We start from the raw sequence: 72,089 nt of genomic DNA on the forward strand, positions 1-72,089 counted from the left end.
AGGTTAAAGGCAGTGGAGATTGTAACATGGATTGTTTTCTTTCCAGAGAAACATGTGTTTCAACATCTCAGTGGAATAGGCCTATTTAGAATGAAATGAAGCTTGGTGCACCTTGGAAGTTCTGATTTGCAGGAATATTCTTTTCCAAACGAACTGAATTCTCCCAGGGAAGCAATATGTACATGCTTCAGCTTCTACCAGAAATGGTTTTCTTTGGAAGTATCCATTTGTTACTTCCCCTCAAATCAATAGGCCTATTTTGAACAAAAGCAGCCTTTCTCCACCTTCAAATCTAGCATTTGCAGGAGGTATTCCTTTCAAACGTAACTCGGTTCTCACAGGGAATCAATGTTCTAGATGCTCAGGCTTCGTACAAATATAGTTCTCTTGCGAGATATACATGTTGTTTCTTCCACTCAGCTAAATAGTCCTATTTGGAGTAAAGTGAGCTGTTGTACACCTTGAAATCCATGATTGGCAGGAAGTACTCCTTTCAAATATTCACTCGATTCTCACAGGGAAACAATGTGCCGGATGATCCTGCTTCTAACACAGATGGTTTTCTCTCGCGAGATCCATGTGTTTTTTCAATGCAGCTCAGTAGGGCTATTAGGAACAAAGTAGCCTTTTCCACCCTGAAATTCTGATTTGCAAAAGTTCTCCAATGAAAACGAACTCAAATCTCACAGGTAAACAATGTTCTATGCGATGGACCGTCTAACACAGAGAGTTTCTTGTGAGAGAAACATGTGTTTCAACATGTCAGGTGAAAACGCCTATTTGGCACAGAATGAACCTTTGTTGACCTTGCAAGTTCTGAATTGCAGGAAGTACTCCTTTCAAAAGCTCTCTCAATTGTGACAGAGAAACCATGTGGTAGCTGCTGCACTTTCTAACATAGATGGTTTTCTTGGGAAAGATGCGTGTGTCTTCAACTCAGCTGAAAAGACCTATTTCGAGCAAACAGAGCCTATCGCCCCTTTGAAACTCTCAGGTTTCCTGTAGTAGTCATTTCAAAACCACACTCAGTTCTCACAGGGAAACAATGTTCTAGATATTCCAGCATCATACAGAGATGGTTTTTTTTGAGAGGTACATGTGTTTCTTCAACTTAGCTGAATAGGCCAATTTGGAACAGAAAGAGGCTATCTCCACGTTGATCCCCTAAGTTGCAGGTATATTCCTTTCAAAAACTAACACTATTCTCACAGCAAACAATGTGATAGATGCTCTTGTTTCTAACACACATAGTTTTCTTTTGAGATTTACATTTGTTTCTTCAACTGTTCTAAACTGTCCTATTTGGAACAAAATGAAGCTTTCTACACCTCGAAAACGCTGATTTGCAGCAGTCTTCCTTTCAAAAACTCACAGAATTCTCACAGGAAAACAATGTGCTAGATGCTCCTGCTTCTAACACTGCTGGTTTTCTTTTGAGAGGTACATGTGTTTTTTCAACTCAGGCGAATAGGCCTATTCAGAACAAAATGATCTTCAACCACCCCGACAATTCTGATTTGCAGGAGCATTCCATTCAAAAAGTAATTCAAGTATCACTGGTAAACAACGTTCTACGTGCTTGAGCTTCGGACCCAGCTTGTTCTCTTTTGGACATACAGGCCTTTCTTCATCTTAGGTGAATAGGAATATGGGAAACAAAATGAACCTTTGTTCACGTTGGAATTTCGGATTTGCAGGAAGTATTCTTCCCAAAACGAACTCAATTCTCACAGGAAAACAATATGGTAGATGCTGCAGCTTCTACCAGAAATGGGTTTCTTCGGAGGGATACTTGTGTTTCTTCCCCAATGATGAACGGCCCCATTTGGAACAAAATGAGCCTTTCTCCACTTTGAAACATCTTAAGTCGCAGGAAGTATTCCTTTCAATAACTTACTCAGTTCTCACAGGGAAACAATGCCCTAGATGCTCGTGGTTCTAACAAAGATTTTTCTTTGAGAGATACATGTCTCTATACAACTTAGCTGAATGGGCCTACTTGGACACACTCAGCCTAAGAATACCCTGAAAATTCAGATTGTCAGGAAGTCTTCCTTTCAAAAACTAAGCCAATTATCACAGGGAAACAATGTGCTAGCAACTGTAGCTTCAAGCTTAGATGGTGTTATTTGGAGAAATAAATGTGTTTCTTCAAATCAGCTGATTAGGCATTTTTGTACCAAAATGAGCCTTCCCCTACCATGATAACCACGATATGCAGGAAATATTCCTTTCAAAAGTGAACTCAATTCTCACAGGTAACAATGTGTCAGATGCTGCAGCTTCTAGCAGAAATGGTTTTCTTTGGAGGGATACATGTGTTTCTTCCCCTCAGATAAAGAGGCCCATTTGAGGAAAATCACCCTTTCTCCACCTTGAAAATTAGGATTTGCAGTAAGTATTCCTTTCAAAACTAAGTCAATTCTCACACGGAAACAATGGTCTAGACACTTCTCTCTTTCTAACACTGACCATTTTCTTTCGAGAGACAAATGTGTTCCCACTTTCAGGTCAATAGGCTTATTTGGAAGAAAATGAACATCTCTCCACCTTGAAAGTTCTAATTTTCAGGAAATATTCCTTTCCAAAAGTAACTCATTTACAGAATGAAGCAATGTTGTTAATGTGTTGACTTCTGGCACAGATGGCTTTCTGTGGAGAGCTAAATGTGTTTCTTCACCTCAGCAAAATACGCATACTTGGGACAAAAGGAGCCTTTCTTCTTCTTGAAAATGAGGATTTCCAGAAGTATTGCATTCAAAAACTCATTCAATTCTCACAGGCAAACAACAGGCGGGATTGTGAAGCATTTAACATAGATCTCTTTCTTTGGGAGATACATGCGTTTCTCAAACCACCTTGAATACGCCTCCCTGGAGTAAACAGAACCTATCTCCACATTGAAACACTTAAGATGTAGGAAGTATGCTTTTAAAAATTAACTCAATTTTCACAGGGAAAGAATGTGCAGGAAACACCTGTTTCTATGACAGTTTTCCTTTCCACACAAATGGTTTTTGACATCTCATGTGATTTGGCCCATTTGGAAAAAATGATCCTTTCTCTGCCTTCTAAGTTATCATTTCCATTAAATGTTCCTTTGAAATCTATGTCAATTCACACAGGGAAATAAAGTGGTAGATCTACCATAGATGGTTTTCTCTGGAAAGGTACATGTGTTTCTTCAACTCAGCTGTATAGACCTATTTGGAACAAAATGAGCCTTACTTCATCTTGAAAAGGATGATTTGCAGGAAATACGCCTTTCACGAACTAAATCAATTCTCACAAGGAAACCGTGTTCTAGATGATGCTGATTCTAACCTACATGATTTCGTTGGAGAGATGCATGTGTTTCTTCAACATAGCTGAAATGGCCTATTTGGACAAAATGAGCTTTCCTACACTTTGAAAATCTGTTATTCAGAAGTTATTCATTTCCATAACTAATTGAAATTTCATAGGGGAACAATGTGCTTGACGCTACAGTTTCTAGCATAGATGGTTGTCATTAGAGTTAGACATGTGTTTCTTCAACTCAGCTATATAGGCCTATTTGCAGCAATCAGGGCATATCTCCACATTGAAATCTGTCAGTTGCAGGTACATTCCTTTCCAAGACTAAGTCTTCTCACAAGGAAGCAATAGGCTAGTTGTTCCTCTTTCTAAAACATATTGTGATGTTTCAAGAGGAACACGTGTTTAGACAATTCAGGTGAATAGGCCAATTTGAAACAAAGAAACATATGGCCCCCTTCAAAGTGCTAATTTGCAGGACGAGTTCCTTTAAAAACTAACTCAGTTCTCACAGGGAAACAATGTGCTAGATGCACTTTCTTCTAACACAGATGGTTTTCTTTCAAGAAATAGGTGTGTTTCTTCAACCTAGGCTTGCTTGGAGCAAGTGAACTTCAATCCATGTTGGAAATTCTGATTTGCAGGAAATACTCCTTTCTAAAACAAACTAAATTGTCAGAGGGAAACAGTGTGATAGAAATTACAGCTTCCAACGTAGATGGTACTTTTTCAAGATACACATGTGCTTCTTCATCTCAGCTAAAAAGGCCTGTTTGAAGCAAACAGAGACTATCTCCACAGTGAAACTCAAAAGTTGCCAGTAGTAGTCCTTTCAAAAACTAAGTCAATTCTTGCAGGGAAACAATGTGGTAATTGCTGCAGGTTGAAGCATAGATGGTATTGTGTGGAGAGATACATGTCTGTCTTCAATTGAGCCGAATCGTCCTCTTTGGACAAAATGAGCCTTTCTCTAGCTTGAAAATTCTGATTTGCTAAACGTGTTCCTTTCAAAAACTAACTCAATACTCAGAAGGAAACAATGTGGTAGATTTGATGCTGCTAACGTAGACCATTTTCCTTGGAGAGATACATGAGTTTCTCAAACTCATCTGAATAGGCTTATTGGAGGAAATAGAGCCAATCTCCACCTTGAAACACCTAGGTTGCAGTCAGCGTTCTTTGCAAACACTAACTCACTTCTCATAGGAAACAATGTGCTAGATGCTCTTTCTTCTAACACAGATGATTTTCTTCTGAGACAAAAAGGTGTTTATTCAACTCAGCTGAATAGGCTTAGTCAAACAAAAGGAGGCTTTTCCAGCCTGAAAATTCTCCTTTGCAGAAGTATTCCACTCAAAAACTACCTCTAATCTCACAGGGAATCAAGGTTAAAGGCAGTGGAGATTGTAACACAGATTGTTTTCTTTCGAGAGATACATGTGTTTCAACATCTCACTGGAATAGGCCTATTTAGAATGAAATGAAGCTTGGTGCACCTTGGAAGTTCTGATTTGCAGGAATATTCCTTTGCAAACTAAATGAATTCTCACAGGGAAGCAATATGTAGATGCTTCAGCTTCTACCAGAAATGGTTTTCTTTCGAGGTATACATTTGTTACTTCCTGTCAGATAAATAGGCTGATTTTGAACAAAAGCAGCCTTTCTCCACCTTCAAATCTAGCATTTGCAGGAGGTATTCCTTTCAAACTTAACTCAGTTCTCACAGGGAATCAAGGTTCTAGATGCTCAGGCTTCTTACACATATAGTTCTCTTTCGAGATATTCGTGTGGTTTCTTCCACTCAGCTAAATAGTCCTATTTGGAACAAAATGAGCTTTTGTATACCTTGAAATCTATGATTGGCAGGATGTACTCCTTTCAAAAATTCACTTGATTCTCACAGGGAATCAATGTGCCGTATGATCCTGCTTCTAACACACATGGTTTTCTTTCGCGAGATCCATGTGTTTTTTCAATGCAGCTCAATAGGGCTATTAGGCACAAAGTAGCCTTTTCCACCCTGAAATTCTGATTTGCAAAAGTTCTCCAATGAAAACTAACTCAAATCTCACAGGTAAACAATGTTCTATGCGATGGACCTTCTATCACAGAGAGTTTCTTGTGAGAGAAACATGTGTTTCAACGTCTCAGGTGAAAACGCCTCTTTGGCACACAATGAACCTTTGTTGACCTTGAAAGTTCTGATTTGCAGGAAGGATTCCTTTCAAAAGCTCTCTCAATTGGGGCAGAGAAACCATGTGGTCGCTAGTGCACTTTCTAACATAGATGGTTTTCTTGCAAAAGATGCGTGTGTCTTCAACTCAGCTGAAAAGACCTATTTTGAGCATGCAGAGCCTATCGCCCCATTGAAACTCTAAAGTTTCCTGTAGTATTCATTTCAAAACCACACTCAGTTCTCACAGGGAAACAATGTTCTTGATGTTCCAGCATCATACAGAGATGTGTTTTTTTTGAGAGGCACATGTGTTTCTTCAACTTAGCTGAATAGTCCAATTTGAAACAGAAAGAGGCTATCTCTACGTTGATACCCTAAGTTGCAGGTATATTCCTTTCAAAAACTAACACTATTCTCACAGCAAACAATGGGATAGTTGCTCTTGTTTCTAACACACATAGCTTTCTTTTGAGATTTACATTTGTTTCTTCAACTGTTCTAAACTGTCCTATTTGGAACAAAATGAAGCTTTCTACACCTTGAAAGCTCTGTTTTGCAGGAGTCTTCCTTTCAAAAACTCACTGAATTCTCACAGTAAAACAATGTGCTAGATGCTTCTGCTTCTAACACTGCTGGTTTTCTTTTGAGAGGGTCATGTGTTTTCTCAAGTCAGGCGAATAGGCCAATTCGGAACAAAATGATCCTCATCCACCCTGAAAATTCTGATTGGCAGGAGTATTCCATTCAAAAAGTAATTCAAGTATCACTGGTAAACAATGCTTTACGTGCTTGAGCTTTGGACCCAGATTGTTCTCTTTCTGAGATACATGCGTTTCATCATCTTAGGTGAATAGGCCTTTGGGAACAAAATGAACCTTTGTTCAGGTTGGAAATTCTGATTTGCAGGAAGTATTCTTCCCTAAACTCACTCAATTCTCACAGGGCAACAATATGGTAGATGCAGCAGCTTCTAACATAAATGGGTTTCTTTGGAGGGATACTTGTGTTTCTTCCCCAATGATGAACAGCCCCATTTGGAACAAAATGAGTCTTTCTCCACTTTGAAACACCTTAAGTCACAGGAAGTATTCCTTTCAATAACTAACTCAATTCGCACAGGGAAACAATGGCCTAGATGCTCCTGGTTCTAACAAAGATTTTTCTTTGAGAGATACATGTGTCTACACGACTTAGCTGAATGAGCCTACTTGGACACACTCAGCCTGATAATATCCTGAAAATTCAGGTTGTCAGAAAGTCTTCCTTTCAAAAACTGACTCAATTCTCACAGGGAAACAATGTGCTGGCAACTGTAGCTTCAAGCTTCGATGGTGTTGTTTGGAGAGATAGATGTGTTTCTTCAAATCAGCTGATTAGGCATTTTTGTAACAAAATGAGCCTTGCCCTACCATGATAACTAGGACATGCAGGAAATATTCCTTTCAAAAGTTAACTCAATTCTCACAGTAACAATGTGTCACATGCTGCTGCTTCTACCAGAAATGGTATTCTTTGGAGTGATACATGTGTTTCTTCCACTCAGACAAAGAGGCCCATTCGAGGAAAATCACCTTTTCTCCCCCTTGAGCATTAGGATTTGCAATAAGTATTCCTTTCAAAACTAACTCAATTCTCACATGGAAACAATGGTCTAGACGCTTCTGTTTCTAACACTGACCGTTTTCTTTCGAGAGACAAATGTTTTCCCACTTTCAGGTCAATAGGCTTATTTGGAAGAAAATGAACATCTCTGCACCTGAAAGTTCTGATTTTAGGACATATTCCTTTCAAAAAGTAACTCATTTCACAGAATGAAGCAATGTTGTTAATGCTTTGGCTTCTGACAGATGGTTTTCTGTGGGGAGATAAATGTGTTTCTTCAACTCAGCAAAATATGCGTACTTGGGACAAAATGAGCCTTTCTTCTTCTTGAAAATGATGATTTCCAGAAGTATTGCATTCAAAAACTAATTCAATTCTCACAGGCAAACAACATGCTGGACTGTGAAGCGTTTAACATAGATCTCTTTCTTTGGGAGATACATGCGTTTCTCAACCCACGCTGAATATGCCTCCTTGGAGCAAACAGAACCTATCTCCGCCTTGAAACACTTAAGATGTAGGAATTATGCTTTTAAAAATTAACTCAATGTTCAGGGGGAAAGAATGTGCAGGAAGCTCCTGTTTCTCTCACAGTTTTCCTTTCCACACAAACGGTTTTTGACATCTCATGTGAATTGGCCAATTTGGAACAAAATGACCCTTTCTCTGCCTTGTAAGTTCTCATTTGCAGCAAATGTTCCTTTGAAATCTATGTCAATTCTCACAGGGAAATAAAGTGGTAGATCTACCATAGATGGTTTTCTTTGGAAAGGTACATGTGTTTCTTCAACTCAGCTGTATAGACCTACTTGGAACAAAATGAGCCTTTCTTCATCTTGAAAACGATGAGTGGCAGGAAATACTCCTTTCACGAACTAAATCAATTCTCACAGGGAAACAGTGTTCTAGATGATGCTGATTCTAACCTACATGATTGCCTTGGAGAGATGCATGTGTTTCTTCAACATAGCTGAAATGGCCTCTTTGGACCAAATGAGGCTTCCCACACTTTGAAAATCTGTTATTCAGAAGTTATTCATTTCCATAACTAATTCAAATTTCACAGGGGAACAATGTGCTTGATGCTACAGTTTCTAACATAGATGGTTGTCATTAGAGTTAGACATGTGTTTCTTCAACTCAGCTGTATAGGCCTATTTGCAGCAATCAGGGCCTATCTCCACCTTGAAATCTCTAAGTTGCAGGTACATTCCTTTCAAAGACTATGTCTTCTCACAAGGAAGCAATAGGCTAGTTGTTCCTCTTTCTAAAACACATTGTTATGGTTGGAGAGGAACACGTGCTTAGACAATGCAGGTGAATAGGCCAATTTGAAACAAAGGAACATATGTCCCCCTTCAAAGTTCTAATTTGGAGGACGCGTTCCTTTAAAAACTAACCCAGTTCTCACAGGGAAACAATGTGCTAGATGCACTTTCTTCTAACACAGATGGTTTTCTTTCAAGAAATATGTGTGTTTCTTCAACTTAGGCTTTCTTGGTGAAAGTGAACTTCAATGCATCTTGAAATTTCTGATTTGCAGGAAATATTCCATTCTAAAACTAACTAAATTGTCAGAGGGAAACAGTGTGATAGAAGGTGCAGCTTGAAACATAGATGGTATTCTTTCAAGATATATATGTGCTTCTTCACCTCAGCTAAAAAGGCCTGTTTGAAGCAAACAGAGACTATCTCCACAGTGAAACTCAAATGTTGCCAGTAGTAGTCCTTTCAAAAACTAAGTCAATTCTTGCAGGGAAACAATGTGGTAATTGCTACAGGTTGAAGCATAGATGGCATTGTGAGGAGAGATACATGTCTTTCTTCAATTTAGCCGAATCGTCCTCTTTGGACAAAATGAGCCTTTCTCTAGCTTGAAAATTCTGATTTGCTAAACGTGTTCCTTTCAAAAACTAACTCAATACTCAGAAGGAAACAATGTGGTAGATTTGATGCTTCTAACGTAGATCATTTTCCTTGGAGACATACATGAGTTTCTCAAACTCATCTGAATAGGCTTATTGGAGGAAATAGAGCCAATCTCCACCTTGAAACACCTAGGTTGCAGTCAGCGTTCTTTGCAAACACTAACTCACTTCTCATAGGAAACAATGTGCTAGATGCTCTTTCTTCTAACACAGATGATTTTCTTCTGAGACAAAAAGGTGTTTGTTCAACTCAGCTGAATAGGCTTAGTCAAACAAAAGGAGGCTTTTCCAGCCTGAAAATTCTCCTTTGCAGAAGTATTCCACTCAAAAACTACCTCTAATCTCACAGGGAATCAAGGTTAAAGGCAGTGGAGATTGTAACACAGATTGTTTTCTTTCGAGAGATACATGTGTTTCAACATCTCACTGGAATAGGCCTATTTAGAATGAAATGAAGCTTGGTGCACCTTGGAAGTTCTGATTTGCAGGAATATTCCTTTGCAAACTAAATGAATTCTCACAGGGAAGCAATATGTAGATGCTTCAGCTTCTACCAGAAATGGTTTTCTTTCGAGGTATACATTTGTTACTTCCTGTCAGATAAATAGGCTGATTTTGAACAAAAGCAGCCTTTCTCCACCTTCAAATCTAGCATTTGCAGGAGGTATTCCTTTCAAACTTAACTCAGTTCTCACAGGGAATCAAGGTTCTAGATGCTCAGGCTTCTTACACATATAGTTCTCTTTCGAGATATTCGTGTGGTTTCTTCCACTCAGCTAAATAGTCCTATTTGGAACAAAATGAGCTTTTGTATACCTTGAAATCTATGATTGGCAGGAAGTACTCCTTTCAAAAATTCACTTGATTCTCACAGGGAATCAATGTGCCGTATGATCCTGCTTCTAACACACATGGTTTTCTTTCGCGAGATCCATGTGTTTTTTCAATGCAGCTCAATAGGGCTATCAGGCACAAAGTAGCCTTTTCCACCCTGAAATTCTGATTTGCAAAAGTTCTCCAATGAAAACTAACTCAAATCTCACAGGTAAACAATGTTCTATGCGATGGACCTTCTAACACAGAGAGTTTCTTGTGAGAGAAACATGTGTTTCAACGTCTCAGGTGAAAACGCCTCTTTGGCACACAATGAACCTTTGTTGACCTTGAAAGTTCTGATTTGCAGGAAGGATTCCTTTCAAAAGCTCTCTCAATTGGGACAGAGAAACCATGTGGTCGCTGCTGCACTTTCTAACATAGATGGTTTTCTTGCGAAAGATGCGTGTGTCTTCAACTCAGCTGAAAAGACCTATTTTGAGCATGCAGAGCCTATCGCCCCATTGAAACTCTAAAGTTTCCTGTAGTATTCATTTCAAAACCACACTCAGTTCTCACAGGGAAACAATGTTCTTGATGTTCCAGCATCATACAGAGATGTGTTTTTTTTGAGAGGCACATGTGTTTCTTCAACTTAGCTGAATAGGCCAATTTGGAACAGAAAGAGGCTATCTCCACGTTGATACCCTAAGTTGCAGGTATATTCCTTTCAAAAACTAACACTATTCTCACAGCAAACAATGGGATAGTTGCTCTTGTTTCTAACACACATAGCTTTCTTTTGAGATTTACATTTGTTTCTTCAACTGTTCTAAACTGTCCTATTTGGAACAAAATGAAGCTTTCTACACCTTGAAAGCTCTGTTTTGCAGGAGTCTTCCTTTCAAAAACTCACTGAATTCTCACAGTAAAACAATGTGCTAGATGCTTCTGCTTCTAACACTGCTGGTTTTCTTTTGAGAGGTTCATGTGTTTTCTCAAGTCAGGCGAATAGGCCAATTCGGAACAAAATGATCCTCATCCACCCTGAAAATTCTGATTGGCAGGAGTATTCCATTCAAAAAGTAATTCAAGTATCACTGGTAAACAATGCTTTACGTGCTTGAGCTTCGGACCCAGATTGTTCTCTTTCTGAGATACATGCGTTTCATCATCTTAGGTGAATAGGCCTTTGGGAAACAAAATGAACCTTTGTTCAGGTTGGAAATTCTGATTTGCAGGAAGTATTCTTCCCTAAACTCACTCAATTCTCACAGGGCAACAATATGGTAGATGCAGCAGCTTCTAACATAAATGGGTTTCTTTGGAGGGATACTTGTGTTTCTTCCCCAATGATGAACAGCCCCATTTGGAACAAAATGAGCCTTTCTCCACTTTGAAACACCTTAAGTCGCAGGAAGTATTTCTTTCAATAACTAACTCAATTCGCACAGGGAAACAATGGCCTAGATGCTCCTGGTTCTAACAAAGATTTTTCTTTGAGAGATACATGTGTCTACACGACTTAGCTGAATGAGCCTACTTGGACACACTCAGCCTAATAATATCCTGAAAATTCAGGTTGTCAGAAAGTCTTCCTTTCAAAAACTGACTCAATTCTCACAGGGAAACAATGTGCTGGCAACTGTAGCTTCAAGCTTCGATGGTGTTGTTTGTAGAGATAGATGTGTTTCTTCAAATCAGCTGATTAGGCATTTTTGTAACAAAATGAGCCTTGCCCTACCATGATAACTAGGACATGCAGGAAATATTCCTTTCAAAAGTTAACTCAATTCTCACAGTAACAATGTGTCACATGCTGCTGCTTCTACCAGATATGGTATTCTTTGGAGGGATACATGTGTTTCTTCCACTCAGACAAAGAGGCCCATTCGAGGAAAATCACCCTTTCTCCCCCTTGAGCATTAGGATTTGGAATAAGTATTCCTTTCAAAACTAACTCAATTCTCACATGGAAACAATGGTCTAGACGCTTCTCTTTCTAACACTGACCGTTTTCTTTCGAGAGACAAATGTTTTCCGACTTTCAGGTCAATAGGCTTATTTGGAAGAAAATGAACATCTCTGCACCTGAAAGTTCTGATTTTAGGACATATTCCTTTCAAAAAGTAACTCATTTCACAGAATGAAGCAATGTTGTTAATGCATTGGCTTCTGACAGATGGTTTTCTGTGGGGAGATAAATGTGTTTCTTCAACTCAGCAAAATATGCGTACTTGGGACAAAATGAGCCTTTCTTCTTCTTGAAAATGATGATTTCCAGAAGTATTGCATTCAAAAACTAATTCAATTCTCACAGGCAAACAACATGCTGGACTGTGAAGCGTTTAACATAGATCTCTTTCTTTGGGAGATACATGCGTTTCTCAACCCACGCTGAATACGCCTCCTTGGAGCAAACAGAACCTATCTATGCCTTGAAACACTTAAGATGAAGGAATTATGCTTTTAAAAATTAACTCAATGTTCAGGGGGAAAGAATGTGCAGGAAGCTCCTGTTTCTCTCACAGTTTTCCTTTCCACAGAAATGGTTTTTGACATCTCATGTGAATTGGCCAATTTGGAACAAAATGACCCTTTCTCTGCCTTGTAAGTTCTCATTTGCAGCAAATGTTCCTTTGAAATCTATGTCAATTCTCACAGGGAAATAAAGTGGTAGATCTACCATAGATGGTTTTCTTTGGAAAGGTACATGTGTTTCTTCAACTCAGCTGTATAGACCTACTTGGAACAAAATGAGCCTTTCTTCATCTTGAAAACGATGACTGGCAGGAAATACTCCTTTCACGAACTAAATCAATTCTCACAGGGAAACAGTGTTCTAGATGATGCTGATTCTAACCTACATGATTGCCTTGGAGAGATGCATGTGTTTCTTCAACATAGCTGAAATGGCCTCTTTGGACCAAATGAGGCTTCCCACACTTTGAAAATCTGTTATTCAGAAGTTATTCATTTCCATAACTAATTCAAATTTCACAGGGGAACAATGTGCTTGATGCTACAGTTTCTAACATAGATGGTTGTCATTAGAGTTAGACATGTGTTTCTTCAACTCAGCTGTATAGGCCTATTTGCAGCAATCAGGGCCTATCTCCACCTTGAAATCTCTAAGTTGCAGGTACATTCCTTTCAAAGACTATGTCTTCTCACAAGGAAGCAATAGGCTAGTTGTTCCTCTTTCTAAAACACATTGTTATGGTTGGAGAGGAACACGTGCTTAGACAATGCAGGTGAATAGGCCAATTTGAAACAAAGGAACATATGTCCCCCTTCAAAGCTCTAATTTGGAGGACGCGTTCCTTTAAAAACTAACCCAGTTCTCACAGGGAAACAATGTGCTAGATGCACTTTCTTCTAACACAGATGGTTTTCTTTCAAGAAATATGTGTGTTTCTTCAACTTAGGCTTTCTTGGTGAAAGTGAACTTCAATGCATCTTGAAATTTCTGATTTGCAGGAAATATTCCATTCTAAAACTAACTAAATTGTCAGAGGGAAACAGTGTGATAGAAGGTGCAGCTTGAAACATAGATGGTATTCTTTCAAGATATATATGTGCTTCTTCACCTCAGCTAAAAAGGCCTGTTTGAAGCAAACAGAGACTATCTCCACAGTGAAACTCAAATGTTGCCAGTAGTAGTCCTTTCAAAAACTAAGTCAATTCTTGCAGGGAAACAATGTGGTAATTGCTACAGGTTGAAGCATAGATGGCATTGTGAGGAGAGATACATGTCTTTCTTCAATTTAGCCGAATCGTCCTCTTTGGACAAAATGAGCCTTTCTCTAGCTTGAAAATTCTGATTTGCTAAACGTGTTCCTTTCAAAAACTAACTCAATACTCAGAAGGAAACAATGTGGTAGATTTGATGCTTCTAACGTAGATCGTTTTCCTTGGAGACATACATGAGTTTCTCAAACTCATCTGAATAGGCTTATTGGAGGAAATAGAGCCAATCTCCACCTTGAAACACCTAGGTTGCAGTCAGCGTTCTTTGCAAACACTAACTCACTTCTCATAGGAAACAATGTGCTAGATGCTCTTTCTTCTAACACAGATGATTTTCTTCTGAGACAAAAAGGTGTTTGTTCAACTCAGCTGAATAGGCTTAGTCAAACAAAAGGAGGCTTTTCCAGCCTGAAAATTCTCCTTTGCAGAAGTATTCCACTCAAAAACTACCTCTAATCTCACAGGGAATCAAGGTTAAAGGCAGTGGAGATTGTAACACAGATTGTTTTCTTTCGAGAGATACATGTGTTTCAACATCTCAGTGGAATAGGCCTATTTAGAATGAAATGAAGCTTCGTGCACCTTGGAAGTTCTGATTTGCAGGAATATTCCTTTGCAAACTAAATGAATTCTCACAGGGAAGCAATATGTAGATGCTTCAGCTTCTACCAGAAATGGTTTTCTTTCGAGGTATACATTTGTTACTTCCTGTCAGATAAATAGGCTGATTTTGAACAAAAGCAGCCTTTCTCCACCTTCAAATCAGGTATTTGCAGGAGGTATTCCTTTCAAACTTAACTCAGTTCTCACAGGGAATCAAGGTTCTAGATGCTCAGGCTTCTTACACATATAGTTCTCTTTCGAGATATTCGTGTGGTTTCTTCCACTCAGCTAAATAGTCCTATTTGGAACAAAATGAGCTTTTGTATACCTTGAAATCTATGATTGGCAGGAAGTACTCCTTTCAAAAATTCACTTGATTCTCACAGGGAATCAATGTGCCGTATGATCCTGCTTCTAACACACATGGTTTTCTTTCGCGAGATCCATGTGTTTTTTCAATGCAGCTCAATAGGGCTATCAGGCACAAAGTAGCCTTTTCCACCCTGAAATTCTGATTTGCAAAAGTTCTCCAATGAAAACTAACTCAAATCTCACAGGTAAACAATGTTCTATGCGATGGACCTTCTAACACAGAGAGTTTCTTGTGAGAGAAACATGTGTTTCAACGTCTCAGGTGAAAACGCCTCTTTGGCACACAATGAACCTTTGTTGACCTTGAAAGTTCTGATTTGCAGGAAGGATTCCTTTCAAAAGCTCTCTCAATTGGGACAGAGAAACCATGTGGTCGCTGCTGCACTTTCTAACATAGATGGTTTTCTTGCGAAAGATGCGTGTGTCTTCAACTCAGCTGAAAAGACCTATTTTGAGCATGCAGAGCCTATCGCCCCATTGAAACTCTAAAGTTTCCTGTAGTATTCATTTCAAAACCACACTCAGTTCTCACAGGGAAACAATGTTCTTGATGTTCCAGCATCATACAGAGATGTGTTTTTTTTGAGAGGCACATGTGTTTCTTCAACTTAGCTGAATAGGCCAATTTGGAACAGAAAGAGGCTATCTCCACGTTGATACCCTAAGTTGCAGGTATATTCCTTTCAAAAACTAACACTATTCTCACAGCAAACAATGGGATAGTTGCTCTTGTTTCTAACACACATAGCTTTCTTTTGAGATTTACATTTGTTTCTTCAACTGTTCTAAACTGTCCTATTTGGAACAAAATGAAGCTTTCTACACCTTGAAAGCTCTGTTTTGCAGGAGTCTTCCTTTCAAAAACTCACTGAATTCTCACAGTAAAACAATGTGCTAGATGCTTCTGCTTCTAACACTGCTGGTTTTCTTTTGAGAGGTTCATGTGTTTTCTCAAGTCAGGCGAATAGGCCAATTCGGAACAAAATGATCCTCATCCACCCTGAAAATTCTGATTGGCAGGAGTATTCCATTCAAAAAGTAATTCAAGTATCACTGGTAAACAATGCTTTACGTGCTTGAGCTTCGGACCCAGATTGTTCTCTTTCTGAGATACATGCGTTTCATCATCTTAGGTGAATAGGCCTTTGGGAAACAAAATGAACCTTTGTTCAGGTTGGAAATTCTGATTTGCAGGAAGTATTCTTCCCTAAACTCACTCAATTCTCACAGGGCAACAATATGGTAGATGCAGCAGCTTCTAACATAAATGGGTTTCTTTGGAGGGATACTTGTGTTTCTTCCCCAATGATGAACAGCCCCATTTGGAACAAAATGAGCCTTTCTCCACTTTGAAACACCTTAAGTCGCAGGAAGTATTTCTTTCAATAACTAACTCAATTCGCACAGGGAAACAATGGCCTAGATGCTCCTGGTTCTAACAAAGATTTTTCTTTGAGAGATACATGTGTCTACACGACTTAGCTGAATGAGCCTACTTGGACACACTCAGCCTAATAATATCCTGAAAATTCAGGTTGTCAGAAAGTCTTCCTTTCAAAAACTGACTCAATTCTCACAGGGAAACAATGTGCTGGCAACTGTAGCTTCAAGCTTCGATGGTGTTGTTTGTAGAGATAGATGTGTTTCTTCAAATCAGCTGATTAGGCATTTTTGTAACAAAATGAGCCTTGCCCTACCATGATAACTAGGACATGCAGGAAATATTCCTTTCAAAAGTTAACTCAATTCTCACAGTAACAATGTGTCACATGCTGCTGCTTCTACCAGATATGGTATTCTTTGGAGGGATACATGTGTTTCTTCCACTCAGACAAAGAGGCCCATTCGAGGAAAATCACCCTTTCTCCCCCTTGAGCATTAGGATTTGGAATAAGTATTCCTTTCAAAACTAACTCAATTCTCACATGGAAACAATGGTCTAGACGCTTCTCTTTCTAACACTGACCGTTTTCTTTCGAGAGACAAATGTTTTCCGACTTTCAGGTCAATAGGCTTATTTGGAAGAAAATGAACATCTCTGCACCTGAAAGTTCTGATTTTAGGACATATTCCTTTCAAAAAGTAACTCATTTCACAGAATGAAGCAATGTTGTTAATGCATTGGCTTCTGACAGATGGTTTTCTGTGGGGAGATAAATGTGTTTCTTCAACTCAGCAAAATATGCGTACTTGGGACAAAATGAGCCTTTCTTCTTCTTGAAAATGATGATTTCCAGAAGTATTGCATTCAAAAACTAATTCAATTCTCACAGGCAAACAACATGCTGGACTGTGAAGCGTTTAACATAGATCTCTTTCTTTGGGAGATACATGCGTTTCTCAACCCACGCTGAATACGCCTCCTTGGAGCAAACAGAACCTATCTATGCCTTGAAACACTTAAGATGAAGGAATTATGCTTTTAAAAATTAACTCAATGTTCAGGGGGAAAGAATGTGCAGGAAGCTCCTGTTTCTCTCACAGTTTTCCTTTCCACAGAAATGGTTTTTGACATCTCATGTGAATTGGCCAATTTGGAACAAAATGACCCTTTCTCTGCCTTGTAAGTTCTCATTTGCAGCAAATGTTCCTTTGAAATCTATGTCAATTCTCACAGGGAAATAAAGTGGTAGATCTACCATAGATGGTTTTCTTTGGAAAGGTACATGTGTTTCTTCAACTCAGCTGTATAGACCTACTTGGAACAAAATGAGCCTTTCTTCATCTTGAAAACGATGACTGGCAGGAAATACTCCTTTCACGAACTAAATCAATTCTCACAGGGAAACAGTGTTCTAGATGATGCTGATTCTAACCTACATGATTGCCTTGGAGAGATGCATGTGTTTCTTCAACATAGCTGAAATGGCCTCTTTGGACCAAATGAGGCTTCCCACACTTTGAAAATCTGTTATTCAGAAGTTATTCATTTCCATAACTAATTCAAATTTCACAGGGGAACAATGTGCTTGATGCTACAGTTTCTAACATAGATGGTTGTCATTAGAGTTAGACATGTGTTTCTTCAACTCAGCTGTATAGGCCTATTTGCAGCAATCAGGGCCTATCTCCACCTTGAAATCTCTAAGTTGCAGGTACATTCCTTTCAAAGACTATGTCTTCTCACAAGGAAGCAATAGGCTAGTTGTTCCTCTTTCTAAAACACATTGTTATGGTTGGAGAGGAACACGTGCTTAGACAATGCAGGTGAATAGGCCAATTTGAAACAAAGGAACATAAGTCCCCCTTCAAAGTCCTAATTTGGAGGACGCGTTCCTTTAAAAACTAACCCAGTTCTCACAGGGAAACAATGTGCTAGATGCACTTTCTTCTAACACAGATGGTTTTCTTTCAAGAAATATGTGTGTTTCTTCAACTTAGGCTTTCTTGGAGAAAGTGAACTTCAATGCATCTTGAAATTTCTGATTTGCAGGAAATATTCCATTCTAAAACTAACTAAATTGTCAGAGGGAAACAGTGTGATAGAAGGTGCAGCTTGAAACATAGATGGTATTCTTTCAAGATATATATGTGCTTCTTCACCTCAGCTAAAAAGGCCTGTTTGAAGCAAACAGAGACTATCTCCGCAGTGAAACTGAAATGTTGCCAGTAGTAGTCCTTTCAAAAACTAAGTCAATTCTTGCAGGGAAACAATGTGGTAATTGCTACAGGTTGAAGCATAGATGGCATTGGGAGGAGAGATACATGTCTTTCTTCAATTTAGCCGAATCGTCCTCTTTGGACAAAATGAGCCTTTCTCTAGCTTGAAAATTCTGATTTGCTAAACGTGTTCCTTTCAAAAACTAACTCAATACTCAGAAGGAAACAATGTGGTAGATTTGATGCTTCTAACGTAGATCGTTTTCCTTGGAGACATACATGAGTTTCTCAAACTCATCTGAATAGGCTTATTGGAGGAAATAGAGCCAATCTCCACCTTGAAACACCTAGGTTGCAGTCAGCGTTCTTTGCAAACACTAACTCACTTCTCATAGGAAACAATGTGCTAGATGCTCTTTCTTCTAACACAGATGATTTTCTTCTGAGACAAAAAGGTGTTTGTTCAACTCAGCTGAATAGGCTTAGTCAAACAAAAGGAGGCTTTTCCAGCCTGAAAATTCTCCTTTGCAGAAGTATTCCACTCAAAAACTACCTCTAATCTCACAGGGAATCAAGGTTAAAGGCAGTGGAGATTGTAACACAGATTGTTTTCTTTCGAGAGATACATGTGTTTCAACATCTCACTGGAATAGGCCTATTTAGAATGAAATGAAGCTTGGTGCACCTTGGAAGTTCTGATTTGCAGGAATATTCCTTTGCAAACTAAATGAATTCTCACAGGGAAGCAATATGTAGATGCTTCAGCTTCTACCAGAAATGGTTTTCTTTCGAGGTATACATTTGTTACTTCCTGTCAGATAAATAGGCTGATTTTGAACAAAAGCAGCCTTTCTCCACCTTCAAATCTGGTATTTGCAGGAGGTATTCCTTTCAAACTTAACTCAGTTCTCACAGGGAATCAAGGTTCTAGATGCTCAGGCTTCTTACACATATAGTTCTCTTTCGAGATATTCGTGTGGTTTCTTCCACTCAGCTAAATAGTCCTATTTGGAACAAAATGAGCTTTTGTATACCTTGAAATCTATGATTGGCAGGAAGTACTCCTTTCAAAAATTCACTTGATTCTCACAGGGAATCAATGTGCCGTATGATCCTGCTTCTAACACACATGGTTTTCTTTCGCGAGATCCATGTGTTTTTTCAATGCAGCTCAATAGGGCTATCAGGCACAAAGTAGCCTTTTCCACCCTGAAATTCTGATTTGCAAAAGTTCTCCAATGAAAACTAACTCAAATCTCACAGGTAAACAATGTTCTATGCGATGGACCTTCTAACACAGAGAGTTTCTTGTGAGAGAAACATGTGTTTCAACGTCTCAGGTGAAAACGCCTCTTTGGCACACAATGAACCTTTGTTGACCTTGAAAGTTCTGATTTGCAGGAAGGATTCCTTTCAAAAGCTCTCTCAATTGGGACAGAGAAACCATGTGGTCGCTGCTGCACTTTCTAACATAGATGGTTTTCTTGCGAAAGATGCGTGTGTCTTCAACTCAGCTGAAAAGACCTATTTTGAGCATGCAGAGCCTATCGCCCCATTGAAACTCTAAAGTTTCCTGTAGTATTCATTTCAAAACCACACTCAGTTCTCACAGGGAAACAATGTTCTTGATGTTCCAGCATCATACAGAGATGTGTTTTTTTTGAGAGGCACATGTGTTTCTTCAACTTAGCTGAATAGGCCAATTTGGAACAGAAAGAGGCTATCTCCACGTTGATACCCTAAGTTGCAGGTATATTCCTTTCAAAAACTAACACTATTCTCACAGCAAACAATGGGATAGTTGCTCTTGTTTCTAACACACATAGCTTTCTTTTGAGATTTACATTTGTTTCTTCAACTGTTCTAAACTGTCCTATTTGGAACAAAATGAAGCTTTCTACACCTTGAAAGCTCTGTTTTGCAGGAGTCTTCCTTTCAAAAACTCACTGAATTCTCACAGTAAAACAATGTGCTAGATGCTTCTGCTTCTAACACTGCTGGTTTTCTTTTGAGAGGTTCATGTGTTTTCTCAAGTCAGGCGAATAGGCCAATTCGGAACAAAATGATCCTCATCCACCCTGAAAATTCTGATTGGCAGGAGTATTCCATTCAAAAAGTAATTCAAGTATCACTGGTAAACAATGCTTTACGTGCTTGAGCTTCGGACCCAGATTGTTCTCTTTCTGAGATACATGCGTTTCATCATCTTAGGTGAATAGGCCTTTGGGAAACAAAATGAACCTTTGTTCAGGTTGGAAATTCTGATTTGCAGGAAGTATTCTTCCCTAAACTCACTCAATTCTCACAGGGCAACAATATGGTAGATGCAGCAGCTTCTAACATAAATGGGTTTCTTTGGAGGGATACTTGTGTTTCTTCCCCAATGATGAACAGCCCCATTTGGAACAAAATGAGCCTTTCTCCACTTTGAAACACCTTAAGTCGCAGGAAGTATTTCTTTCAATAACTAACTCAATTCGCACAGGGAAACAATGGCCTAGATGCTCCTGGTTCTAACAAAGATTTTTCTTTGAGAGATACATGTGTCTACACGACTTAGCTGAATGAGCCTACTTGGACACACTCAGCCTAATAATATCCTGAAAATTCAGGTTGTCAGAAAGTCTTCCTTTCAAAAACTGACTCAATTCTCACAGGGAAACAATGTGCTGGCAACTGTAGCTTCAAGCTTCGATGGTGTTGTTTGTAGAGATAGATGTGTTTCTTCAAATCAGCTGATTAGGCATTTTTGTAACAAAATGAGCCTTGCCCTACCATGATAACTAGGACATGCAGGAAATATTCCTTTCAAAAGTTAACTCAATTCTCACAGTAACAATGTGTCACATGCTGCTGCTTCTACCAGATATGGTATTCTTTGGAGGGATACATGTGTTTCTTCCACTCAGACAAAGAGGCCCATTCGAGGAAAATCACCCTTTCTCCCCCTTGAGCATTAGGATTTGGAATAAGTATTCCTTTCAAAACTAACTCAATTCTCACATGGAAACAATGGTCTAGACGCTTCTCTTTCTAACACTGACCGTTTTCTTTCGAGAGACAAATGTTTTCCGACTTTCAGGTCAATAGGCTTATTTGGAAGAAAATGAACATCTCTGCACCTGAAAGTTCTGATTTTAGGACATATTCCTTTCAAAAAGTAACTCATTTCACAGAATGAAGCAATGTTGTTAATGCATTGGCTTCTGACAGATGGTTTTCTGTGGGGAGATAAATGTGTTTCTTCAACTCAGCAAAATATGCGTACTTGGGACAAAATGAGCCTTTCTTCTTCTTGAAAATGATGATTTCCAGAAGTATTGCATTCAAAAACTAATTCAATTCTCACAGGCAAACAACATGCTGGACTGTGAAGCGTTTAACATAGATCTCTTTCTTTGGGAGATACATGCGTTTCTCAACCCACGCTGAATACGCCTCCTTGGAGCAAACAGAACCTATCTATGCCTTGAAACACTTAAGATGAAGGAATTATGCTTTTAAAAATTAACTCAATGTTCAGGGGGAAAGAATGTGCAGGAAGCTCCTGTTTCTCTCACAGTTTTCCTTTCCACAGAAATGGTTTTTGACATCTCATGTGAATTGGCCAATTTGGAACAAAATGACCCTTTCTCTGCCTTGTAAGTTCTCATTTGCAGCAAATGTTCCTTTGAAATCTATGTCAATTCTCACAGGGAAATAAAGTGGTAGATCTACCATAGATGGTTTTCTTTGGAAAGGTACATGTGTTTCTTCAACTCAGCTGTATAGACCTACTTGGAACAAAGTGAGCCTTTCTTCATCTTGAAAACGATGACTGGCAGGAAATACTCCTTTCACGAACTAAATCAATTCTCACAGGGAAACAGTGTTCTAGATGATGCTGATTCTAACCTACATGATTGCCTTGGAGAGATGCATGTGTTTCTTCAACATAGCTGAAATGGCCTCTTTGGACCAAATGAGGCTTCCCACACTTTGAAAATCTGTTATTCAGAAGTTATTCATTTCCATAACTAATTCAAATTTCACAGGGGAACAATGTGCTTGATGCTACAGTTTCTAACATAGATGGTTGTCATTAGAGTTAGACATGTGTTTCTTCAACTCAGCTGTATAGGCCTATTTGCAGCAATCAGGGCCTATCTCCACCTTGAAATCTCTAAGTTGCAGGTACATTCCTTTCAAAGACTATGTCTTCTCACAAGGAAGCAATAGGCTAGTTGTTCCTCTTTCTAAAACACATTGTTATGGTTGGAGAGGAACACGTGCTTAGACAATGCAGGTGAATAGGCCAATTTGAAACAAAGGAACATAAGTCCCCCTTCAAAGTCCTAATTTGGAGGACGCGTTCCTTTAAAAACTAACCCAGTTCTCACAGGGAAACAATGTGCTAGATGCACTTTCTTCTAACACAGATGGTTTTCTTTCAAGAAATATGTGTGTTTCTTCAACTTAGGCTTTCTTGGAGAAAGTGAACTTCAATGCATCTTGAAATTTCTGATTTGCAGGAAATATTCCATTCTAAAACTAACTAAATTGTCAGAGGGAAACAGTGTGATAGAAGGTGCAGCTTGAAACATAGATGGTATTCTTTCAAGATATATATGTGCTTCTTCACCTCAGCTAAAAAGGCCTGTTTGAAGCAAACAGAGACTATCTCCGCAGTGAAACTGAAATGTTGCCAGTAGTAGTCCTTTCAAAAACTAAGTCAATTCTTGCAGGGAAACAATGTGGTAATTGCTACAGGTTGAAGCATAGATGGCATTGGGAGGAGAGATACATGTCTTTCTTCAATTTAGCCGAATCGTCCTCTTTGGACAAAATGAGCCTTTCTCTAGCTTGAAAATTCTGATTTGCTAAACGTGTTCCTTTCAAAAACTAACTCAATACTCAGAAGGAAACAATGTGGTAGATTTGATGCTTCTAACGTAGATCGTTTTCCTTGGAGACATACATGAGTTTCTCAAACTCATCTGAATAGGCTTATTGGAGGAAATAGAGCCAATCTCCACCTTGAAACACCTAGGTTGCAGTCAGCGTTCTTTGCAAACACTAACTCACTTCTCATAGGAAACAATGTGCTAGATGCTCTTTCTTCTAACACAGATGATTTTCTTCTGAGACAAAAAGGTGTTTGTTCAACTCAGCTGAATAGGCTTAGTCAAACAAAAGGAGGCTTTTCCAGCCTGAAAATTCTCCTTTGCAGAAGTATTCCACTCAAAAACTACCTCTAATCTCACAGGGAATCAAGGTTAAAGGCAGTGGAGATTGTAACACAGATTGTTTTCTTTCGAGAGATACATGTGTTTCAACATCTCACTGGAATAGGCCTATTTAGAATGAAATGAAGCTTGGTGCACCTTGGAAGTTCTGATTTGCAGGAATATTCCTTTGCAAACTAAATGAATTCTCACAGGGAAGCAATATGTAGATGCTTCAGCTTCTACCAGAAATGGTTTTCTTTCGAGGTATACATTTGTTACTTCCTGTCAGATAAATAGGCTGATTTTGAACAAAAGCAGCCTTTCTCCACCTTCAAATCAGGTATTTGCAGGAGGTATTCCTTTCAAACTTAACTCAGTTCTCACAGGGAATCAAGGTTCTAGATGCTCAGGCTTCTTACACATATAGTTCTCTTTCGAGATATTCGTGTGGTTTCTTCCACTCAGCTAAATAGTCCTATTTGGAACAAAATGAGCTTTTGTATACCTTGAAATCTATGATTGGCAGGAAGTACTCCTTTCAAAAATTCACTTGATTCTCACAGGGAATCAATGTGCCGTATGATCCTGCTTCTAACACACATGGTTTTCTTTCGCGAGATCCATGTGTTTTTTCAATGCAGCTCAATAGGGCTATCAGGCACAAAGTAGCCTTTTCCACCCTGAAATTCTGATTTGCAAAAGTTCTCCAATGAAAACTAACTCAAATCTCACAGGTAAACAATGTTCTATGCGATGGACCTTCTAACACAGAGAGTTTCTTGTGAGAGAAACATGTGTTTCAACGTCTCAGGTGAAAACGCCTCTTTGGCACACAATGAACCTTTGTTGACCTTGAAAGTTCTGATTTGCAGGAAGGATTCCTTTCAAAAGCTCTCTCAATTGGGACAGAGAAACCATGTGGTCGCTGCTGCACTTTCTAACATAGATGGTTTTCTTGCGAAAGATGCGTGTGTCTTCAACTCAGCTGAAAAGACCTATTTTGAGCATGCAGAGCCTATCGCCCCATTGAAACTCTAAAGTTTCCTGTAGTATTCATTTCAAAACCACACTCAGTTCTCACAGGGAAACAATGTTCTTGATGTTCCAGCATCATACAGAGATGTGTTTTTTTTGAGAGGCACATGTGTTTCTTCAACTTAGCTGAATAGGCCAATTTGGAACAGAAAGAGGCTATCTCCACGTTGATACCCTAAGTTGCAGGTATATTCCTTTCAAAAACTAACACTATTCTCACAGCAAACAATGGGATAGTTGCTCTTGTTTCTAACACACATAGCTTTCTTTTGAGATTTACATTTGTTTCTTCAACTGTTCTAAACTGTCCTATTTGGAACAAAATGAAGCTTTCTACACCTTGAAAGCTCTGTTTTGCAGGAGTCTTCCTTTCAAAAACTCACTGAATTCTCACAGTAAAACAATGTGCTAGATGCTTCTGCTTCTAACACTGCTGGTTTTCTTTTGAGAGGTTCATGTGTTTTCTCAAGTCAGGCGAATAGGCCAATTCGGAACAAAATGATCCTCATCCACCCTGAAAATTCTGATTGGCAGGAGTATTCCATTCAAAAAGTAATTCAAGTATCACTGGTGAACAATGCTTTACGTGCTTGAGCTTCGGACCCAGATTGTTCTCTTTCTGAGATACATGCGTTTCATCATCTTAGGTGAATAGGCCTTTGGGAAACAAAATGAACCTTTGTTCAGGTTGGAAATTCTGATTTGCAGGAAGTATTCTTCCCTAAACTCACTCAATTCTCACAGGGCAACAATATGGTAGATGCAGCAGCTTCTAACATAAATGGGTTTCTTTGGAGGGATACTTGTGTTTCTTCCCCAATGATGAACAGCCCCATTTGGAACAAAATGAGCCTTTCTCCACTTTGAAACACCTTAAGTCGCAGGAAGTATTCCTTTCAATAACTAACTCAATTCGCACAGGGAAACTATGGCCTAGATGCTCCTGGTTCTAACAAAGATTTTTCTTTGAGAGATACATGTGTCTACACGACTTAGCTGAATGAGCCTACTTGGACACACTCAGCCTAATAATATCCTGAAAATTCAGGTTGTCAGAAAGTCTTCCTTTCAAAAACTGACTCAATTCTCACAGGGAAACAATGTGCTGGCAACTGTAGCTTCAAGCTTCGATGGTGTTGTTTGTAGAGATAGATGTGTTTCTTCAAATCAGCTGATTAGGCATTTTTGTAACAAAATGAGCCTTGCCCTACCATGATAACTAGGACATGCAGGAAATATTCCTTTCAAAGGTTAACTCAATTCTCACAGTAACAATGTGTCACATGCTGCTGCTTCTACCAGATATGGTATTCTTTGGAGGGATACATGTGTTTCTTCCGCTCAGACAAAGAGGCCCATTCGAGGAAAATCACCCTTTCTCCCCCTTGAGCATTAGGATTTGGAATAAGTATTCCTTTCAAAACTAACTCAATTCTCACATGGAAACAATGGTCTAGACGCTTCTCTTTCTAACACTGACCGTTTTCTTTCGAGAGACAAATGTTTTCCGACTTTCAGGTCAATAGGCTTATTTGGAAGAAAATGAACATCTCTGCACCTGAAAGTTCTGATTTTAGGACATATTCCTTTCAAAAAGTAACTCATTTCACAGAATGAAGCAATGTTGTTAATGCATTGGCTTCTGACAGATGGTTTTCCGTGGGGAGATAAATGTGTTTCTTCAACTCAGCAAAATATGCGTACTTGGGACAAAATGAGCCTTTCTTCTTCTTGAAAATGATGATTTCCAGAAGTATTGCATTCAAAAACTAATTCAATTCTCACAGGCAAACAACATGCTGGACTGTGAAGCGTTTAACATAGATCTCTTTCTTTGGGAGATACATGCGTTTCTCAACCCACGCTGAATACGCCTCCTTGGAGCAAACAGAACCTATCTATGCCTTGAAACACTTAAGATGAAGGAATTATGCTTTTAAAAATTAACTCAATGTTCAGGGGGAAAGAATGTGCAGGAAGCTCCTGTTTCTCTCACAGTTTTCCTTTCCACGCAAACGGTTTTTGACATCTCATGTGAATTGGCCAATTTGGAACAAAATGACCCTTTCTCTGCCTTGTAAGTTCTCATTTGCAGCAAATGTTCCTTTGAAATCTATGTCAATTCTCACAGGGAAATAAAGTGGTAGATCTACCATAGATGGTTTTCTTTGGAAAGGTACATGTGTTTCTTCAACTCAGCTGTATAGACCTACTTGGAACAAAATGAGCCTTTCTTCATCTTGAAAACGATGACTGGCATGAAATACTCCTTTCACGAACTAAATCAATTCTCACAGGGAAACAGTGTTCTAGATGATGCTGATTCTAACCTACATGATTGCCTTGGAGAGATGCATGTGTTTCTTCAACATAGCTGAAATGGCCTCTTTGGACCAAATGAGGCTTCCCACACTTTGAAAATCTGTTATTCAGAAGTTATTCATTTCCATAACTAATTCAAATTTCACAGGGGAACAATGTGCTTGATGCTACAGTTTCTAACATAGATGGTTGTCATTAGAGTTAGACATGTGTTTCTTCAACTCAGCTGTATATGCCTATTTGCAGCAATCAGGGCCTATCTCCACCTTGAAATCTCTAAGTTGCAGGTACATTCCTTTCAAAGACTATGTCTTCTCACAAGGAAGCAATAGGCTAGTTGTTCCTCTTTCTAAAACACATTGTTATGGTTGGAGAGGAACACGTGCTTAGACAATGCAGGTGAATAGGCCAATTTGAAACAAAGGAACATAAGTCCCCCTTCAAAGTCCTAATTTGGAGGACGCGTTCCTTTAAAAACTAACCCAGTTCTCACAGGGAAACAATGTGCTAGATGCACTTTCTTCTAACACAGATGGTTTTCTTTCAAGAAATATGTGTGTTTCTTCAACTTAGGCTTTCTTGGAGAAAGTGAACTTCAATGCATCTTGAAATTTCTGATTTGCAGGAAATATTCCATTCTAAAACTAACTAAATTGTCAGAGGGAAACAGTGTGATAGAAGGTGCAGCTTGAAACATAGATGGTATTCTTTCAAGATATATATGTGCTTCTTCACCTCAGCTAAAAAGGCCTGTTTGAAGCAAACAGAGACTATCTCCGCAGTGAAACTGAAATGTTGCCAGTAGTAGTCCTTTCAAAAACTAAGTCAATTCTTGCAGGGAAACAATGTGGTAATTGCTACAGGTTGAAGCATAGATGGCATTGTGAGGAGAGATACATGTCTTTCTTCAATTTAGCCGAATCGTCCTCTTTGGACAAAATGAGCCTTTCTCTAGCTTGAAAATTCTGATTTGCTAAACGTGTTCCTTTCAAAAACTAACTCAATACTCAGAAGGAAACAATGTGGTAGATTTGATGCTTCTAACGTAGATCGTTTTCCTTGGAGAGATACATGAGTTTCTCAAGCTCATCTGAATAGGCTTATTGGAGGAAATAGAGCCAATCTCCACCTTGAAACACCTAGGTTGCAGTCAGCGTTCTTTGCAAACACTAACTCACTTCTCATAGGAAACAATGTGCTAGATGGTCTTTCTTCTAACACAGATGATTTTCTTATGAGACAAAAAGGTGTTTCTTCAACTCAGCTGAATAGGCTTAGTCAAACAAAAGGAGGCTTTTCCAGCCTGAAAATTCTCCTTTGCAGAAGTATTCCACTCAAAAACTACCTCTAATCTCACAGGGAATCAAGGTTAAAGGCAGTGGAGATTGTAACACAGATTGTTTTCTTTCGAGAGATACATGTGTTTCAACATCTCACTGGAATAGGCCTATTTAGAATGAAATGAAGCTTGGTGCACCTTGGAAGTTCTGATTTGCAGGAATATTCCTTTGCAAACTAAATGAATTCTCACAGGGAAGCAATATGTAGATGCTTCAGCTTCTACCAGAAATGGTTTTCTTTCGAGGTATACATTTGTTACTTCCTGTCAGATAAATAGGCTGATTTTGAACAACAGCAGCCTTTCTCCACCTTCAAATCTAGCATTTGCAGGAGGTATTCCTTTCAAACTTAACTCAGTTCTCACAGGGAATCAAGGTTCTAGATGCTCAGGCTTCTTACACATATAGTTCTCTTTCGAGATATACGTGTGGTATCTTCCACTCAGCTAAATAGTCCTAGTAGGAACAAAATGAGCTTTTGTATACCTTGAAATCTATGATTGGCAGGAAGTACTCCTTTCAAAAATTCACTTGATTCTCACAGGGAATCAATGTGCCGTATGATCCTGCTTCTAACACACATGGTTTTCTTTCGCGAGATCCATGTGTTTTTTCAATGCAGCTCAATAGGGCTATTAGGCACAAAGTAGCCTTTTCCACCCTGAAATTCTGATTTGCAAAAGTTCTCCAATGAAAACTAACTCAAATCTCACAGGTAAACGATGTTCTATGCGATGGACCTTCTAACACAGAGAGTTTCTTGTGAGAGAAACATGTGTTTCAACGTCTCAGGTGAAAACGCCTCTTTGGCACACAATGAACCTTTGTTGACCTTGAAAGTTCTGATTTGCAGGAAGTATTCCTTTCAAAAGCTCTCTCAATTGGGACAGAGAAACCATGTGGTCTCTGCTGCACTTTCTAACGTAGATGGTTTTCTTGCGAAAGATGCATGTGTCTTCAACTCAGCTGAAAAGACGTATTTTGAGCAAGCAGAGCCTATCGCCCCATTGAAACTCCAAAGTTTCCTGTAGTATTCATTTCAAAACAACACTCAGTTCTCACAGGGAAACAATGTTATTGATGTTCCAGCATCATACAGAGATGTGTTTTTTTTGAGAGGCACATGTGTTTCTTCAACTTAGCTGAATAGGCCAATTTGGAACAGAAAGAGGCTATCTCCACGTTGATACCCTAAGTTGCAGGTATATTCCTTTCAAAAACTAACACTATTCTCACAGCAAACAATGGGATAGTTGTCTTGTTTCTAACACACATAGCTTTCTTTTGAGATTTACATTTGTTTCTTCAACTGTTCTAAACTGTCCTATTTGGAACAAAATGAAGCTTTCTACACCTTGAAAACTCTGTTTTGCAGGAGTCTTCCTTTCAAAAACTCACTGAATTCTCACAGGAAAACAATGTGCTAGGTGCCTCTGCTTCTAACACTGCTGGTTTTCTTTTGAGAGGTTCATGTGTTTTCTCAAGTCAGGTGAATAGGCCAATTCGGAACAAAATGATCCTCATCCACCCTGAAAATTCTGATTGGCAGGAGTATTCCATTCAAAAAGTAATTCAAGTATCACTGGTAAACAATGCTTTACGTGCTTGAGCTTCGGACCCAGATTGTTCTCTTTCTGAGATACATGCGTTTCATCATCTTAGGTGAATAGGCCTTTGGGAAACAAAATGAACCTTTGTTCAGGTTGGAAATTCTGATTTGCAGGAAGTATTCTTCCCTAAACTCACTCAATTCTCACAGGGCAACAATATGGTAGATGCAGCAGATTCTAACATAAATGGGTTTCTTTGGAGGGATACTTGTGTTTCTTCCCCAATGATGAACAGCCCCATTTGGAACAAAATGAGCCTTTCTCCACTTTGAAACACCTTAAGTCACAGGAAGTATTCCTTTCAATAACTAACTCAATTCGCACAGGGAAACAATGCCCTAGATGCTCCTGGTTCTAACAAAGATTTTTCTTTGAGAGATACATGTGTCTACACGACTTAGCTGAATGAGCCTACTTGGACACACTCAGCCTAATAATATCCTGAAAATTCAGGTTGTCAGAAAGTCTTCCGTTCAAAAACTGACTCAATTCTCACAGGGAAACAATGTGCTGGCAACTGTAGCTTCAAGCTTCGATGGTGTTGTTTGGAGAGATAGATGTGTTTCTTCAAATCAGCTGATTAGGCATTTTTGTAACAAAATGAGCCTTCCCCTACCATGATAACTAGGACATGCAGGAAATATTCCTTTCAAAAGTTAACTCAATTCTCACAGTAACAATGTGTCACATGCTGCTGCTTCTACCAGAAATGGTATTCTTTGGAGGGATGCATGTGTTTCTTCCGCTCAGACAAAGAGGCCCATTCGAGGAAAATCACCCTTTCTCCCCCTTGAGCATTAGGACTTGCAATAAGTATTCCTTTCAAAACTAACTCAATTCTCACATGGAAACAATGGTCTAGACGCTTCTGTTTCTAACACTGACCGTTTTCTTTCGAGAGACAAATGTTTTCCCACTTTCAGGTCAATAGGCTTATTTGGAAGAAAATGAACATCTCTGCACCTGAAAGTTCTGATTTTAGGACATATTCCTTTCAAAAAGTAACTCATTTCACAGAATGAAGCAATGTTGTTAATGCTTTGGCTTCTGACAGATGGTTTTCTGTGGGGAGATAAATGTGTTTCTTCAACTCAGCAAAATATGCGTACTTGGGACAAAATGAGCCTTTCTTCTTCTTGAAAATGATGATTTCCAGAAGTATTGCATTCAAAAACTAATTCAATTCTCACAGGCAAACAACATGCTGGACTGTGAAGCGTTTAACATAGATCTCTTTCTTTGGGAGATACATGCGTTTCTCAACCCACGTTGAATACACCTCCTTGGAGCAAACAGAACCTATCTCCGCCTTGAAACACTTAAGAAGCAGGAAGTATGCTTTTAAAAATTAACTCAATGTTCAGAGGGAAAGAATGTGCAGGAAGCTCCTGTTTCTCTCACAGTTTTCCTTTCCACACAAACGGTTTTTGACATCTCATGTGAATTGGCCAATTTGGAACAAAATGACCCTTTCTCTGCCTTGTAAGTTCTCATTTGCAGCAAATGTTCCTTTGAAATCTATGTCAATTCTCACAGGGAAATAAAGTGGTAGATCTACCATAGATGGTTTTCTTTGGAAAGGTACATGTGTTTCTTCAACTCAGCTGTATAGACCTACTTGGAACAAAGTGAGCCTTTCTTCATCTTGAAAAAGATGACTGGCAGGAAATACTCCTTTCACGAACTAAATCAATTCTCACAGGGAAACAGTGTTCTAGTTGATGCTGATTCTAACCTACATGATTGCCTTGGAGAGATGCATGTGTTTCTTCAACATAGCTGAAATGGCCTCTTTGGACCAAATGAGGCTTCCCACACTTTGAAAATCTGTTATTCAGAAGTTATTCATTTCCATAACTAATTCAAATTTCACAGGGGAACAATGTGCTTGATGCTACAGTTTCTAACATAGATGGTTGTCATTAGAGTTAGACATGTGTTTCTTCAACTCAGCTGTATAGGCCTATTTGCAGCAATCAGGGCCTATCTCCACCTTGAAATCTCTAAGTTGCAGGTACATTCCTTTCAAAGACTATGTCTTCTCACAAGGAAGCAATAGGCTAGTTGTTCCTCTTTCTAAAACACATTGTTATGGTTGGAGAGGAACACGTGCTTAGACAATGCAGGTGAATAGGCCAATTTGAAACAAAGGAACATATGTCCCCCTTCAAAGCTCTAATTTGCAGGACACGTTCCTTTAAAAACTAACCCAGTTCTCACAGGGAAACAATGTGCTAGATGCACTTTCTTCTAACACAGATGGTTTTCTTTCAAGAAATATGTGTGTTTCTTCAACTTAGGCTTTCTTGGAGAAAGTGAACTTCAATGCATCTTGAAATTTCTGATTTGCAGGAAATATTCCATTCTAAAACTAACTAAATTGTCAGAGGGAAACAGTGTGATAGAAGGTGCAGCTTGAAACATAGATGGTATTCTCTCAAGATATATATGTGCTTCTTCACCTCAGCTAAAAAGGCCTGTTTGAAGCAAACAGAGACTATCTCCACAGTGAAACTCAAATGTTGCCAGTAGTAGTCCTTTCAAAAGCTAAGTCAATTCTTGCAGGGAAACAATGTGGTAATTGCTACAGGTTGAAGCATAGATGGCATTGTGAGGAGAGATACATGTCTTTCTCCAATTGAGCCGAATCGTCCTCTTTGGACAAAATGAGCCTTTCTCTAGCTTGAAAATTCTGATTTGCTAAACGTGTTCCTTTCAAAAACTAACTCAATACTCAGAAGGAAACAATGTGGTAGATTTGATGCTTCTAACGTAGATCGTTTCCCTTGGAGAGATACATGAGTTTCTCAAACTCATCTGAATAGGCTTATTGGAGGAAATAGAGCCAATCTCCACCTTGAAACACCTAGGTTGCAGTCAGCATTCTTTGCAAACACTAACTCACTTCTCATAGGAAACAATGTGCTAGATGGTCTTTCTTCTAACACAGATGATTTTCTTATGAGACAAAAAGGTGTTTTTTCAACTCAGCTGAATAGGCTTAGTCAAACAAAATGAGGCTTTTCCAGCCTGAAAATTCTCCTTTGCAGAAGTATTCCACTCAAAAACTACCTCTAATCTCACGGGGAATCAAGGTTAAAGGCAGTGGAGATTGTAACACAGATTGTTTTCTTTCGAGAGATACATGTGTTTCAACATCTCACTGGAATAGGCCTATTTAGAATGAAATGAAGCTTGGTGCACCTTGGAAGTTCTGATTTGCAGGAATATTCCTTTGCAAACTAAATGAATTCTCACAGGGAAGCAATATGTAGATGCTTCAGCTTCTACCAGAAATGGTTTTCTTTCGAGGTATACATTTGTTACTTCCTGTCAGATAAATAGGCTGATTTTGAACAACAGCAGCCTTTCTCCACCTTCAAATCTAGCATTTGCAGGAGGTATTCCTTTCAAACTTAACTCAGTTCTCACAGGGAATCAAGGTTCTATATGCTCAGGCTTCTTACACATATAGTTCTCTTTCGAGATATACGTGTGGTTTCTTCCACTCAGCTAAATAGTCCTATTTGGAACAAAATGAGCTTTTGTATACCTTAAAATCTATGATTGGCAGGAAGTACTCCTTTCAAAAATTCACTTGATTCTCACAGGGAATCAAAGTGCCGTATGATCCTGCTTCTAACACACATGGTTTTCTTTCGTGAAATCCATGTGTTTTTTCAATGCAGCTCAATAGGGCTATTAGGCACAAAGTAGCCTTTTCCACCCTGAAATTCTGATTTGCAAAAGTTCTCCAATGAAAACTAACTCAAATCTCACAGGTAAACGATGTTCTATGCGATGGACCTTCTAACACAGAGAGTTTCTTGTGAGAGAAACATGTGTTTCAACGTCTCAGGTGAAAACGCCTCTTTGGCACACAATGAACCTTTGTTGACCTTGAAAGTTCTGATTTGCAGGAAGGATTCCTTTCAAAAGCTCTCTCAATTGGGACAGAGAAACCATGTGGTCGCTGCTGCACTTTCTAACATAGATGGTTTTCTTGCGAAAGATGCATGTGTCTTCAATTCAGCTGAAAAGACCTATTTTTAGCAAGCAGAGCCTATCGCCCCATTGAAACTCCAAAGTTTCCTGTAGTATTCATTTCAAAACCACACTCAGTTCTCACAGGGAAACAATGTTCTTGATGTTCCAGCATCATACAGAGATGTGTTTTTTTTGAGAGGCACATGTGTTTCTTCAACTTAGCTGAATAGGCCAATTTGGAACAGAAAGAGGCTATCTCCACGTTGATACCCTAAGTTGCAGGTATATTCCTTTCTAAAACTAACACTATTCTCACAGCAAACAATGGGATAGTTGTCTTGTTTCTAACACACATAGCTTTCTTTTGAGATTTACATTTGTTTCTTCAACTGTTCTAAACTGTCCTATTTGGAACAAAATGAAGCTTTCTACACCTTGAAAACTCTGTTTTGCAGGAGTCTTCCTTTCAAAAACTCACTGAATTCTCACAGTAAAACAATGTGCTAGGTGCCTCTGCTTCTAACACTGCTGGTTTTCTTTTGAGAGGTTCATGTGTTTTCTCAAGTCAGGTGAATAGGCCAATTCGGAACAAAATGATCCTCATCCACCCTGAAAATTCTGATTGGCAGGAGTATTCCATTCAAAAAGTAATTCAAGTATCACTGGTAAACAATGCTTTACGTGCTTGAGCTTCGGACCCAGATTGTTCTCTTTCTGAGATACATGCGTTTCATCATCTTAGGTGAATAGGCCTTTGGGAAACAAAATGAACCTTTGTTCAGGTTGGAAATTCTGATTTGCAGGAAGTATTCTTCCCTAAACTCACTCAATTCTCACAGGGCAACAATATGGTAGATGCAGCAGCTTCTAACATAAATGGGTTTCTTTGGAGGGATACTTGTGTTTCTTCCCCAATGATGAACAGCCCCATTTGGAACAAAATGAGCCTTTCTCCACTTTGAAACACTTTAAGTCGCAGGAAGTATTCCTTTCAATAACTAACTCAATTCGCACAGGGAAACAATGTGCTGGCAACTGTAGCTTCAAGCTTCGATGGTGTTGTTTGGAGAGATAGATGTGTTTCTTCAAATCAGCTGATTAGGCATTTTTGTAACAAAATGAGCCTTCCCCTACCATGATAACTAGGACATGCAGGAAATATTCCTTTCAAAAGTTAACTCAATTCTCACAGTAACAATGTGTCACATGCTGCTGCTTCTACCAGAAATGGTATTCTTTGGAGGGATGCATGTGTTTCTTCCGCTCAGACAAAGAGGCCCATTCGAGGAAAATCACCCTTTCTCCCCCTTGAGCATTAGGACTTGCAATAAGTATTCCTTTCAAAACTAACTCAATTCTCACATGGAAACAATGGTCTAGACGCTTCTGTTTCTAACACTGACCGTTTTCTTTCGAAAGACAAATGTTTTCCCACTTTCAGGTCAATAGGCTTATTTGGAAGAAAATGAACATCTCTGCACCTGAAAGTTCTGATTTTAGGACATATTCCTTTCAAAAAGTAACTCATTTCACAGAATGAAGCAATGTTGTTAATGCTTTGGCTTCTGACAGATGGTTTTCTGTGAGGAGATAAATGTGTTTCTTCAACTCAGCAAAATATGCGTACTTGGGACAAAATTAGCCTTTCTTCTTCTTGAAAATGATGATTTCCAGAAGTATTGCATTCAAAAACTAATTCAATTCTCACAGGCAAACAACATGCTGGACTGTGAAGCGTTTAACATAGATCTCTTTCTTTGGGAGATACATGCGTTTCTCAACCCACGCTGAATATGCCTCCTTGGAGCAAACAGAACCTATCTCCGCCTTGAAACACTTAAGATGTAGGAATTATGCTTTTAAAAATTAACTCAATGTTCAGGGGGAAAGAATGTGCAGGAAGCTCCTGTTTCTCTCACAGTTTTCCTTTCCACACAAACGGTTTTTGACATCTCATGTGAATTGGCCAATTTGGAACAAAATGACCCTTTCTCTGCCTTGTAAGTTCTCATTTGCAGCAAATGTTCCTTTGAAATCTATGTCAATTCTCACAGGGAAATAAAGTGGTAGATCTACCATAGATGGTTTTCTTTGGAAAGGTACATGTGTTTCTTCAACTCAGCTGTATAGACCTACTTGGAACAAAATGAGCCTTTCTTCATCTTGAAAACGATGAGTGGCAGGAAATACTCCTTTCACGAACTAAATCAATTCTCACAGGGAAACAGTGTTCTAGATGATGCTGATTCTAACCTACATGATTGCCTTGGAGAGATGCATGTGTTTCTTCAACATAGCTGAAATGGCCTCTTTGGACCAAATGAGGCTTCCCACACTTTGAAAATCTGTTATTCAGAAGTTATTCATTTCCATAACTAATTCAAATTTCACAGGGGAACAATGTGCTTGATGCTACAGTTTCTAACATAGATGGTTGTCATTAGAGTTAGACATGTGTTTCTTCAACTCAGCTGTATAGGCCTATTTGCAGCAATCAGGGCCTATCTCCACCTTGAAATCTCTAAGTTGCAGGTACATTCCTTTCAAAGACTATGTCTTCTCACAAGGAAGCAATAGGCTAGTTGTTCCTCTTTCTAAAACACATTGTTATGGTTGGAGAGGAACACGTGCTTAGACAATGCAGGTGAATAGGCCAATTTGAAACAAAGGAACATATGTCCCCATTCAAAGTTCTAATTTGCAGGATAGGTTCCTTTAAAAACTAACCCAGTTCTCACAGGGAAACAATGTGCTAGATGCACTTTCTTCTAACACAGATGGTTTTCTTTCAAGAAATATGTGTGTTTCTTCAACTTAGGCTTTCTTGGAGAAAGTGAACTTCAATGCATCTTGAAATTTCTGATTTGCAGGAAATATTCCATTCTAAAACTAACTAAATTGTCAGAGGGAAACAGTGTGATAGAAGGTGCAGCTTGAAACATAGATGGTATTCTTTCAAGATATATATGTGCTTCTTCACCTCAGCTAAAAAGGCCTGTTTGAAGCAAACAGAGACTATCTCCACAGTGAAACTCAAATGTTGCCAGTAGTAGTCCTTTCAAAAACTAAGTCAATTCTTGCAGGGAAACAATGTGGTAATTGCTACAGGTTGACCATAGATGGCATTGTGAGGAGAGATACATGTCTTTCTTCAATTTAGCCGAATCGTCCTCTTTGGACAAAATGAGCCTTTCTCTAGCTTGAAAATTCTGATTTGCTAAACGTGTTCCTTTCAAAAACTAACTCAATACTCAGAAGGAAACAATGTGGTAGATTTGATGCTTCTAACGTAGATCGTTTCCCTTGGAGAGATACATGAGTTTCTCAAACTCATCTGAATAGGCTTATTGGAGGAAATAGAGCCAATCTCCACCTTGAAACACCTAGGTTGCAGTCAGCGTTCTTTGCAAACACTAACTCACTTCTCATAGGAAACAATGTGCTAGATACTCTTTCTTCTAACACAGATGATTTTTTTTTGAGACAAAAAGGTGTTTCTTCAACTCAGCTGAATAGGCTTAATCAAACAAAATGAGGCTTTTCCAGCCTGAAAATTCTCCTTTGCAGAAGTATTCCACTCAAAAACTACCTCTAATCTCACAGGGAATCAAGGTTAAAGGCAGTGGAGATTGTAACACAGATTGTTTTCTTTCGAGAGATACATGTGTTTCAACATCTCACTGGAATAGGCCTATTTAGAATGAAATGAAGCTTGGTGCACCTTGGAAGTTCTGATTTGCAGGAATATTCCTTTGCAAACTAAATGAATTCTCACAGGGAAGCAATATGTAGATGCTTCAGCTTCTACCAGAAATGGTTTTCTTTCGAGGTATGCATTTGTTACTTCCTGTCAGATAAATAGGCTGATTTTGAACAAAAGTAGCCTTTCTCCACCTTCAAATCTAGCATTTGCAGGAGGTATTCCTTTCAAACTTAACTCAGTTCTCACAGGGAATCAAGGTTCTAGATGCTCAGGCTTCTTACACATATAGTTCTCTTTCGAGATATACGTGTGGTTTCTTCCACTCAGCTAAATAGTCCTATTTGGGACAAAATGAGCTTTTGTATACGTTGAAATCTATGATTGGCAGGAAGTACTCCTTTCAAAAATTCACTTGATTCTCACAGGGAAGAAATGTGCCGTATGATCCTGCTTCTAACACACATGGTTTTCTTTCGCGAGATCCATGTGTTTTTTCAATGCAGCTCAATAGGGCTATTAGGCACAAAGTAGCCTTTTCCACCCTGAAATTCTGATTTGCAAAAGTTCTCCAATGAAAACTAACTCAAATCTCACAGGTAAACGATGTTCTATGCGATGGACCTTCTAACACAGAGAGTTTCTTGTGAGAGAAACATGTGTTTCAACGTCTCAGGTGAAAACGCCTCTTTGGCACACAATGAACCTTTGTTGACCTTGAAAGTTCTGATTTGCAGGAAGTATTCCTTTCAAAAGCTCTCTCAATTGGGACAGAGAAACCATGTGGTCGCTGCTGCACTTTCTAACATAGATGGTTTTCTTGCGAAAGATGCATGTGTCTTCAATTCAGCTGAAAAGACCTATTTTTAGCAAGCAGAGCCTATCGCCCCATTGAAACTCCAAAGTTTCCTGTAGTATTCATTTCAAAACCACACTCAGTTCTCACAGGGAAACAATGTTCTTGATGTTCCAGCATCATACAGAGATGTGTTTTTTTTGAGAGGCACATGTGTTTCTTCAACTTAGCTGAATAGGCCAATTTGGAACAGAAAGAGGCTATCTCCACGTTGATACCCTAAGTTGCAGGTATATTCCTTTCTAAAACTAACACTATTCTCACAGCAAACAATGGGATAGTTGTCTTGTTTCTAACACACATAGCTTTCTTTTGAGATTTACATTTGTTTCTTCAACTGTTCTAAACTGTCCTATTTGGAACAAAATGAAGCTTTCTACACCTTGAAAACTCTGTTTTGCAGGAGTCTTCCTTTCAAAAACTCACTGAATTCTCACAGTAAAACAATGTGCTAGGTGCCTCTGCTTCTAACACTGCTGGTTTTCTTTTGAGAGGTTCATGTGTTTTCTCAAGTCAGGTGAATAGGCCAATTCGGAACAAAATGATCCTCATCCACCCTGAAAATTCTGATTGGCAGGAGTATTCCATTCAAAAAGTAATTCAAGTATCACTGGTAAACAATGCTTTACGTGCTTGAGCTTCGGACCCAGATTGTTCTCTTTCTGAGATACATGCGTTTCATCATCTTAGGTGAATAGGCCTTTGGGAAACAAAATGAACCTTTGTTCAGGTTGGAAATTCTGATTTGCAGGAAGTATTCTTCCCTAAACTCACTCAATTCTCACAGGGCAACAATATGGTAGATGCAGCAGCTTCTAACATAAATGGGTTTCTTTGGAGGGATACTTGTGTTTCTTCCCCAATGATGAACAGCCCCATTTGGAACAAAATGAGCCTTTCTCCACTTTGAAACACCTTAAGTCGCAGGAAGTATTCCTTTCAATAACTAACTCAATTCGCACAGGGAAACAATGCCCTAGATGCTCCTGGTTCTAACAAAGGTTTTTCTTTGAGAGATACATGTGTCTACACGACTTAGCTGAATGAGCCTACTTGGACACACTCAGCCTAATAATATCCTGAAAATTCAGGTTGTCAGAAAGTCTTCCTTTCAAAAACTGACTCAATTCTCACAGGGAAACAATGTGCTGGCAACTGTAGCTTCAAGCTTCGATGGTGTTGTTTGGAGAGATAGATGTGTTTCTTCAAATCAGCTGATTAGGCATTTTTGTAACAAAATGAGCCTTCCCCTACCATGATAACTAGGACATGCAGGAAATATTCCTTTCAAAAGTTAACTCAATTCTCACAGTAACAATGTGTCACATGCTGCTGCTTCTACCAGAAATGGTATTCTTTGGAGGGATGCATGTGTTTCTTCCGCTCAGACAAAGAGGCCCATTCGAGGAAAATCACCCTTTCTCCCCCTTGAGCATTAGGACTTGCAATAAGTATTCCTTTCAAAACTAACTCAATTCTCACATGGAAACAATGGTCTAGACGCTTCTGTTTCTAACACTGACCGTTTTCTTTCGATAGACAAATGTTTTCCCACTTTCAGGTCAATAGGCTTATTTGGAAGAAAATGAACATCTCTGCACCTGAAAGTTCTGATTTTAGGACATATTCCTTTCAAAAAGTAACTCATTTCACAGAATGAAGCAATGTTGTTAATGCTTTGGCTTCTGACAGATGGTTTTCTGTGGGGAGATAAATGTGTTTCTTCAACTCAGCAAAATATGCGTACTTGGGACAAAATGAGCCTTTCTTCTTCTTGAAAATGATGATTTCCAGAAGTATTGCATTCAAAAACTAATTCAATTCTCACAGGCAAACAACATGCTGGACTGTGAAGCGTTTAACATAGATCTCTTTCTTTGGGAGATACATGCGTTTCTCAACCCACGCTGAATATGCCTCCTTGGAGCAAACAGAACCTATCTCCGCCTTGAAACACTTAAGATGTAGGAATTATGCTTTTAAAAATTAACTCAATGTTCAGGGGGAAAGAATGTGCAGGAAGCTCCTGTTTCTCTCACAGTTTTCCTTTCCACACAAACGGTTTTTGACATCTCATGTGAATTGGCCAATTTGGAACAAAATGACCCTTTCTCTGCCTTGTAAGTTCTCATTTGCAGCAAATGTTCCTTTGAAATCTATGTCAATTCTCACAGGGAAATAAAGTGGTAGATCTACCATAGATGGTTTTCTTTGGAAAGGTACATGTGTTTCTTCAACTCAGCTGTATAGACCTACTTGGAACAAAATGAGCCTTTCTTCATCTTGAAAACGATGAGTGGCAGGAAATACTCCTTTCACGAACTAAATCAATTCTCACAGGGAAACAGTGTTCTAGATGATGCTGATTCTAACCTACATGATTGCCTTGGAGAGATGCATGTGTTTCTTCAACATAGCTGAAATGGCCTCTTTGGACCAAATGAGGCTTCCCACACTTTGAAAATCTGTTATTCAGAAGTTATTCATTTCCATAACTAATTCAAATTTCACAGGGGAACAATGTGCTTGATGCTACAGTTTCTAACATAGATGGTTGTCATTAGAGTTAGACATGTGTTTCTTCAACTCAGCTGTATAGGCCTATTTGCAGCAATCAGGGCCTATCTCCACCTTGAAATCTCTAAGTTGCAGGTACATTCCTTTCAAAGACTATGTCTTCTCACAAGGAAGCAATAGGCTAGTTGTTCCTCTTTCTAAAACACATTGTTATGGTTGGAGAGGAACACGTGCTTAGACAATGCAGGTGAATAGGCCAATTTGAAACAAAGGAACATATGTCCCCCTTCAAAGTTCTAATTTGGAGGACGCGTTCCTTTAAAAACTAACCCAGTTCTCACAGGGAAACAATGTGCTAGATGCACTTTCTTCTAACACAGATGGTTTTCTTTCAAGAAATATGTGTGTTTCTTCAACTTAGGCTTTCTTGGTGAAAGTGAACTTCAATGCATCTTGAAATTTCTGATTTGCAGGAAATATTCCATTCTAAAACTAACTAAATTGTCAGAGGGAAACAGTGTGATAGAAGGTGCAGCTTGAAACATAGATGGTATTCTTTCAAGATATATATGTGCTTCTTCACCTCAGCTAAAAAGGCCTGTTTGAAGCAAACAGAGACTATCTCCACAGTGAAACTCAAATGTTGCCAGTAGTAGTCCTTTCAAAAACTAAGTCAATTCTTGCAGGGAAACAATGTGGTAATTGCTACAGGTTGAAGCATAGATGGCATTGTGAGGAGAGATACATGTCTTTCTTCAATTTAGCCGAATCGTCCTCTTTGGACAAAATGAGCCTTTCTCTAGCTTGAAAATTCTGATTTGCTAAACGTGTTCCTTTCAAAAACTAACTCAATACTCAGAAGGAAACAATGTGGTAGATTTGATGCTTCTAACGTAGATCGTTTTCCTTGGAGACATACATGAGTTTCTCAAACTCATCTGAATAGGCTTATTGGAGGAAATAGAGCCAATCTCCACCTTGAAACACCTAGGTTGCAGTCAGCGTTCTTTGCAAACACTAACTCACTTCTCATAGGAAACAATGTGCTAGATGCTCTTTCTTCTAACACAGATGATTTTCTTCTGAGACAAAAAGGTGTTTGTTCAACTCAGCTGAATAGGCTTAGTCAAACAAAAGGAGGCTTTTCCAGCCTGAAAATTCTCCTTTGCAGAAGTATTCCACTCAAAAACTACCTCTAATCTCACAGGGAATCAAGGTTAAAGGCAGTGGAGATTGTAACACAGATTGTTTTCTTTCGAGAGATACATGTGTTTCAACATCTCACTGGAATAGGCCTATTTAGAATGAAATGAAGCTTGGTGCACCTTGGAAGTTCTGATTTGCAGGAATATTCCTTTGCAAACTAAATGAATTCTCACAGGGAAGCAATATGTAGATGCTTCAGCTTCTACCAGAAATGGTTTTCTTTCGAGGTATACATTTGTTACTTCCTGTCAGATAAATAGGCTGATTTTGAACAAAAGCAGCCTTTCTCCACCTTCAAATCTGGTATTTGCAGGAGGTATTCCTTTCAAACTTAACTCAGTTCTCACAGGGAATCAAGGTTCTAGATGCTCAGGCTTCTTACACATATAGTTCTCTTTCGAGATATTCGTGTGGTTTCTTCCACTCAGCTAAATAGTCCTATTTGGAACAAAATGAGCTTTTGTATACCTTGAAATCTATGATTGGCAGGAAGTACTCCTTTCAAAAATTCACTTGATTCTCACAGGGAATCAATGTGCCGTATGATCCTGCTTCTAACACACATGGTTTTCTTTCGCAAGATCCATGTGTTTTTTCAATGCAGCTCAATAGGGCTATCAGGCACAAAGTAGACTTTTCCATCCTGAAATTCTGATTTGCAAAAGTTCTCCAATGAAAACTAACTCAAATCTCACAGGTAAACAATGTTCTATGCGATGGACCTTCTAACACAGAGAGTTTCTTGTGAGAGAAACATGTGTTTCAACGTCTCAGGTGAAAACGCCTCTTTGGCACACAATGAACCTTTGTTGACCTTGAAAGTTCTGATTTGCAGGAAGGATTCCTTTCAAAAGCTCTCTCAATTGGGACAGAGAAACCATGTGGTCGCTGCTGCACTTTCTAACATAGATGGTTTTCTTGCGAAAGATGCGTGTGTCTTCAACTCAGCTGAAAAGACCTATTTTGAGCATGCAGAGCCTATCGCCCCATTGAAACTCTAAAGTTTCCTGTAGTATTCATTTCAAAACCACACTCAGTTCTCACAGGGAAACAATGTTCTTGATGTTCCAGCATCATACAGAGATGTGTTTTTTTTGAGAGGCACATGTGTTTCTTCAACTTAGCTGAATAGGCCAATTTGGAACAGAAAGAGGCTATCTCCACGTTGATACCCTAAGTTGCAGGTATATTCCTTTCAAAAACTAACACTATTCTCACAGCAAACAATGGGATAGTTGCTCTTGTTTCTAACACACATAGCTTTCTTTTGAGATTTACATTTGTTTCTTCAACTGTTCTAAACTGTCCTATTTGGAACAAAATGAAGCTTTCTACACCTTGAAAGCTCTGTTTTGCAGGAGTCTTCCTTTCAAAAACTCACTGAATTCTCACAGTAAAACAATGTGCTAGATGCTTCTGCTTCTAACACTGCTGGTTTTCTTTTGAGAGGTTCATGTGTTTTCTCAAGTCAGGCGAATAGGCCAATTCGGAACAAAATGATCCTCATCCACCCTGAAAATTCTGATTGGCAGGAGTATTCCATTCAAAAAGTAATTCAAGTATCACTGGTGAACAATGCTTTACGTGCTTGAGCTTCGGACCCAGATTGTTCTCTTTCTGAGATACATGCGTTTCATCATCTTAGGTGAATAGGCCTTTGGGAAACAAAATGAACCTTTGTTCAGGTTGGAAATTCTGATTTGCAGGAAGTATTCTTCCCTAAACTCACTCAATTCTCACAGGGCAACAATATGGTAGATGCAGCAGCTTCTAACATAAATGGGTTTCTTTGGAGGGATACTTGTGTTTCTTCCCCAATGATGAACAGCCCCATTTGGAACAAAATGAGCCTTTCTCCACTTTGAAACACCTTAAGTCGCAGGAAGTATTCCTTTCAATAACTAACTCAATTCGCACAGGGAAACTATGGCCTAGATGCTCCTGGTTCTAACAAAGATTTTTCTTTGAGAGATACATGTGTCTACACGACTTAGCTGAATGAGCCTACTTGGACACACTCAGCCTAATAATATCCTGAAAATTCAGGTTGTCAGAAAGTCTTCCTTTCAAAAACTGACTCAATTCTCACAGGGAAACAATGTGCTGGCAACTGTAGCTTCAAGCTTCGATGGTGTTGTTTGTAGAGATAGATGTGTTTCTTCAAATCAGCTGATTAGGCATTTTTGTAACAAAATGAGCCTTGCCCTACCATGATAACTAGGACATGCAGGAAATATTCCTTTCAAAGGTTAACTCAATTCTCACAGTAACAATGTGTCACATGCTGCTGCTTCTACCAGATATGGTATTCTTTGGAGGGATACATGTGTTTCTTCCGCTCAGACAAAGAGGCCCATTCGAGGAAAATCACCCTTTCTCCCCCTTGAGCATTAGGATTTGGAATAAGTATTCCTTTCAAAACTAACTCAATTCTCACATGGAAACAATGGTCTAGACGCTTCTCTTTCTAACACTGACCGTTTTCTTTCGAGAGACAAATGTTTTCCGACTTTCAGGTCAATAGGCTTATTTGGAAGAAAATGAACATCTCTGCACCTGAAAGTTCTGATTTTAGGACATATTCCTTTCAAAAAGTAACTCATTTCACAGAATGAAGCAATGTTGTTAATGCATTGGCTTCTGACAGATGGTTTTCCGTGGGGAGATAAATGTGTTTCTTCAACTCAGCAAAATATGCGTACTTGGGACAAAATGAGCCTTTCTTCTTCTTGAAAATGATGATTTCCAGAAGTATTGCATTCAAAAACTAATTCAATTCTCACAGGCAAACAACATGCTGGACTGTGAAGCGTTTAACATAGATCTCTTTCTTTGGGAGATACATGCGTTTCTCAACCCACGCTGAATACGCCTCCTTGGAGCAAACAGAACCTATCTATGCCTTGAAACACTTAAGATGAAGGAATTATGCTTTTAAAAATTAACTCAATGTTCAGGGGGAAAGAATGTGCAGGAAGCTCCTGTTTCTCTCACAGTTTTCCTTTCCACGCAAACGGTTTTTGACATCTCATGTGAATTGGCCAATTTGGAACAAAATGACCCTTTCTCTGCCTTGTAAGTTCTCATTTGCAGCAAATGTTCCTTTGAAATCTATGTCAATTCTCACAGGGAAATAAAGTGGTAGATCTACCATAGATGGTTTTCTTTGGAAAGGTACATGTGTTTCTTCAACTCAGCTGTATAGACCTACTTGGAACAAAATGAGCCTTTCTTCATCTTGAAAACGATGACTGGCAGGAAATACTCCTTTCACGAACTAAATCAATTCTCACAGGGAAACAGTGTTCTAGATGATGCTGATTCTAACCTACATGATTGCCTTGGAGAGATGCATGTGTTTCTTCAACATAGCTGAAATGGCCTCTTTGGACCAAATGAGGCTTCCCACACTTTGAAAATCTGTTATTCAGAAGTTATTCATTTCCATAACTAATTCAAATTTCACAGGGGAACAATGTGCTTGATGCTACAGTTTCTAACATAGATGGTTGTCATTAGAGTTAGACATGTGTTTCTTCAACTCAGCTGTATATGCCTATTTGCAGCAATCAGGGCCTATCTCCACCTTGAAATCTCTAAGTTGCAGGTACATTCCTTTCAAAGACTATGTCTTCTCACAAGGAAGCAATAGGCTAGTTGTTCCTCTTTCTAAAACACATTGTTATGGTTGGAGAGGAACACGTGCTTAGACAATGCAGGTGAATAGGCCAATTTGAAACAAAGGAACATAAGTCCCCCTTCAAAGTCCTAATTTGGAGGACGCGTTCCTTTAAAAACTAACCCAGTTCTCACAGGGAAACAATGTGCTAGATGCACTTTCTTCTAACACAGATGGTTTTCTTTCAAGAAATATGTGTGTTTCTTCAACTTAGGCTTTCTTGGAGAAAGTGAACTTCAATGCATCTTGAAATTTCTGATTTGCAGGAAATATTCCATTCTAAAACTAACTAAATTGTCAGAGGGAAACAGTGTGATAGAAGGTGCAGCTTGAAACATAGATGGTATTCTTTCAAGATATATATGTGCTTCTTCACCTCAGCTAAAAAGGCCTGTTTGAAGCAAACAGAGACTATCTCCGCAGTGAAACTGAAATGTTGCCAGTAGTAGTCCTTTCAAAAACTAAGTCAATTCTTGCAGGGAAACAATGTGGTAATTGCTACAGGTTGAAGCATAGATGGCATTGTGAGGAGAGATACATGTCTTTCTTCAATTTAGCCGAATCGTCCTCTTTGGACAAAATGAGCCTTTCTCTAGCTTGAAAATTCTGATTTGCTAAACGTGTTCCTTTCAAAAACTAACTCAATACTCAGAAGGAAACAATGTGGTAGATTTGATGCTTCTAACGTAGATCGTTTTCCTTGGAGAGATACATGAGTTTCTCAAGCTCATCTGAATAGGCTTATTGGAGGAAATAGAGCCAATCTCCACCTTGAAACACCTAGGTTGCAGTCAGCGTTCTTTGCAAACACTAACTCACTTCTCATAGGAAACAATGTGCTAGATGGTCTTTCTTCTAACACAGATGATTTTCTTATGAGACAAAAAGGTGTTTCTTCAACTCAGCTGAATAGGCTTAGTCAAACAAAAGGAGGCTTTTCCAGCCTGAAAATTCTCCTTTGCAGAAGTATTCCACTCAAAAACTACCTCTAATCTCACAGGGAATCAAGGTTAAAGGCAGTGGAGATTGTAACACAGATTGTTTTCTTTCGAGAGATACATGTGTTTCAACATCTCACTGGAATAGGCCTATTTAGAATGAAATGAAGCTTGGTGCACCTTGGAAGTTCTGATTTTCAGGAATATTCCTTTGCAAACTAAATGAATTCTCACAGGGAAGCAATATGTAGATGCTTCAGCTTCTACCAGAAATGGTTTTCTTTCGAGGTATACATTTGTTACTTCCTGTCAGATAAATAGGCTGATTTTGAACAACAGCAGCCTTTCTCCACCTTCAAATCTAGCATTTGCAGGAGGTATTCCTTTCAAACTTAACTCAGTTCTCACAGGGAATCAAGGTTCTAGATGCTCAGGCTTCTTACACATATAGTTCTCTTTCGAGATATACGTGTGGTATCTTCCACTCAGCTAAATAGTCCTAGTAGGAACAAAATGAGCTTTTGTATACCTTGAAATCTGTGATTGGCAGGAAGTACTCCTTTCAAAAATTCACTTGACTCTCACAGGGAATCAATGTGCCGTATGATCCTGCTTCTAACACACATGGTTTTCTTTCGCGAGATACATGTGTTTTTTCAATGCAGCTCAATAGGGCTATTAGGCACAAAGTAGCCTTTTCCACCCTGAAATTCTGATTTGCAAAAGTTCTCCAATGAAAACTAACTCAAATCTCACAGGTAAACGATGTTCTATGCGATGGACCTTCTAACACAGAGAGTTTCTTGTGAGAGAAACATGTGTTTCAACGTCTCAGGTGAAAACGCCTCTTTGGCACACAATGAACCTTTGTTGACCTTGAAAGTTCTGATTTGCAGGAAGTATTCCTTTCAAAAGCTCTCTCAATTGGGACAGAGAAACCATGTGGTCTCTGCTGCACTTTCTAACGTAGATGGTTTTCTTGCGAAAGATGCATGTGTCTTCAACTCAGCTGAAAAGACGTATTTTGAGCAAGCAGAGCCTATCGCCCCATTGAAACTCCAAAGTTTCCTGTAGTATTCATTTCAAAACAACACTCAGTTCTCACAGGGAAACAATGTTCTTGATGTTCCAGCATCATACAGAGATGTGTTTTTTTTGAGAGGCACATGTGTTTCTTCAACTTAGCTGAATAGGCCAATTTGGAACAGAAAGAGGCTATCGCCACGTTGATACCCTAAGTTGCAGGTATATTCCTTTCAAAAACTAACACTATTCTCACAGCAAACAATGGGATAGTTGTCTTGTTTCTAACACACATAGCTTTCTTTTGAGATTTACATTTGTTTCTTCAACTGTTCTAAACTGTCCTATTTGGAACAAAATGAAGCTTTCTACACCTTGAAAACTCTGTTTTGCAGGAGTCTTCCTTTCAAAAACTCACTGAATTCTCACAGTAAAACAATGTGCTAGGTGCCTCTGCTTCTAACACTGCTGGTTTTCTTTTGAGAGGTTCATGTGTTTTCTCAAGTCAGGTGAATAGGCCAATTCGGAACAAAATGATCCTCATCCACCCTGAAAATTCTGATTGGCAGGAGTATTCCATTCAAAAAGTAATTCAAGTATCACTGGTAAACAATGCTTTACGTGCTTGAGCTTCGGACCCAGATTGTTCTCTTTCTGAGATACATGCGTTTCATCATCTTAGGTGAATAGGCCTTTGGGAAACAAAATGAACCTTTGTTCAGGTTGGAAATTCTGATTTGCAGGAAGTATTCTTCCCTAAACTCACTCAATTCTCACAGGGCAACAATATGGTAGATGCAGCAGCTTCTAACATAAATGGGTTTCTTTGGAGGGATACTTGTGTTTCTTCCCCAATGATGAACAGCCCCATTTGGAACAAAATGAGCCTTTCTCCACTTTGAAACACCTTAAGTCACAGGAAGTATTCCTTTCAATAACTAACTCAATTCGCACAGGGAAACAATGCCCTAGATGCTCCTGGTTCTAACAAAGATTTTTCTTTGAGAGATACATGTGTCTACACGACTTAGCTGAATGAGCCTACTTGGACACACTCAGCCCAATAATATCCTGAAAATTCAGGTTGTCAGAAAGTCTTCCTTTCAAAAACTGACTCAATTCTCACAGGGAAACAATGTACTGGCAACTGTAGCTTCAAGCTTCGATGGTGTTGTTTGGAGAGATAGATGTGTTTCTTCAAATCAGCTGATTAGGCATTTTTGTAACAAAATGAGCCTTCCCCTACCATGATAACTAGGACATGCAGGAAATATTCCTTTCAAAAGTTAACTCAATTCTCACAGTAACAATGTGTCACATGCTGCTGCTTCTACCAGAAATGGTATTCTTTGGAGGGATGCATGTGTTTCTTCCGCTCAGACAAAGAGGCCCATTCGAGGAAAATCACCCTTTCTCCCCCTTGAGCATTAGGACTTGCAATAAGTATTCCTTTCAAAACTAACTCAATTCTCACATGGAAACAATGGTCTAGACGCTTCTCTTTCTAACACTGACCGTTTTCTTTCGAGAGACAAATGTTTTCCCACTTTCAGGTCAATAGGCTTATTTGGAAGAAAATGAACATCTCTGCACCTGAAAGTTCTGATTTTAGGACATATTCCTTTCAAAAAGTAACTCATTTCACAGAATGAAGCAATGTTGTTAATGCTTTGGCTTCTGACAGATGGTTTTCTGTGGGGAGATAAATGTGTTTCTTCAACTCAGCAAAATATGCGTACTTGGGACAAAATGAGCCTTTCTTCTTCTTGAAAATGATGATTTCCAGAAGTATTGCATTCAAAAACTAATTCAATTCTCACAGGCAAACAACATGCTGGACTGTGAAGCGTTTAACATAGATCTCTTTCTTTGGGAGATACATGCGTTTCTCAACCCACGTTGAATACACCTCCTTGGAGCAAACAGAACCTATCTCCGCCTTGAAACACTTAAGAAGCAGGAAGTATGCTTTTAAAAATTAACTCAATGTTCAGAGGGAAAGAATGTGCAGGAAGCTCCTGTTTCTCTCACAGTTTTCCTTTCCACACAAACGGTTTTTGACATCTCATGTGAATTGGCCAATTTGGAACAAAATGACCCTTTCTCTGCCTTGTAAGTTCTCATTTGCAGCAAATGTTCCTTTGAAATCTATGTCAATTCTCACAGGGAAATAAAGTGGTAGATCTACCATAGATGGTTTTCTTTGGAAAGGTACATGTGTTTCTTCAACTCAGCTGTATAGACCTACTTGGAACAAAGTGAGCCTTTCTTCATCTTGAAAACGATGACTGGCAGGAAATACTCCTTTCACGAACTAAATCAATTCTCACAGGGAAACAGTGTTCTAGTTGATGCTGATTCTAACCTACATGATTGCCTTGGAGAGATGCATGTGTTTCTTCAACATAGCTGAAATGGCCTCTTTGGACCAAATGAGGCTTCCCACACTTTGAAAATCTGTTATTCAGAAGTTATTCATTTCCATAACTAATTCAAATTTCACAGGGGAACAATGTGCTTGATGCTACAGTTTCTAACATAGATGGTTGTCATTAGAGTTAGACATGTGTTTCTTCAACTCAGCTGTATAGGCCTATTTGCAGCAATCAGGGCCTATCTCCACCTTGAAATCTCTAAGTTGCAGGTACATTCCTTTCAAAGACTATGTCTTCTCACAAGGAAGCAATAGGCTAGTTGTTCCTCTTTCTAAAACACATTGTTATGGTTGGAGAGGAACACGTGCTTAGACAATGCAGGTGAATAGGCCAATTTGAAACAAAGGAACATATGTCCCCCTTCAAAGCTCTAATTTGCAGGACACGTTCCTTTAAAAACTAACCCAGTTCTCACAGGGAAACAATGTGCTAGATGCACTTTCTTCTAACACAGATGGTTTTCTTTCACGAAATATGTGTGTTTCTTCAACTTAGGCTTTCTTGGAGAAAGTGAACTTCAATGCATTTTGAAATTTCTGATTTGCAGGAAATATTCCATTCTAAAACTAACTAAATTGTCAGAGGGAAACAGTGTGATAGAAGGTGCAGCTTGAAACATAGATGGTATTCTTTCAAGATATATATGTGCTTCTTCACCTCAGCTAAAAAGGCCTGTTTGAAGCAAACAGAGACTATCTCCACAGTGAAACTCAAATGTTGCCAGTAGTAGTCCTTTCAAAAACTAAGTCAATTCTTGCAGGGAAACAATGTGGTAATTGCTACAGGTTGAAGCATAGATGGCATTGTGAGGAGAGATACATGTCTTTCTTCAATTTAGCCGAATCGTCCTCTTTGGACAAAATGAGCCTTTCTCTAGCTTGAAAATTCTGATTTGCTAAACGTGTTCCTTTCAAAAACTAACTCAATACTCAGAAGGAAACAATGTGGTAGATTTGATGCTTCTAACGTAGATCGTTTTCCTTGGAGAGATACATGAGTTTCTCAAGCTCATCTGAATAGGCTTATTGGAGGAAATAGAGCCAATCTCCACCTTGAAACACCTAGGTTGCAGTCAGCGTTCTTTGCAAACACTAACTCACTTCTCATAGGAAACAATGTGCTAGATGGTCTTTCTTCTAACACAGATGATTTTCTTATGAGACAAAAAGGTGTTTCTTCAACTCAGCTGAATAGGCTTAGTCAAACAAAAGGAGGCTTTTCCAGCCTGAAAATTCTCCTTTGCAGAAGTATTCCACTCAAAAACTACCTCTAATCTCACAGGGAATCAAGGTTAAAGGCAGTGGAGATTGTAACACAGATTGTTTTCTTTCGAGAGATACATGTGTTTCAACATCTCACTGGAATAGGCCTATTTAGAATGAAATGAAGCTTGGTGCACCTTGGAAGTTCTGATTTTCAGGAATATTCCTTTGCAAACTAAATGAATTCTCACAGGGAAGCAATATGTAGATGCTTCAGCTTCTACCAGAAATGGTTTTCTTTCGAGGTATACATTTGTTACTTCCTGTCAGATAAATAGGCTGATTTTGAACAACAGCAGCCTTTCTCCACCTTCAAATCTAGCATTTGCAGGAGGTATTCCTTTCAAACTTAACTCAGTTCTCACAGGGAATCAAGGTTCTAGATGCTCAGGCTTCTTACACATATAGTTCTCTTTCGAGATATACGTGTGGTATCTTCCACTCAGCTAAATAGTCCTAGTAGGAACAAAATGAGCTTTTGTATACCTTGAAATCTATGATTGGCAGGAAGTACTCCTTTCAAAAATTCACTTGATTCTCACAGGGAATCAATGTGCCGTATGATCCTGCTTCTAACACACATGGTTTTCTTTCGCGAGATCCATGTGTTTTTTCAATGCAGCTCAATAGGGCTATTAGGCACAAAGTAGCCTTTTCCACCCTGAAATTCTGATTTGCAAAAGTTCTCCAATGAAAACTAACTCAAATCTCACAGGTAAACGATGTTCTATGCGATGGACCTTCTAACACAGAGAGTTTCTTGTGAGAGAAACATGTGTTTCAACGTCTCAGGTGAAAACGCCTCTTTGGCACACAATGAACCTTTGTTGACCTTGAAAGTTCTGATTTGCAGGAAGTATTCCTTTCAAAAGCTCTCTCAATTGGGACAGAGAAACCATGTGGTCTCTGCTGCACTTTCTAACGTAGATGGTTTTCTTGCGAAAGATGCATGTGTCTTCAACTCAGCTGAAAAGACGTATTTTGAGCAAGCAGAGCCTATCGCCCCATTGAAACTCCAAAGTTTCCTGTAGTATTCATTTCAAAACAACACTCAGTTCTCACAGGGAAACAATGTTCTTGATGTTCCAGCATCATACAGAGATGTGTTTTTTTTGAGAGGCACATGTGTTTCTTCAACTTAGCTGAATAGGCCAATTTGGAACAGAAAGAGGCTATCTCCACGTTGATACCCTAAGTTGCAGGTATATTCCTTTCAAAAACTAACACTATTCTCACAGCAAACAATGGGATAGTTGTCTTGTTTCTAACACACATAGCTTTCTTTTGAGATTTACATTTGTTTCTTCAACTGTTCTAAACTGTCCTATTTGGAACAAAATGAAGCTTTCTACACCTTGAAAACTCTGTTTTGCAGGAGTTTTCCTTTCAAAAACTCACTGAATTCTCACAGTAAAACAATGTGCTAGGTGCCTCTGCTTCTAACACTGCTGGTTTTCTTTTGAGAGGTTCATGTGTTTTCTCAAGTCAGGTGAATAGGCCAATTCGGAACAAAATGATCCTCATCCACCCTGAAAATTCTGATTGGCAGGAGTATTCCATTCAAAAAGTAATTCAAGTATCACTGGTAAACAATGCTTTACGTGCTTGAGCTTCGGACCCAGATTGTTCTCTTTCTGAGATACATGCGTTTCATCATCTTAGGTGAATAGGCCTTTGGGAAACAAAATGAACCTTTGTTCAGGTTGGAAATTCTGATTTGCAGGAAGTATTCTTCCCTAAACTCACTCAATTCTCACAGGGCAACAATATGGTAGATGCAGCAGATTCTAACATAAATGGGTTTCTTTGGAGGGATACTTGTGTTTCTTCCCCAATGATGAACAGCCCCATTTGGAACAAAATGAGCCTTTCTCCACTTTGAAACACCTTAAGTCACAGGAAGTATTCCTTTCAATAACTAACTCAATTCGCACAGGGAAACAATGCCCTAGATGCTCCTGGTTCTAACAAAGATTTTTCTTTGAGAGATACATGTGTCTACACGACTTAGCTGAATGAGCCTACTTGGACACACTCAGCCTAATAATATCCTGAAAATTCAGGTTGTCAGAAAGTCTTCCTTTCAAAAACTGACTCAATTCTCACAGGGAAACAATGTACTGGCAACTGTAGCTTCAAGCTTCGATGGTGTTGTTTGGAGAGATAGATGTGTTTCTTCAAATCAGCTGATTAGGCATTTTTGTAACAAAATGAGCCTTCCCCTACCATGATAACTAGGACATGCAGGAAATATTCCTTTCAAAAGTTAACTCAATTCTCACAGTAACAATGTGTCACATGCTGCTGCTTCTACCAGAAATGGTATTCTTTGGAGGGATGCATGTGTTTCTTCCGCTCAGACAAAGAGGCCCATTCGAGGAAAATCACCCTTTCTCCCCCTTGAGCATTAGGACTTGCAATAAGTATTCCTTTCAAAACTAACTCAATTCTCACATGGAAACAATGGTCTAGACGCTTCTGTTTCTAACACTGACCGTTTTCTTTCGAGAGACAAATGTTTTCCCACTTTCAGGTCAATAGGCTTATTTGGAAGAAAATGAACATCTCTGCACCTGAAAGTTCTGATTTTAGGACATATTCCTTTCAAAAAGTAACTCATTTCACAGAATGAAGCAATGTTGTTAATGCTTTGGCTTCTGACAGATGGTTTTCTGTGGGGAGATAAATGTGTTTCTTCAACTCAGCAAAATATGCGTACTTGGGACAAAATGAGCCTTTCTTCTTCTTGAAAATGATGATTTCCAGAAGTATTGCATTCAAAAACTAATTCAATTCTCACAGGCAAACAACATGCTGGACTGTGAAGCGTTTAACATAGATCTCTTTCTTTGGGAGATACATGCGTTTCTCAACCCACGTTGAATACACCTCCTTGGAGCAAACAGAACCTATCTCCGCCTTGAAACACTTAAGAAGCAGGAAGTATGCTTTTAAAAATTAACTCAATGTTCAGAGGGAAAGAATGTGCAGGAAGCTCCTGTTTCTCTCACAGTTTTCCTTTCCACACAAACGGTTTTTGACATCTCATGTGAATTGGCCAATTTGGAACAAAATGACCCTTTCTCTGCCTTGTAAGTTCTCATTTGCAGCAAATGTTCCTTTGAAATCTATGTCAATTCTCACAGGGAAATAAAGTGGTAGATCTACCATAGATGGTTTTCTTTGGAAAGGTACATGTGTTTCTTCAACTCAGCTGTATAGACCTACTTGGAACAAAGTGAGCCTTTCTTCATCTTGAAAACGATGACTGGCAGGAAATACTCCTTTCACGAACTAAATCAATTCTCACAGGGAAACAGTGTTCTAGTTGATGCTGATTCTAACCTACATGATTGCCTTGGAGAGATGCATGTGTTTCTTCAACATAGCTGAAATGGCCTCTTTGGACCAAATGAGGCTTCCCACACTTTGAAAATCTGTTATTCAGAAGTTATTCATTTCCATAACTAATTCAAATTTCACAGGGGAACAATGTGCTTGATGCTACAGTTTCTAACATAGATGGTTGTCATTAGAGTTAGACATGTGTTTCTTCAACTCAGCTGTATAGGCCTATTTGCAGCAATCAGGGCCTATCTCCACCTTGAAATCTCTAAGTTGCAGGTACATTCCTTTCAAAGACTATGTCTTCTCACAAGGAAGCAATAGGCTAGTTGTTCCTCTTTCTAAAACACATTGTTATGGTTGGAGAGGAACACGTGCTTAGACAATGCAGGTGAATAGGCCAATTTGAAACAAAGGAACATATGTCCCCCTTCAAAGCTCTAATTTGCAGGACACGTTCCTTTAAAAACTAACCCAGTTCTCACAGGGAAACAATGTGCTAGATGCACTTTCTTCTAACACAGATGGTTTTCTTTCACGAAATATGTGTGTTTCTTCAACTTAGGCTTTCTTGGAGAAAGTGAACTTCAATGCATTTTGAAATTTCTGATTTGCAGGAAATATTCCATTCTAAAACTAACTAAATTGTCAGAGGGAAACAGTGTGATAGAAGGTGCAGCTTGAAACATAGATGGTATTCTCTCAAGATATATATGTGCTTCTTCACCTCAGCTAAAAAGGCCTGTTTGAAGCAAACAGAGACTATCTCCACAGTGAAACTCAAATGTTGCCAGTAGTAGTCCTTTCAAAAACTAAGTCAATTCTTGCAGGGAAACAATGTGGTAATTGCTACAGGTTGAAGCATAGATGGCATTGTGAGGAGAGATACATGTCTTTCTCCAATTGAGCCGAATCGTCCTCTTTGGACAAAATGAGCCTTTCTCTAGCTTGAAAATTCTGATTTGCTAAACGTGTTCCTTTCAAAAACTAACTCAATACTCAGAAGGAAACAATGTGGTAGATTTGATGCTTCTAACGTAGATCGTTTTCCTTGGAGAGATACATGAGTTTCTCAAACTCATCTGAATAGGCTTATTGGAGGAAATAGAGCCAATCTCCACCTTGAAACACCTAGGTTGCAGTCAGCGTTCTTTGCAAACACTAACTCACTTCTCATAGGAAACAATGTGCTAGATACTCTTTCTTCTAACACAGATGATTTTCTTATGAGACAAAAAGGTGTTTCTTCAACTCAGCTGAATAGGCTTAGTCAAACAAAAGGAGGCTTTTCCAGCCTGAAAATTCTCCTTTGCAGAAATATTCCACTCAAAAACTACCTCTAATCTCACGGGGAATCAAGGTTAAAGGCAGTGGAGATTGTAACACAGATTGTTTTCTTTCGAGAGATACATGTGTTTCAACATCTCACTGGAATAGGCCTATTTAGAATGAAATGAAGCTTGGTGCACCTTGGAAGTTCTGATTTTCAGGAATATTCCTTTGCAAACTAAATGAATTCTCACAGGGAAGCAATATGTAGATGCTTCAGCTTCTACCAGAAATGGTTTTCTTTCGAGGTATACATTTGTTACTTCCTGTCAGATAAATAGGCTGATTTTGAACAACAGCAGCCTTTCTCCACCTTCAAATCTAGCATTTGCAGGAGGTATTCCTTTCAAACTTAACTCAGTTCTCACAGGGAATCAAGGTTCTAGATGCTCAGGCTTCTTACACATATAGTTCTCTTTCGAGATATACGTGTGGTATCTTCCACTCAGCTAAATAGTCCTAGTAGGAACAAAATGAGCTTTTGTATACCTTGAAATCTATGATTGGCAGGAAGTACTCCTTTCAAAAATTCACTTGATTCTCACAGGGAATCAATGTGCCGTATGATCCTGCTTCTAACACACATGGTTTTCTTTCGCGAGATCCATGTGTTTTTTCAATGCAGCTCAATAGGGCTATTAGGCACAAAGTAGCCTTTTCCACCCTGAAATTCTGATTTGCAAAAGTTCTCCAATGAAAACTAACTCAAATCTCACAGGTAAACGATGTTCTATGCGATGGACCTTCTAACACAGAGAGTTTCTTGTGAGAGAAACATGTGTTTCAACGTCTCAGGTGAAAACGCCTCTTTGGCACACAATGAACCTTTGTTGACCTTGAAAGTTCTGATTTGCAGGAAGTATTCCTTTCAAAAGCTCTCTCAATTGGGACAGAGAAACCATGTGGTCTCTGCTGCACTTTCTAACGTAGATGGTTTTCTTGCGAAAGATGCATGTGTCTTCAACTCAGCTGAAAAGACGTATTTTGAGCAAGCAGAGCCTATCGCCCCATTGAAACTCCAAAGTTTCCTGTAGTATTCATTTCAAAACAACACTCAGTTCTCACAGGGAAACAATGTTCTTGATGTTCCAGCATCATACAGAGATGTGTTTTTTTTGAGAGGCACATGTGTTTCTTCAACTTAGCTGAATAGGCCAATTTGGAACAGAAAGAGGCTATCTCCACGTTGATACCCTAAGTTGCAGGTATATTCCTTTCAAAAACTAACACTATTCTCACAGCAAACAATGGGATAGTTGTCTTGTTTCTAACACACATAGCTTTCTTTTGAGATTTACATTTGTTTCTTCAACTGTTCTAAACTGTCCTATTTGGAACAAAATGAAGCTTTCTACACCTTGAAAACTCTGTTTTGCAGGAGTTTTCCTTTCAAAAACTCACTGAATTCTCACAGTAAAACAATGTGCTAGGTGCCTCTGCTTCTAACACTGCTGGTTTTCTTTTGAGAGGTTCATGTGTTTTCTCAAGTCAGGTGAATAGGCCAATTCGGAACAAAATGATCCTCATCCACCCTGAAAATTCTGATTGGCAGGAGTATTCCATTCAAAAAGTAATTCAAGTATCACTGGTAAACAATGCTTTACGTGCTTGAGCTTCGGACCCAGATTGTTCTCTTTCTGAGATACATGCGTTTCATCATCTTAGGTGAATAGGCCTTTGGGAAACAAAATGAACCTTTGTTCAGGTTGGAAATTCTGATTTGCAGGAAGTATTCTTCCCTAAACTCACTCAATTCTCACAGGGCAACAATATGGTAGATGCAGCAGCTTCTAACATAAATGGGTTTCTTTGGAGGGATACTTGTGTTTCTTCCCCAATGATGAACAGCCCCATTTGGAACAAAATGAGCCTTTCTCCACTTTGAAACACCTTAAGTCACAGGAAGTATTCCTTTCAATAACTAACTCAATTCGCACAGGGAAACAATGCCCTAGATGCTCCTGGTTCTAACAAAGATTTTTCTTTGAGAGATACATGTGTCTACACGACTTAGCTGAATGAGCCTACTTGGACACACTCAGCCTAATAATATCCTGAAAATTCAGGTTGTCAGAAAGTCTTCCTTTCAAAAACTGACTCAATTCTCACAGGGAAACAATGTACTGGCAACTGTAGCTTCAAGCTTCGATGGTGTTGTTTGGAGAGATAGATGTGTTTCTTCAAATCAGCTGATTAGGCATTTTTGTAACAAAATGAGCCTTCCCCTACCATGATAACTAGGACATGCAGGAAATATTCCTTTCAAAAGTTAACTCAATTCTCACAGTAACAATGTGTCACATGCTGCTGCTTCTACCAGAAATGGTATTCTTTGGAGGGATGCATGTGTTTCTTCCGCTCAGACAAAGAGGCCCATTCGAGGAAAATCACCCTTTCTCCCCCTTGAGCATTAGGACTTGCAATAAGTATTCCTTTCAAAACTAACTCAATTCTCACATGGAAACAATGGTCTAGACGCTTCTGTTTCTAACACTGACCGTTTTCTTTCGAGAGACAAATGTTTTCCCACTTTCAGGTCAATAGGCTTATTTGGAAGAAAATGAACATCTCTGCACCTGAAAGTTCTGATTTTAGGACATATTCCTTTCAAAAAGTAACTCATTTCACAGAATGAAGCAATGTTGTTAATGCTTTGGCTTCTGACAGATGGTTTTCTGTGGGGAGATAAATGTGTTTCTTCAACTCAGCAAAATATGCGTACTTGGGACAAAATGAGCCTTTCTTCTTCTTGAAAATGATGATTTCCAGAAGTATTGCATTCAAAAACTAATTCAATTCTCACAGGCAAACAACATGCTGGACTGTGAAGCGTTTAACATAGATCTCTTTCTTTGGGAGATACATGCGTTTCTCAACCCACGTTGAATACACCTCCTTGGAGCAAACAGAACCTATCTCCGCCTTGAAACACTTAAGAAGCAGGAAGTATGCTTTTAAAAATTAACTCAATGTTCAGAGGGAAAGAATGTGCAGGAAGCTCCTGTTTCTCTCACAGTTTTCCTTTCCACACAAACGGTTTTTGACATCTCATGTGAATTGGCCAATTTGGAACAAAATGACCCTTTCTCTGCCTTGTAAGTTCTCATTTGCAGCAAATGTTCCTTTGAAATCTATGTCAATTCTCACAGGGAAATAAAGTGGTAGATCTACCATAGATGGTTTTCTTTGGAAAGGTACATGTGTTTCTTCAACTCAGCTGTATAGACCTACTTGGAACAAAGTGAGCCTTTCTTCATCTTGAAAACGATGACTGGCAGGAAATACTCCTTTCACGAACTAAATCAATTCTCACAGGGAAACAGTGTTCTAGTTGATGCTGATTCTAACCTACATGATTGCCTTGGAGAGATGCATGTGTTTCTTCAACATAGCTGAAATGGCCTCTTTGGACCAAATGAGGCTTCCCACACTTTGAAAATCTGTTATTCAGAAGTTATTCATTTCCATAACTAATTCAAATTTCACAGGGGAACAATGTGCTTGATGCTACAGTTTCTAACATAGATGGTTGTCATTAGAGTTAGACATGTGTTTCTTCAACTCAGCTGTATAGGCCTATTTGCAGCAATCAGGGCCTATCTCCACCTTGAAATCTCTAAGTTGCAGGTACATTCCTTTCAAAGACTATGTCTTCTCACAAGGAAGCAATAGGCTAGTTGTTCCTCTTTCTAAAACACATTGTTATGGTTGGAGAGGAACACGTGCTTAGACAATGCAGGTGAATAGGCCAATTTGAAACAAAGGAACATATGTCCCCCTTCAAAGCTCTAATTTGCAGGACACGTTCCTTTAAAAACTAACCCAGTTCTCACAGGGAAACAATGTGCTAGATGCACTTTCTTCTAACACAGATGGTTTTCTTTCACGAAATATGTGTGTTTCTTCAACTTAGGCTTTCTTGGAGAAAGTGAACTTCAATGCATTTTGAAATTTCTGATTTGCAGGAAATATTCCATTCTAAAACTAACTAAATTGTCAGAGGGAAACAGTGTGATAGAAGGTGCAGCTTGAAACATAGATGGTATTCTCTCAAGATATATATGTGCTTCTTCACCTCAGCTAAAAAGGCCTGTTTGAAGCAAACAGAGACTATCTCCACAGTGAAACTCAAATGTTGCCAGTAGTAGTCCTTTCAAAAACTAAGTCAATTCTTGCAGGGAAACAATGTGGTAATTGCTACAGGTTGAAGCATAGATGGCATTGTGAGGAGAGATACATGTCTTTCTCCAATTGAGCCGAATCGTCCTCTTTGGACAAAATGAGCCTTTCTCTAGCTTGAAAATTCTGATTTGCTAAACGTGTTCCTTTCAAAAACTAACTCAATACTCAGAAGGAAACAATGTGGTAGATTTGATGCTTCTAACGTAGATCGTTTTCCTTGGAGAGATACATGAGTTTCTCAAACTCATCTGAATAGGCTTATTGGAGGAAATAGAGCCAATCTCCACCTTGAAACACCTAGGTTGCAGTCAGCGTTCTTTGCAAACACTAACTCACTTCTCATAGGAAACAATGTGCTAGATACTCTTTCTTCTAACACAGATGATTTTCTTATGAGACAAAAAGGTGTTTCTTCAACTCAGCTGAATAGGCTTAGTCAAACAAAAGGAGGCTTTTCCAGCCTGAAAATTCTCCTTTGCAGAAATATTCCACTCAAAAACTACCTCTAATCTCACGGGGAATCAAGGTTAAAGGCAGTGGAGATTGTAACACAGATTGTTTTCTTTCGAGAGATACATGTGTTTCAACATCTCACTGGAATAGGCCTATTTAGAATGAAATGAAGCTTGGTGCACCTTGGAAGTTCTGATTTGCAGGAATATTCCTTTGCAAACTAAATGAATTCTCACAGGGAAGCAATATGTAGATGCTTCAGCTTCTACCAGAAATGGTTTTCTTTCGAGGTATACATTTGTTACTTCCTGTCAGATAAATAGGCTGATTTTGAACAACAGCAGCCTTTCTCCACCTTCAAATCTAGCATTTGCAGGAGGTATTCCTTTCAAACTTAACTCTGTTCTCACAGGGAATCAAGGTTCTAGATGCTCAGGCTTCTTACACATATAGTTCTCTTTCGAGATATACGTGTGGTTTCTTCCACTCAGCTAAATAGTCCTATTTGGGACAAAATGAGCTTTTGTATACCTTGAAATCTATGATTGGCAGGAAGTACTCCTTTCAAAAATTCACTTGATTCTCACAGGGAATCAAAGTGCCGTATGATCCTGCTTCTAACACACATGGTTTTCTTTCGCGAGATCCATGTGTTTTTTCAATGCAGCTCAATAGGGCTATTAGGCACAAAGTAGCCTTTTCCACCCTGAAATTCTGATTTGCAAAAGTTCTCCAATGAAAACTAACTCAAATCTCACAGGTAAACGATGTTCTATGCGATGGACCTTCTAACACAGAGAGTTTCTTGTGAGAGAAACATGTGTTTCAACGTCTCAGGTGAAAACGCCTCTTTGGCACACAATGAACCTTTGTTGACCTTGAAAGTTCTGATTTGCAGGAAGTATTCCTTTCAAAAGCTCTCTCAATTGGGACAGAGAAACCATGTGGTCGCTGCTGCACTTTCTAACATAGATGGTTTTCTTGCGAAAGATGCATGTGTCTTCAATTCAGCTGAAAAGACCTATTTTTAGCAAGCAGAGCCTATCGCCCCATTGAAACTCCAAAGTTTCCTGTAGTATTCATTTCAAAACCACACTCAGTTCTCACAGGGAAACAATGTTCTTGATGTTCCAGCATCATACAGAGATGTGTTTTTTTTGAGAGGCACATGTGTTTCTTCAACTTAGCTGAATAGGCCAATTTGGAACAGAAAGAGGCTATCTCCACGTTGATACCCTAAGTTGCAGGTATATTCCTTTCTAAAACTAACACTATTCTCACAGCAAACAATGGGATAGTTGTCTTGTTTCTAACACACATAGCTTTCTTTTGAGATTTACATTTGTTTCTTCAACTGTTCTAAACTGTCCTATTTGGAACAAAATGAAGCTTTCTACACCTTGAAAACTCTGTTTTGCAGGAGTCTTCCTTTCAAAAACTCACTGAATTCTCACAGTAAAACAATGTGCTAGGTGCCTCTGCTTCTAACACTGCTGGTTTTCTTTTGAGAGGTTCATGTGTTTTCTCAAGTCAGGTGAATAGGCCAATTCGGAACAAAATGATCCTCATCCACCCTGAAAATTCTGATTGGCAGGAGTATTCCATTCAAAAAGTAATTCAAGTATCACTGGTAAACAATGCTTTACGTGCTTGAGCTTCGGACCCAGATTGTTCTCTTTCTGAGATACATGCGTTTCATCATCTTAGGTGAATAGGCCTTTGGGAAACAAAATGAACCTTTGTTCAGGTTGGAAATTCTGATTTGCAGGAAGTATTCTTCCCTAAACTCACTCAATTCTCACAGGGCAACAATATGGTAGATGCAGCAGCTTCTAACATAAATGGGTTTCTTTGGAGGGATACTTGTGTTTCTTCCCCAATGATGAACAGCCCCATTTGGAACAAAATGAGCCTTTCTCCACTTTGAAACACCTTAAGTCGCAGGAAGTATTCCTTTCAATAACTAACTCAATTCGCACAGGGAAACAATGCCCTAGATGCTCCTGGTTCTAACAAACATTTTTCTTTGAGATATACATGTGTCTACACGACTTAGCTGAATGAGCCTACTTGGACACACTCAGTCTAATAATATCCTGAAAATTCAGGTTGTCAGAAAGTCTTCCTTTCAAAAACTGACTCAATTCTCACAGGGAAACAATGTGCTGGCAACTGTAGCTTCAAGCTTCGATGGTGTTGTTTGGAGAGATAGATGTGTTTCTTCAAATCAGCTGATTAGGCATTTTTGTAACAAAATGAGCCTTCCCCTACCATGATAACTAGGACATGCAGGAAATATTCCTTTCAAAAGTTAACTCAATTCTCACAGTAACAATGTGTCACATGCTGCTGCTTCTACCAGAAATGGTATTCTTTGGAGGGATGCATGTGTTTCTTCCGCTCAGACAAAGAGGCCCATTCGAGGAAAATCACCCTTTCTCCCTCTTGAGCATTATTACTTGCAATAAGTATTCCTTTCAAAACTAACTCAATTCTCACATGGAAACAATGGTCTAGACGCTTCTGTTTCTAACACTGACCGTTTTCTTTCGAGACACAAATGTTTTCTCACTTTCAGGTCAATAGGCTTATTTGGAAGAAAATGAACATCTCTGCACCTGAAAGTTCTGAGTTTAGGACATATTCCTTTCAAAAAGTAACTCATTTCACAGAATGAAGCAATGTTGTTAATGCTTTGGCTTCTGACAGATGGTTTTCTGTGGGGAGATAAATGTGTTTCTTCAACTCAGCAAAATATGTGTACTTGGGACAAAATGAGCCTTTCTTCTTCTTGAAAATGATGATTTCCAGAAGTATTGCATTCAAAAACTAATTCAATTCTCACAGGCAAACAACATGCTGGACTGTGAAGCGTTTAACATAGATCTCTTTCTTTGGGAGATACATGCGTTTCTCAACCCACGCTGAATACGCCTCCTTGGAGCAAACAGAACCTATCTCCGCCTTGAAACACTTAAGATGTAGGAAGTATGCTTTTAAAAATTAACTCAATGTTCAGAGGGAAAGAATGTGCAGGAAGCTCTTGTTTCTCTCACAATTTTCCTTTCCACACAAACGGTTTTTGACATCTCATGTGAATTGGCCAATTTGGAACAAAATGACCCTTTCTCTGCCTTGTAAGTTCTCATTTGCAGCAAATGTTCCTTTGAAATCTATGTCAATTCTCACAGGGAAATAAAGTGGTAGATCTACCATAGATGGTTTTCTTTGGAAAGGTACATGTGTTTCTTCAACTCAGCTGTATAGACCTACTTGGAACAAAGTGAGCCTTTCTTCATCTTGAAAACGATGACTGGCAGGAAATACTCCTTTCACGAACTAAATCAATTCTCACAGGGAAACAGTGTTCTAGATGATGCTGATTCTAACCTACATGATTGCCTTGGAGAGATGCATGTGTTTCTTCAACATAGCTGAAATGGCCTCTTTGGACCAAATGAGGCTTCCCACACTTTGAAAATCTGTTATTCAGAAGTTATTCATTTCCATAACTAATTCAAATTTCACAGGGGAACAATGTGCTTGATGCTACAGTTTCTAACATAGATGGTTGTCATTAGAGTTAGACATGTGTTTCTTCAACTCAGCTGTATAGGCCTATTTGCAGCAATCAGGGCCTATCTCCACCTTGAAATCTCTAAGTTGCTGGTACGTTCCTTTCAAAGACTATGTCTTCTCACAAGGAAGCAATAGGCTAGTTGTTCCTCTTTCTAAAACACATTGTTATGGTTGGAGAGGAACACGTGCTTAGACAATGCAGGTGAATAGGCCAATTTGAAACAAAGGAACATATGTCCCCCTTCAAAGTTCTAATTTGCAGGACATGTTCCTTTAAAAACTAACCCAGTTCTCACAGGGAAACAATGTGCTAGATGCACTTTCTTCTAACACAGATGGTTTTCTTTCACGAAATATGTGTGTTTCTTCAACTTAGGCTTTCTTGGAGAAAGTGAACTTCAATGCATTTTGAAATTTCTGATTTGCAGGAAATATTCCATTCTAAAACTAACTAAATTGTCAGAGGGAAACAGTGTGATAGAAGGTGCAGCTTGAAACATAGATGGTATTCTCTCAAGATATATATGTGCTTCTTCACCTCAGCTAAAAAGGCCTGTTTGAAGCAAACAGAGACTATCTCCACAGTGAAACTCAAATGTTGCCAGTAGTAGTCCTTTCAAAAACTAAGTCAATTCTTGCAGGGAAACAATGTGGTAATTGCTACAGGTTGAAGCATAGATGGCATTGTGAGGAGAGATACATGTCTTTCTCCAATTGAGCCGAATCGTCCTCTTTGGACAAAATGAGCCTTTCTCTAGCTTGAAAATTCTGATTTGCTAAACGTGTTCCTTTCAAAAACTAACTCAATACTCAGAAGGAAACAATGTGGTAGATTTGATGCTTCTAACGTAGATCGTTTTCCTTGGAGAGATACATGAGTTTCTCAAACTCATCTGAATAGGCTTATTGGAGGAAATAGAGCCAATCTCCACCTTGAAACACCTAGGTTGCAGTCAGCGTTCTTTGCAAACACTAACTCACTTCTCATAGGAAACAATGTGCTAGATACTCTTTCTTCTAACACAGATGATTTTCTTATGAGACAAAAAGGTGTTTCTTCAACTCAGCTGAATAGGCTTAGTCAAACAAAAGGAGGCTTTTCCAGCCTGAAAATTCTCCTTTGCAGAAATATTCCACTCAAAAACTACCTCTAATCTCACGGGGAATCAAGGTTAAAGGCAGTGGAGATTGTAACACAGATTGTTTTCTTTCGAGAGATACATGTGTTTCAACATCTCACTGGAATAGGCCTATTTAGAATGAAATGAAGCTTGGTGCACCTTGGAAGTTCTGATTTGCAGGAATATTCCTTTGCAAACTAAATGAATTCTCACAGGGAAGCAATATGTAGATGCTTCAGCTTCTACCAGAAATGGTTTTCTTTCGAGGTATACATTTGTTACTTCCTGTCAGATAAATAGGCTGATTTTGAACAACAGCAGCCTTTCTCCACCTTCAAATCTAGCATTTGCAGGAGGTATTCCTTTCAAACTTAACTCAGTTCTCACAGGGAATCAAGGTTCTAGATGCTCAGGCTTCTTACACATATAGTTCTCTTTCGAGATATACGTGTGGCTTCTTCCACTCAGCTAAATAGTCCTATTTGGGACAAAATGAGCTTTTGTATACCTTGAAATCTATGATTGGCAGGAAGTACTCCTTTCAAAAATTCACTTGATTCTCACAGGGAATCAAAGTGCCGTATGATCCTGCTTCTAACACACATGGTTTTCTTTCGTGAGATCCATGTGTTTTTTCAATGCAGCTCAATAGGGCTATTAGGCACAAAGTAGCCTTTTCCACCCTGAAATTCTGATTTGCAAAAGTTCTCCAATGAAAACTAACTCAAATCTCACAGGTAAACGATGTTCTATGCGATGGACCTTCTAACACAGAGAGTTTCTTGTGAGAGAAACATGTGTTTCAACGTCTCAGGTGAAAACGCCTCTTTGGCACACAATGAACCTTTGTTGACCTTGAAAGTTCTGATTTGCAGGAAGTATTCCTTTCAAAAGCTCTCTCAATTGGGACAGAGAAACCATGTGGTCGCTGCTGCACTTTCTAACATAGATGGTTTTCTTGCGAAAGATGCATGTGTCTTCAATTCAGCTGAAAAGACCTATTTTTAGCAAGCAGAGCCTATCGCCCCATTGAAACTCCAAAGTTTCCTGTAGTATTCATTTCAAAACCACACTCAGTTCTCACAGGGAAACAATGTTCTTGATGTTCCAGCATCATACAGAGATGTGTTTTTTTTGAGAGGCACATGTGTTTCTTCAACTTAGCTGAATAGGCCAATTTGGAACAGAAAGAGGCTATCTCCACGTTGATACCCTAAGTTGCAGGTATATTCCTTTCTAAAACTAACACTATTCTCACAGCAAACAATGGGATAGTTGTCTTGTTTCTAACACACATAGCTTTCTTTTGAGATTTACATTTGTTTCTTCAACTGTTCTAAACTGTCCTATTTGGAACAAAATGAAGCTTTCTACACCTTGAAAACTCTGTTTTGCAGGAGTCTTCCTTTCAAAAACTCACTGAATTCTCACAGTAAAATAATGTGCTAGGTGCCTCTGCTTCTAACACTGCTGGTTTTCTTTTGAGAGGTTCATGTGTTTTCTCAAGTCAGGTGAATAGGCCAATTCGGAACAAAATGATCCTCATCCACCCTGAAAATTCTGATTGGCAGGAGTATTCCATTCAAAAAGTAATTCAAGTATCACTGGTAAACAATGCTTTACGTGCTTGAGCTTCGGACCCAGATTGTTCTCTTTCTGAGATACATGCGTTTCATCATCTTAGGTGAATAGGCCTTTGGGAAACAAAATGAACCTTTGTTCAGGTTGGAAATTCTGATTTACAGGAAGTATTCTTCCCTAAACTCACTCAATTCTCACAGGGCAACAATATGGTAGATGCAGCAGCTTCTAACATAAATGGGTTTCTTTGGAGGGATACTTGTGTTTCTTCCCCAATGATGAACAGCCCCATTTGGAACAAAATGAGCCTTTCTCCACTTTGAAACACCTTAAGTCGCAGGAAGTATTCCTTTCAATAACTAACTCAATTCGCACAGGGAAACAATGCCCTAGATGCTCCTGGTTCTAACAAACATTTTTCTTTGAGATATACATGTGTCTACACGACTTAGCTGAATGAGCCTACTTGGACACACTCAGTCTAATAATATCCTGAAAATTCAGGTTGTCAGAAAGTCTTCCTTTCAAAAACTGACTCAATTCTCACAGGGAAACAATGTGCTGGCAACTGTAGCTTCAAGCTTCGATGGTGTTGTTTGGAGAGATAGATGTGTTTCTTCAAATCAGCTGATTAGGCATTTTTGTAACAAAATGAGCCTTCCCCTACCATGATAACTAGTACATGCAGGAAATATTCCTTTCAAAAGTTAACTCAATTCTCACAGTAACAATGTGTCACATGCTGCTGCTTCTACCAGAAATGGTATTCTTTGTTGGAATGCATGTGTTTCTTCCGCTCAGACAAAGAGGCCCATTCGAGGAAAATCACCCTTTCTCCCTCTTGAGCATTATTACTTGCAATAAGTATTCCTTTCAAAACTAACTCAATTCTCACATGGAAACAATGGTCTAGACGCTTCTGTTTCTAACACTGACCGTTTTCTTTCGAGACACAAATGTTTTCTCACTTTCAGGTCAATAGGCTTATTTGGAAGAAAATGAACATCTCTGCACCTGAAAGTTCTGAGTTTAGGACATATTCCTTTCAAAAAGTAACTCATTTCACAGAATGAAGCAATGTTGTTAATGCTTTGGCTTCTGACAGATGGTTTTCTGTGGGGAGATAAATGTGTTTCTTCAACTCAGCAAAATATGTGTACTTGGGACAAAATGAGCCTTTCTTCTTCTTGAAAATGATGATTTCCAGAAGTATTGCATTCAAAAACTAATTCAATTCTCACAGGCAAACAACATGCTGGACTGTGAAGCGTTTAACATAGATCTCTTTCTTTGGGAGATACATGCGTTTCTCAACCCACGCTGAATACGCCTCCTTGGAGCAAACAGAACCTATCTCCGCCTTGAAACACTTAAGATGTAGGAAGTATGCTTTTAAAAATTAACTCAATGTTCAGAGGGAAAGAATGTGCAGGAAGCTCTTGTTTCTCTCACAGTTTTCCTTTCCACACAAACGGTTTTTGACATCTCATGTGAATTGGCCAATTTGGAACAAAATGACCCTTTCTCTGCCTTGTAAGTTCTCATTTGCAGCAAATGTTCCTTTGAAATCTATGTCAATTCTCACAGGGAAATAAAGTGGTAGATCTACCATAGATGGTTTTCTTTGGAAAGGTACATGTGTTTCTTCAACTCAGCTGTATAGACCTACTTGGAAGAAAGTGAGCCTTTCTTCATCTTGAAAACGATGACTGGCAGGAAATACTCCTTTCACGAACTAAATCAATTCTCACAGGGAAACAGTGTTCTAGATGATGCTGATTCTAACCTACATGATTGCCTTGGAGAGATGCATGTGTTTCTTCAACATAGCTGAAATGGCCTCTTTGGACCAAATGAGGCTTCCCACACTTTGAAAATCTGTTATTCAGAAGTTATTCATTTCCATAACTAATTCAAATTTCACAGGGGAACAATGTGCTTGATGCTACAGTTTCTAACATAGATGGTTGTCATTAGAGTTAGACATGTGTTTCTTCAACTCAGCTGTATAGGCCTATTTGCAGCAATCAGGGCCTATCTCCACCTTGAAATCTCTAAGTTGCTGGTACGTTCCTTTCAAAGACTATGTCTTCTCACAAGGAAGCAATAGGCTAGTTGTTCCTCTTTCTAAAACACATTGTTATGGTTGGAGAGGAACACGTGCTTAGACAATGCAGGTGAATAGGCCAATTTGAAACAAAGGAACATATGTCCCCCTTCAAAGTTCTAATTTGCAGGACAGGTTCCTTTAAAAACTAACCCAGTTCTCACAGGGAAACAATGTGCTAGATGCACTTTCTTCTAACACAGATGGTTTTCTTTCAAGAAATATGTGTGTTTCTTCAACTTAGGCTTTCTTGGAGAAAGTGAACTTCAATGCATCTTGAAATTTCTGATTTGCAGGAAATATTCCATTCTAAAACTAACTAAATTGTCAGAGGGAAACAGTGTGATAGAAGGTGCAGCTTGAAACATAGATGGTATTCTTTCAAGATATATATGTGCTTCTTCACCTCAGCTAAAAAGGCCTGTTTGAAGCAAACAGAGACTATCTCCACAGTGAAACTCAAATGTTGCCAGTAGTAGTCCTTTCAAAAACTAAGTCAATTCTTGCAGGGAAACAATGTGGTAATTGCTACAGGTTGACCATAGATGGCATTGTGAGGAGAGATACATGTCTTTCTTCAATTTAGCCGAATCGTCCTCTTTGGACAAAATGAGCCTTTCTCTAGCTTGAAAATTCTGATTTGCTAAACGTGTTCCTTTCAAAAACTAACTCAATACTCAGAAGGAAACAATGTGGTAGATTTGATGCTTCTAACGTAGATCGTTTCCCTTGGAGAGATACATGAGTTTCTCAAACTCATCTGAATAGGCTTATTGGAGGAAATAGAGCCAATCTCCACCTTGAAACACCTAGGTTGCAGTCAGCGTTCTTTGCAAACACTAACTCACTTCTCATAGGAAACAATGTGCTAGATACTCTTTCTTCTAACACAGATGATTTTTTTTTGAGACAAAAAGGTGTTTCTTCAACTCAGCTGAATAGGCTTAATCAAACAAAAGGAAGCTTTTCCAGCCTGAAAATTCTCCTTTGCAGAAGTATTCCACTCAAAAACTACCTCTAATCTCACAGGGAATCAAGGTTAAAGGCAGTGGAGATTGTAACACAGATTGTTTTCTTTCGAGAGATACATGTGTTTCAACATCTCACTGGAATAGGCCTATTTAGAATGAAATGAAGCTTGGTGCACCTTGGAAGTTCTGATTTGCAGGAATATTCCTTTGCAAAATAAATGAATTCTCACAGGGAAGCAATATGTAGATGCTTCAGCTTCTACCAGAAATGGTTTTCTTTCGAGGTATGCATTTGTTACTTCCTGTCAGATAAATAGGCTGATATTGAACAAAAGTAGCCTTTCTCCACCTTCAAATCTAGCATTTGCAGGAGGTATTCCTTTCAAACTTAACTCAGTTCTCACATGGAATCAAGGTTCTAGATGCTCAGGCTTCTTACACATATAATTCTCTTTCGAGATATACGTGTGGTTTCTTCCACTCAGCTAAATAGTCCTATTTGGGACAAAATGAGCTTTTGTATACCTTGAAATCTATGATTGGCAGGAAGTACTCCTTTCAAAAATTCACTTGATTCTCACAGGGAAGAAATGTGCCGTATGATCCTGCTTCTAACACACATGGTTTTCTTTCGCGAGATCCATGTGTTTTTTCAATGCAGCTCAATAGGGCTATTAGGCACAAAGTAGCCTTTTCCACCCTGAAATTCTGATTTGCAAAAGTTCTCCAATGAAAACTAACTCAAATCTCACAGGTAAACGATGTTCTATGCGATGGACCTTCTAACACAGAGAGTTTCTTGTGAGAGAAACATGTGTTTCAACGTCTCAGGTGAAAACGCCTCTTTGGCACACAATGAACCTTTGTTGACCTTGAAAGTTCTGATTTGCAGGAAGTATTCCTTTCAAAAGCTCTCTCAATTGGGACAGAGAAACCATGTGGTCGCTGCTGCACTTTCTAACATAGATGGTTTTCTTGTGAAAGATGCATGTGTCTTCAATTCAGCTGAAAAGACCTATTTTTAGCAAGCAGAGCCTATCGCCCCATTGAAACTCCAAAGTTTCCTGTAGTATTCATTTCAAAACCACACTCAGTTCTCACAGGGAAACAATGTTCTTGATGTTCCAGCATCATACAGAGATGTGTTTTTTTTGAGAGGCACATGTGTTTCTTCAACTTAGCTGAATAGGCCAATTTGGAACAGAAAGAGGCTATCTCCACGTTGATACCCTAAGTTGCAGGTATATTCCTTTCTAAAACTAACACTATTCTCACAGCAAACAATGGGATAGTTGTCTTGTTTCTAACACACATAGCTTTCTTTTGAGATTTACATTTGTTTCTTCAACTGTTCTAAACTGTCCTATTTGGAACAAAATGAAGCTTTCTACACCTTGAAAACTCTGTTTTGCAGGAGTCTTCCTTTCAAAAACTCACTGAATTCTCACAGTAAAACAATGTGCTAGGTGCCTCTGCTTCTAACACTGCTGGTTTTCTTTTGAGAGGTTCATGTGTTTTCTCAAGTCAGGTGAATAGGCCAATTCGGAACAAAATGATCCTCATCCACCCTGAAAATTCTGATTGGCAGGAGTATTCCATTCAAAAAGTAATTCAAGTATCACTGGTAAACAATGCTTTACGTGCTTGAGCTTCGGACCCAGATTGTTCTCTTTCTGAGATACATGCGTTTCATCATCTTAGGTGAATAGGCCTTTGGGAAACAAAATGAACCTTTGTTCAGGTTGGAAATTCTGATTTGCAGGAAGTATTCTTCCCTAAACTCACTCAATTCTCACAGGGCAACAATATGGTAGATGCAGCAGCTTCTAACATAAATGGGTTTCTTTGGAGGGATACTTGTGTTTCTTCCCCAATGATGAACAGCCCCATTTGGAACAAAATGAGCCTTTCTCCACTTTGAAACACCTTAAGTCGCAGGAAGTATTCCTTTCAATAACTAACTCAATTCGCACAGGGAAACAATGCCCTAGATGCTCCTGGTTCTAACAAACATTTTTCTTTGAGATATACATGTGTCTACACGACTTAGCTGAATGAGCCTACTTGGACACACTCAGTCTAATAATATCCTGAAAATTCAGGTTGTCAGAAAGTCTTCCTTTCAAAAACTGACTCAATTCTCACAGGGAAACAATGTGCTGG

The sequence above is a fragment of the Castor canadensis genome, chromosome 8, assembly GCF_047511655.1.
Source record: "Castor canadensis chromosome 8, mCasCan1.hap1v2, whole genome shotgun sequence".
Taxonomy (NCBI): Eukaryota; Metazoa; Chordata; class Mammalia; order Rodentia; family Castoridae; genus Castor; species Castor canadensis.